Consider the following 72,089-nt stretch of genomic DNA (forward strand, 5'->3'; position numbering starts at 1 on the left):
TAAGTGTGTGGATACGATTTCATTTGTGTGTTTAAATGCTGAGGGGTAGAGAAGCTGGTTTGTGTGATAAGTGCATGCCTCACTTTTTAAGAAGTGGCCAAATTCTCTCCAAAGTGGCTGTCTCCCCATCAGCAGTATACTATAGTTTCCATTGAGTCATATCCACCATGGTTTGAGTGATTTTAATTTTCGCCATTTGCTGGGCGTGTAGTGGTTTTAGTTTACTTTTCCTTGATGATCAATAAAACAGCATATTTTTATATGCTTATTTACTGTGGTATGTCTTCTTTGGCAGAGTTCTTTTCAAATCATTTGTCTATTTTTAAATGTTTTTTAAATTAAGAATAAATTATTTTATGTGTATGGGTATTTGCCTGCCTTTTTACCTGTGTACTGTGTGTGTACATTGCCCAAAGAGTTCAGAAGAGGGCGTCAGATCCCTTGGAACTGGACTCACAGATGGTTGTGAGCTGCCAGGGGGGAGCTGGGAATCAAACACGGGTCATCCGGAAGAGCTATGCTCTCAACTACTGAGTCGTCTTTCCAGCACCTTGTCTATTTATCTTACTGTGCTTCAGATAGTTTTCAAATAAATTTTCAGCTGTATTTTCTTCAGCTGGTATTTTCTTCTCTGTTATTTGTCTTTTAAATTATATAGTTATACAAAATAAATTTCAGTTTTGAATATTTAATTGATTTTTTAAAAAAAAAAAATCTGTATGTCTTTCTAAGAAACCTTAGCTTGATTTGCTGAGATTTGCCTCTGAGTGCTTGGGGAAATTGTCTTGCTTGTTTAATGTTTCAATTATTGTATATGGTGTGAGTTGCCGTTCCTGTCTCCCCTTTTGTACGTGTTGTTATAATTTTGCAATACTTGTTGAAACATTACCTTTTCTGTGTTAAATTATTTTGATACTTTTTATTTAAAAAAAAAAACCTCAACAGAATACGCCACATACCTATTAAAACTGACAACATTTCGAGACTCAGCAATCTGAAGGGTTAAGGAAGACTTGGGGCAACAGGCACCCGAGTTCTTTACTACGGCAGTGCACAGGGGTGTCACCGTTTTGGCGGTCTCTGACAAAATGAAGCCTGTTTTTACATATGATCCAGTAGTTGGGCTTCTTGGTATCTACACAAAGGAATTCAAACTATATTCCTGTAAAAGCACATACAGAGAAGCTGTTAGTAGCTTTGTTCAGTTTCTAAACCTCAGACACCATTCTGTCTTTCAGTGGGTCAGTAAATAAACTGCATCCAGGCAGTGGAATGGGATTTAGTGCTAAATGGAACTGAGCTGTCAAACTATGAGAAAACACGGAGGAGACCCAAGTGCATGGTATAAAGTGAAGGGAGGCAATCTGAAAGGCTGTGTGAAAATCCATGACGTGTGAAATAAAATGATGGAGACAGAAAGAGACAAAGAATCTGCGATTGCGAGACTTAGTGGAGAGAGAAAAACAATTAGCCAGAACACGAAAGCCCTGTGTGCCCTACAGTGGGACGTGTGTGCACCCTGCAGTAGTCACAGCGAGCAGACAGCACGGTGGCAGCGAGCACCTCTAAGCATGGGTGACAGTGACGCCGCATCCCTAACAGAAGTACCACTCATGCAGACAGAGAGCAGTCCGGTGGAAGGGATCTTGAGAACTACTTAGTCCTTACTCCGATCTTGCTGTGAATGGAAAACTTGTGAAACATAAAGATGTGTGGACCACTTTCCTGGGGTTGCTATTCTCTAGACTGTGGATATCCAGTTTCTTAGCACCGTGCATGGAGATGCTTATCTTTACACCAAGTGTACTGCCGTAGGATAAAATCAGGCACGGTTCACACAGCCAGTTTCTTCACTCATTCATCTGGTGGCATGCTTGTAGCCAGGGTCCTTAGTTTTGGATGTGTGAGGTGGGCAGCTGGAGCCCTGTGCTGTTGACTTTCTGTCAGCTCCCCTTCTGTCTTTCTTTGTGCTTTCTGATGCCATTCTCCTCTCTGGAATAATCTACTCTTTGTTATCCCTACTGTTCCTGCTCACTGCAGCACATGGCATACCATAGAGGACACAGTGTCAGACTCTGCCACTGTCCAGTAAACTCTTGTGATGCATTACTTTCGAGTCTTGGGACCTGCTTGCGCATCCACAGGGCCTGCAGGGCTGTTACACAGCCTGCATTTGCGTTTCCTCACTGGGCAGGGCACTCCACAGTTTGCACCAGCTCGTTAGTAACATTCCTTCAGGTTTTCTTTCAGTTGCTGTGTTGAATGATTAATAGAGATAATGAAATCTTTTGTGAATTTATTCTTTTCATCCTCACTGTCCTTGAATTGGAATGCTTAGCTCATTTGTGTTTAATGTTATTGATATGATCAGACTTAAATTTACCTTTAATCTTAATTCCTTATAATATTTATATATTTCCATGTTCTCCAATTCTTGTCTTATTTTGGCTACTGAACTCTTTAAAAATAGCTTTTGAAAGATTTATTTATTTTTGTGAGTGTGTTTTACCTTCATGTATGATACATACCATGTACAGGCCTAGTCCCCTTGGATCCTGTTGTTGGATCCCGAGAGCTGGGGTTACATGTGGTTGTGAGGGCCATATGGGTGCTGGGAGCCAAACTCAGGTCCTCTGCAAGAGCAGCGAGTGCTCTTGGCCTCTGACCCATCTGTCCAGCTCCTTGTTTGTTGTTTTTATAAACAGTATCTTACTATATAGCCCAGGCTGGCCTAGAAATTAAAAGCCTCTGGCCTCTGTACCATGAGTGTTGGTTCCTGGTGTACCCTGACATGCCTGTTTCCCCTTAGTTTTGAAAGCTAATTTTCTTAGTTACTGAGTTTTAATGACTTTTCCAGTGCTTTAAAGAAATGCTGGCACTGTTAAAAACAGTATCCACAAGGAGGACCAATAAAGACCAATAATAAAATCCCTTGAAGATACAGGAAAGGAAAAGATTTGTTGCTGCATTATATAATGGCTTCCTTTGTTCCTGATTAAAAAACCTACTCTTATTCTTATCTTTATTCCATCTAATGTGTCTGTTTTATTTTCTTGTCCTTGCTTTTAAATTTTATTACTACTTCCTAGCTGCTTCAATATATTTTGGGGTTCTGTGGAATTTTTGAATTTTTGTTTTGTTTTTCAGCTTAGAGTTATTCACTATTTATGGTTTTCATGAGATTTAGACCTTACTCTCCTGTTAGGCAAAAAGTGGTTTTTGTTCCTTCTTTTTGTGGGATTTCATCACAGCCTTTGGATGCTGTCAATCCTGCCTCTGCTCATAGGTTGGGTGGCTGCACTCCTGCTGGCCTGTATCCCGGGGGTTTCTCTGGCTCTAACTTCTTTTTCTAATCATTCCAGTACATTTTTTTCAATGTATGCAATATTCTGCCTGCATGTAGCCTGCAGGCCAGAAGAGGGCTCCAGATCTCTTTACAGATGGTTGTGAGCTGCCATGTGGTTGCTGAGAATTGAACTCAGGACCTCTGGAAGAGCAGCCAGTGCTCTTTACTACTGAGCATCTCTCCAGCCCCCAGCACAATTCTTATTCCAGATATCTTCTGTTTCATCTCTTTGAGTTGGATTTGGATACCTTTAGGAACTGTCTTCATCTTCATAAGACTTTGTTTTTGAACAAATGAGACATTTTCATGGCCTGTTTTACTGTATTTGTCATTGGTGCTGTTTCAGATATTTTGATATTTTTCTTTTTATAGATCATATTCTGGCTTGGCTTTTTATTTTTCTTAGATTACAATTTTTATGCCATGTAATACTGATGCTTTTGTTTACTGCTTTAGATATTTCTGTTTCTTCTCTCAGCCTTCGTAATTTCTTCATGTCTGCATGCTGGTTAGAACCAGCTTCTCTGAGACTGCCAGAATTCTCTACTCTCCACAGCCTCTGTCTCTGAGTTCTTAGTCTCAGCAATTCTAGTTGCTCTGGCCCCTCCCACTCTAAAATCTTACCGTCTTGCCTCCGTAAGACCCATGCCTGCTGTTGGCATTCTCTGTTAAGAGCAAGTGCATTCACAGGGCTCCCCTCTTGCCGCTTTGAAGGTGGTTTCTGCCCTATATTGCATGTGCTCTGCTGTCTAAAGGTTTTGCTTCATTCATTCATTCATTCATTCAATCATTCACTTTCTGTTTTATTATTAGGGTCGATCATGGTCTCTGTTCTCCTATATAGCTCAAACTAACTTGCTTTCCTCCTTCTCTCTCCTCCTTTCTAAACAGAAAGGTAATTCCAGTCTAAGATAAAACAGATAATTCTGCACCTCGTTAAAGCATACATTTTTCTATACTGTGAGCCAAGTCATATGGTAAAAATTTTTGCATTCTGTTGTTTCGACGGTTTACAGTGTTATTTTCTTTTTTAGAAGCAAATGAACAGTTCGGTTTCTAAGTGGCATTATCAACTTTATCCTCTTCAGAGAAGCATGCCAGGAGACGTATTCAGAATTTCTTTTGCAAAATGTAAGATTTAAGTATATTTGCTAGATACATACCCAACAGATCAGCAATCTCATATACAAATTATGAGTCTGCTTTGAAATTTTGTCACAGGTCCAATTATTGGATAATTGTTAAAATTGGATTTTGTTTTATATTTATACAAAACAGACTTTAGTTTGGGAATGATATTTTGAAATGATGTATTCTTGATAATACAGAAGATAGAATTTGACTGTAATGTTGTAGTTGAGACATTAAGAAATAGTTTTTTTTTTCAAAGTTTGCAAAGGTGCATAGTGTTCTTCAAATAACTGAGATATTTGAAATTTGCTTGCTTTTTAAGCAAGGTCAGGTTGGACTGTTATTCTTCTGCCTGGCCTCACAGATGCCGTTCAACACCATCACTTTAACAGATGGATTTTTTTTTTTCATTGTACAACTGGTATACTCTGTGGCGCTTATGGACGATTATTGGTGGACTCATATTCATTGCTCTTTATGTGCAAGTGCTGACCTCTTAGAAAGTACCAGGTAACATGAAACAGATCTGAGATTCAACTACTTGGAACTGGATAGACTCTTAGTTCAAGTAGGCTAAGCTTACACTCCTGAACCTGAAGACTCTCCAGGCATACACATACACGGTTGCATATACACTCACACCCAAGTATACACACACTCACACTTTCGTTTGCCTATTTACTCTCATTTTTTTAAAGACACACAACACAGGCATTTCGTTTCTAAGAAACCCGAGGGACTGTCCTTCCTGCCACTGCCTGTGTTGGGACAGGTGTCATGGTCTCTGTTCCCATTACATTCAGTGCTTTAGTTAGTTGGTGTCATAGCTTTCCATTCATGACTGATGGCTTAAAGAAATAGAACTATGTTCAGGATCAAAAATATTCTTTTCTTGAAAATTACCAGCATCTAACACAGTGCCTAGCCATAGTAAGATGTATCTAGCAACAGGTAAAGAAATTCTTGGGAATACGCTCAGAGGTTGCACCTAACCTGCACAGGACCCTGAGTTTACTGCCCAGCATTTTTAAAAGGAGAGGAAAAACTGTTCCTAACTTGTTTGTCATAAATGCTTAACTTATTGTTATCATGTGTGTTGGGTGAGAGGTGTATGTGTGTGGTACTTGCTCCTGAGTGTGTGGGTACATGCCCAAGAGGGTAGAGGCCAGCGAGCTCATCAGGTGTCTTTCTCAGTCATACTGCTAGCCTCTCTATCTTATTTATTTATTTGTTTATGTATTTATTCATTTATTTGGGGTTTTCAAGACAGGGTTTCTCTGTGTAGCTTTGTAGCCTGTCCTGAAACTCTCTCTGTAGACCAGACTGACCTTGAACACACAGAGATCCACTTGCTTCTGCCTCCTGAGAGCTAGGATTAAAGGCATGCGCCAACGCCTGGCTTTCCTCTCTACCTTATTGCTTTGACACAAGGTCTCTCTGTGGACTAGAAGCTTGCGATTTGGGCTAATCTAACTGACTAGAGGTCTCTCTCGATTCGCCTTACGTATATGGCCACCGGTCCTAGCGTTACAGGCATGTTCAAACTCTAGGTTCGGGGAATTCACTCTGAAGTTCTTACCTTATGGTTGCAGATCAAATGGGGCCTGACTCTAACCTCTAACTTTTTATTTTTCTTTCTTCCTTTCTTTTTTTCTTCCTTTCTTTCTTTTTGATGGTGGATAAATATTTTGCAGTCTGTAGTTTTTTTTAATGCATTCTTACCTGTTAAAACATGCTAATACAAGATTAAATTGCATTCATAGAAATCCTCTATGGACAAAAGGCAGCAGCTGAACAGTGTGAACCAGGAAGCCATGATGAAGCTGGAGAAACTCAAGGAAGTGGGAGCTTTACAAATAAGACGAATCCAGCTTCCGGGTGCGAACCAAGCAGTGAGTAGTTGATTTCAATGCCACCATCCACAGCCAGTCTCACTCTCTGCCTGAACAAATGGGAGGCTGTTTCAGTCCCCGTTTCTAAAAACAAATTTGTGTTTTCCTTCCCTGGCTCTGAGTTGTCATTGGTTCTTTCTTGTTAGCGTGTTGTCTACCTGCCCCACTGCATACGATAGTTCAGCAAAGCTTTGCCCTGTGTGGAGGGTTGTTCACTCCAACCAGCGGGAGTCCCAGCATCACCCCTACTGCTCGCTGTGCAAAAGGATCAAAATCGGAAGTACAGCCAACTGAGTGTGTGCTGTTTTTCGCTATTGTAGAATGAAGTTGTTCTGTGGAGCTGTCATAGATTGAAGGCTGCCTGCGCTGACTGTGAGCAGTCAGATTTGGTTTGCTTGATTCTAGTCTATTGATGTCTTTGAGGTTGCCTGTTTAAGGTCTCTGGTAAAACTGCCTTTATAGGCAGCAGTAAATTAAGAGACTGGGAGTGAGAGACACATATTACAATTTAGCATGATAGAAGTAAATCCCAAACTAAATCTCAGGACAATGAGAGCTGGGAGAGAGTGTCTGCAGCATACGATGCAAAGCATTGCTAAGTTGGTGGCAGGGCTCATATTGTGTTCCTAGTATGTGAAGAGTTCTTATAGACCGAGAGGATAAATGTTAACTTTATAGAAACACAGGCACCGGCAGAATCAAAATAAATGGCTAAAACTGTTGGGGGAGCCTGCTTGTTCATTCCCGGCTGCTCAGAGCCAAAATAACCATACATAATCTATATTATTTGTAATATTGTTTGGCCTGAAAGACCCCCGTCCAGCTTGCTAAGCAGCTTAGCACCAGATAAAAGACACCCCCCCCCCCCCCCCCCCTCCCCCCCCCCCCCCACCCCCCCGCCACCCAGCTTGTTAAACGACTTAGCACTGGTAACGCCATTTTACAAGGCTTGTACTGAATATTCAGGGTTTGAACAAAGGGCAGTTTAAAAGCTGCCAAAACTAGCTAGAGACACCTGTGGCTGGGCCGGGGGAGGAACGGGAATACCGAGAATGTGGCTAGGCGCTGTCTGTCCCAGGCGGGGAGGAACAGTAAAGTCTGCCCTAGATAAGAGCCAAGGCAGCCCATATCTGAATTCTCGGGAACTAGAGACCTTGTCCCAACCTGAACTCGGCCACATTCAAACTGACCAATGAAAACCCTGTAACTATGCTTCTCGCTTCTGTACCGCGCTTTTTGCTCCCCAAAACATATATAAACCCATTACCCCGACCTAAAGGTGCACAAGTCCTCCGAGAGACTTTGTCGCCCCAGGTACCTGTGTATCTGAACAAACCTCTTGCTGTTTACATCCGTACAAGTGGTCTCGCTGTTCCTTGGGAAGGGTCTCCCCAGAGAAAAGACACTCTTGGAGGGTCTTTCAGTTTGGCCAATAGCTTGAGTAATTTTAGCTAACTCTTATATCTTAAATTAACCCATTTCTATTCATCTGTATATTGCCAGTTGGCTGTGGCTTACCAGGTAAAGTCCTGTCCCTGGTGGAGCTACTTGGCTTCTCACTGACTCTGCCTTCTTTCTCTTCCTCTGTCTGCTTGGAACTCCCACCTTGCCCCATTGGCCAAAAGAACTTTATTCATTAACCAATAAAAGGAACACATAGAAGGACTTCCCACACCACTTCCCCCTTTTTTTTTAAATAAGAAGGAAGGTTTTAACTTTAACAAAGTAAAATTATATATAACAAAACAGGTATCATTTCCGCCTAGCTCTACTCTGCCCTATCACAGGCCAAAGCAGCTTCTTTATTCATTAACTAATAAAAGCAACACATATACAGCAGGACTTCCCACACCATAATACCTTAGATAGTCTAAAGTAAAACTTAGACCTTTGGATATTGTCGTAGTTAGGGTTTCTATTGCTGCAAGGAAACACCATGACCAAAGAGCAAGTTGGGGAGGAAAGGGTTTATTTGGCTTACTCTTCAGCATTGCTGTTCATCACTGAAGTAATTCAGGACAGGAACTTTTAACAGGGCATGAACCTGGAGGCAGGAGCTGATGCATAGATGGAGTGCTGCTTAATGACCTGCTTCTCATTACTTGCTCAGCCCCACCTTCTTTCAAAATTCAGGACCAGCAGCCCAGGGATGGCATCACACACCATTGGATGGGTTCTCCCCCACTGATGACTAAATGAGAAAATGCCTTCCAACTGGGTGCCAAGGAGGCATTTCCTCAGCTGAGACTCCTTCCTCTGATGACTTTATAGCTTGTGTCAAGTTAAGACAAAACCACTGAGTACAGATAAGTAGGTGCTGACGGAAAGGATGGTAGCATAGGAGAGTGGCTGGTCCCACACTGGGAAGTGTGTGGTGCTGAGAGCCAAGGCCCAGTTAGGGAAACTAGCATTGACATCATAGGAATACTGTGGTCATTCTGGTGGGAGGGACGGTGGATGGGTGTGTGCATGTGGGGCCGATGAGATGGTATAAAATTGAAGGCTTTCATCTGATTGTTTTTCTTCCAGTAGAAGATAAAAGTCATCTATTAAATGGTTATATTGAAGGTATATAATTCAGAAACAAGGAATCAGACCCTTTACTTCATTATCATATTCAAATTTAAGAATGCACACACTGTTTTGATCTTTTTTGTGTGTGTTTAGTTCGGTTCCAGTTGAAGAGCAAGAAGAGTTCAAGCAGTATATGGATGACATTCAGGAGCTGCCGTACTTGCTGAACCAGGAGTTTAGGCAGAAAGCAGTATGTGCGGGCCCTTTAACATGTGGCTGTGGGGGGACACACAGCTGGCTTTCAGTTACTGAAGACACCATCAACGTGTTGCTGTGCCTGTTTGTATTGCCAGGCTGTGTGCATTATGGATGCATAGAATTCTTGAGTATTCTCTTGTGTTTGGTTCTGCTGCAGCTGTGGTACCCTGGGCACTGCAGCAAATGCTCAAGGGGCGTTGGGTCAGTTTGTGTATTTGTGGGAAATATGGTAGTGTTCTACATCTAGCTTGCACGAGCTCAAAATACTTAGTTCCCAGCTTCAGGATAGCTTGTGGTACTTTCCCTGTAATTCTGTGAAGCTGGGGTTTGGGAGGTTTGTCATGATTTTTAAAAAAAGCAAAAGGTGAAAATCAATGAGAAATATGATAATTTTCAGGTCTCAGCTGACTCTAAGTCGCCTGAGTTTTTGTGCTGCTCAGTAGATCCCACAAACACCTAATAGGTTACTGTTTAAAAAGGAACTTTCCCTGTCAATATGCATATTAATTTTTGAAGTGTTACGGTGTTGCTAGGACAGATTATGCAGTTCTTTATTTTTAATTGCTAGAGTATTAGCGTTAGACAAGGGGGAGGTTGATTTGGGCTCAGTCTCAGAGGGTTCAGTTCATCATAACAGGAAAGCACGGCAGAGTAGCTTATTAAATGAGAACGGGAAGCTGAAAGGAGTGCTCCCAGATGCCAAGGCAGTGGGCATCCTCCTGGGGCCTGCTTTCTCGGGCAGGTAGCTCTGCAGCCTCCTGACAGCCTGTTCAGGTTTGATCCATCCGTTAGGTCAGAGGCCTCATGAGTTAGTTGTCTCCAGAATCACTCTCACATGCACAGCGACAAGCGAGCCTCACCAGTCCAAGGCTTTCTTGATCCATTTGTGCTTCTGCGAGACTCCCCATCAGGCCTGAGGATAAAGAAAGTTGACACCATCTGATCTGCTCTCTTCCGCTTCTTCTTACCTTTATTGAATAAGGAAGTAGCGAGTGGTTTAATTTTTGGATTTCGAATCATTAACACAATTGTTTTTTTTTCTCTTAGACAGTGCTGCAAGAGGGGCATGCCCCCCAAAAATCAGATATTTCAGAGAAAACCAAGCATTTGGTAAGCATCCCCTCTGTTACCTCGCGTTTGAAGTTTGAGTATCCTGCAGTGTTTGAGCTGTGTGACTGTCAGTAGTTCTCTGTCACCTTTTCCCTTCAAAGGTGTCCACCACCTGGCAACTTTTTTCAACTTAAATCCAGAAACTGTTATATAAAAAAAAAAAAAAGAATAACACGTGGAAATGTATGAAGAGAATAAAACGTACCCAAAGTTAACCATATAGGAATGCACTTCACACACACAAACATATACACATACACACACACATACCCTTTAGGTATTACTTTGGGTACCAGCAGAACAAAAGTAACTTTTTCAAACTCCAGCCAGGGCATGCAGTTAATATTAAAACACATCAAATACATTATGATTAAATACACATAATATTATACATATAATAAATACATAATTAAAAATTATGATTTTTACATTGTGTGTTGTGCTGCTTATGGAAAGGATGTAGAGGATGAGAGGAGATTTTCAAGGATCCATGGATATTCTTAGGAACAGGATGCTGTGGATCTCGGAGATGCCCCTGAGGGTATAGAAGGAGTTGCTGGCCACTTCCCGCCACCCGGCTCCCACACGGCTAGCTTTACCCAAAATAATTACACAAAAACTGTATTCATTTAAACACTGCCTGGCCCATTAGCTCTAGCCTCTTACTGGCTAACTCTCACATCTTGATTAACCCATTTCTATTAATGTGTGTAGCACCACGAGGTGGTGGCTTACCGGGAAGATTCTAACCTACATCCATCTTGGGCCGGAGCTTCATGGCGACTGTCTCACTGCCTTCTTCCTCCCAGCATTCTGTTCTGTCTTCCCCGCCTACCTATGTTCTGACCTATCAGGCCAAGCAGTTTTCTTTATTAACTAACCAATGAAAGCAACAGATAGGTAGAAGACACTCCTACATCATGAGGGTGTTTAGTGTCACACAAAGGAGCTTGATCTGTAGTCACAGCCATAAAGCAGGCCAGGGTGGTCAGAATTCAATTTTACCCGGTTACAGCAGGCATGAGCAATGCTGTTGGATTATTCAAACAGTAGTAACCAGTGTTGTTGTCTGGCCTGATTGGTGAAAATGTCTCTCAACAAAATGAACTAAAGTTGTCAATGGTTTCTTTGAAAGAAGCCCAAGACAGCTTGAAGAGTAAAATTGCGGACTCCCCCAAGAAGGTAGAGATCTGTAAAGAGAAGATGAAAGACACTGCCCAGAAGCTCCGGAACTCCCGTGTGAGCGCCCTGTGTCGTGTTACTTTCTGAATTACCTAGTGTCTGTACAGATTATTCTCTTTGGTGGAGTGAAGAGGAAAGGACACAGCTCCAAGATAATTGCTGACTCACTGCAGCAGCTACAGCTCTGCGCTGCTGAACCTTGTGGAAGTGCTGTTGTGTTCCTATGAGAACGAATCACTCCATTTTAGAGAAGAAACAATTTTGCAAATAATTAGTAACTAAAAATTACAGGGTGAACTATGAAATTATAGAGTATGTGGGTGAGCACAGGGATGTGAGAAATCTTTGTTTCTCCTGATCAATTGTGCTTCAAATATAAAATCGCTATAAAAAGTTAAGTCAGTTTTCAAAGTTGTATTAAAATAGAGGATGCTTGAAATAAGGAAATGAGAGAGCTCAGTTTGTATCTGTGGGAGTCTGGTAGGAGAGGGCATGGGAATTTGTTTTAGCGTCTGATCACTCAAGGCAGAAGAAACATGTTCAAGACCAGGGGCTCCTGTGAGGAGTGAAGTGAGACGGGACAAAGCTAAAGGTGCACAGACAACTTCATTTCTGTTTTGAATCAAGATTTTAAAGTTATCATATCCAAGTAATTCCCAATAGCGAAAATTGTCACTAATTATAAAGGAAAAAAATCATCAGAACAGAAATGGAGCCCAGGAATAGATTTGAAAGTTTCTGGAGAATGGCTGCCATATTTAAAGCTGATGGACCTTGGAGTTTATCTACGTGGTAGGGTGTGCTTACTCAAGCCCTGGACCTGACCCCACCCTCCAATGAGAAGGGTTGTCTGTTCCTCTAGGAGAAAACAGCTGGTTATTTATGAAAATCAATCTTTATGTGGATTAGAATTTTAAAATTTAACAGATTTAGAACATTCATATAATCTTTGACCAAATGAACACACACCCTACCTCCACAGTCTGATGTTTTAGCCGAGACTAACCTGGAACTCTTGATTCTCCTGCCTCAGCCTCCTGATGGCTTAGATTATAGGCTAAATGTTTTTAGATTGACATGAAAACCTAAAGCCTACAGAGAGACAAGACCTACTGAAACAGTTTCTGTGCCTGTAAAGAGTTTTGTTTAGGTTTTATCAACTGGACGCAAACCTGGACATATTTGGGAAGAATCTCAACTGAGGAATTGTCTCCATCAGATTAGCTTGTAGGACATTTTCTTTACTAGTGATGGATGTGGGAGGGTCCAGATTCACTGTGGGCAGTGCCTGCCCAAGGCAGATAGTTCCTGGGTTTTATAAGAAAGCAGGCTGCATAAGTCAGTAAGCAGTGGTTTGTAGCATTAGGTCCTGCTTGTTGGGGTTTCTGTCCTGCCCAGTTCCCACAGCCAGCAAGTCCCAAAGAAAATCACACAGTGGTCTCCATAACTTATAAACTGATTGGCCCATTAGCTCAGGCTTCTTATGAGCTCTTGTAGCTTATATTAACCCATTATTCTCATCTATGTTAGCCACATGGCTCAGTACCTTTTTCAGCAGGGCAGGTCACATCCTGCTTCTTAGGCAGTCTGGGCAGGACTGTAGAAAGAGCTTCCTTCTTCCCAGAATTCTCCTGTTCTCATTGCCCCACCTCTACTTCCTGTCTGGTTTTCCCACCTATACTTCCTACCAATCAGCGTTTATTTAAAATATGATTGACAGAACCACTGTGGTTCATGGCTTCTTCTTCTTCAGTTCCTGCCTTTAGGTTCTTGCCTTGAGTTCCTGCCCAGACTTTCCTTCATTGCTGACTGTAAGATGTAGGCTAAAATTAACTCTTTCCTCCCTAGGTTTCCTTTAAAATTTATTTGTTTGTTTGTTTGTATTTTGTGTGTATGGGTGTTTTGACTGCATGTATCTCTGTGGACTGTGGGCCCGGTGCCTTTGGAAGCCAAAAGAGGGCATCAGACCTCCTGGGATTGACATTGCAGACAGTTGTGAGTCACCATGTGGCAGTTGGGAATTGAATGCAGTTCCGCTGGAAAAACTAGCGCTCTTACCCACTAAGCCATGTCACTAGACAACCTCAGGTTGCTTTTGATTGTGGTCTTTATTACAGCAACAGGAAGCAAACTAAGACTTGAAGGAATATTAAATCCATTATACACAAAGAGTATTTAGAAATTCATAAAATAAATAGAAATGAAAGGTGAGCAATACAATTAGGTCCTTTTCTGAGGAGAAATTTAACTGGTTAAACAGGTAAGGCAGGGAGTTGCTTAATGGGGATAAGGAAAGATGTCTGCAGTGATATGTGGTTTGAGTAAATATACATTCCTTTTGTATTTTAAATGAGATTATCTTTTTAAAGAATCTTCAGATGCTAATAATAGTCATTATATAAACAACTAGAAAGATATTAATGTGGCTTCCCTGAAATATGAGAAGTAGTTCAAGAATGATCAGAACATGCCTGTGGATTGTTTTGATGGTGCTTACAGACAACCACGGGGCTTTGTAGGCACAGACAGCATTTGCAAGCTAAGCTGTGCCCAACCAGAGTGAGCTCTTCCCCCCACACACAAAGAATCTTTGGAAAACTAGTAGTGAGTAGTCAAGCATTCAGAGGCCGCCAGCCCAGCCAGGGAGTTGCAAGGATCACTTAGGACTACTTAGGATGAGGCAGGACCAGGCAGGATGAGGCAGGAACACACTAAACTCTGTGTCTGTCCACTGGCTCCCACCCAGCCAGGGGAGGACCCATCACACCAGCCGCGAGCCTCAGCAGGCCGCTCCACCTAGTCTGGGGACGGGCCCCTCACTCGCCAAGTCCAGCAACTCCACTGCACATGGGGACAGCAGCCCCTCACTCACCAAGGCCGGCCACTCCTCCACACGTAGGGACATTGGCCCCTTACTCACCTTGGCCCACAGTTCCTCCCGTCTGTGGAGAGCAACCCCTCACTCACTCACCATGGTGCAGCTGCTGAGCTGACATGTTCTCTCCCCACAAGGAAGCCCAAGAAGCAGCACATGAGAGAGATTCTGATTTCTTCATGAAGAGCTGAATTGGAAGCTTGGCTCCCAAAAGAACCCTCCCATTTGACTGGTGGGTCTGCTGGAGGCTCTGATTGACTTGTGAGGTCTGAGTGACAGGACCAGGTGAGCAGAAGGGACACAGCATTGTGTTCCCAGCCCTGGCTGCTAATTTAAAGACAGACCTATCCCAGATTGGCTTGATATTTATGCCAAATTCAACAGCAAGTCTCTTGTTCAGTTGTATAAGGAAGTATACAAATTCAGAAAGAGGCTAATCAGACAATGTTGTACAAGAGGAACTTTGGGTAACTCAAGAACATTATAAACAAAGTCCGCAGCAGTGTTGGGACTGATAACAGCAGCCCCTTCTGTGAAAAGTCTTGGGTTCTAAGGCTCTGAATCAACCCTTTCCCAAAGGCCCTGGCCCCAAATCATTACCAGATTTCCCAAGCATATTCCCAAGATTAGAGGCAGAGCTCTAATTTGCTCTATACATCAGGGCCTCAGAGAAACCTCCCAAAGCCTAGGCAGGTTGCCAAACTCATGAAGGCCTAGTTTCAAGTATCTTCTAGAAGTTTTGCACTTAGCGTTTGATATTTAAGTGTAAGGTCCATTTGGAGTTAATTTGTGAGAGGTGTAAATGGCACCTCACGTACTGTGTAATGCACTACTAAGTTGCAAAACAGAAGAGTAAAACTGGTGATATAAAGGATTGGCCAATGCCTAGGAGATAGTAAGTCACACAAAGTAGAATTTGGCTGAGGGAGGGCTGCCTCTGAAATCCCCCAAAGACAAGTAGTATGTTAATCAGGAATGTTAGAGATTTGGATGCTAAAATGTTAATGTTTATTTACCTTTTGTGTATACAAGTCTGTAGTGAAAACAACAAGTGAGAGACGCCCTGTGTAAAGGACACTCTAGAGTAAGCTGGAGCATCATAGTTTTAAGAGGGATTTCTTAGTTGTGTTGTACTGGATGCTGTAAACATCAATTCCATGAGGTTTTGTTACATATTTGTTGTTTCTTGGTATCAACTACATACTCACATTAAAATCCAAAAGCATGGTTATAGGAGTGATGCCATGTATCATACGAAGAATGTCTTGTGTTTTATTCAAGGTTTAATACCTACAAATACAGTTTGTACCTAAGAAATATTAATTTGTTACATTATCTTTTATAGTTTTGATTCAGCTTTCTTTCATTTAATTGTTATTACTCAGAACTAGCTGAAGACAAACGATTGGTACCTTCCTGTGATCAACTGTGCCTGCTTACAAAGGATGACCACGACCAGGCTTGCTGACTGTTGATATTCTGACATGAAAAGAGGTATCCCCTCCAGCAAGTGTATAGTCTCTTTTCCAGGCAAATGTATACAATTCATCACTAATGATATGTGACCTTGTGGTTTTAGGGATGAGCAGAGTACACAGTCTGGGAAAGACTTGGGAGGATGTAGATTCTGTATATGCACCTATGAGAAAGCCATCTTTACAAGTGGGAATTTACTTTGAGTGCTATCAGGCTTACTTCCTACATCCACTGAGAAAAGTAATATTATAGAGAGTGTATGGGCAGTGGAAGAGTAGAGAAAAGGTAAGTTCCACATATGGCAGCCATGGGAGAGCCATTGTACATACTGGGTGGAGACATTCCTGTGTGGCTGCTTTTGGGTATTTTAGTTAGAGTTTCTATTGCTTGAAGAGACACCATGACCACAGCAAAACTTAGAAAGGAAAATATTTGATTGAGGCCAGCTTACAGTTTCAGAGGGTTTAGTCCATTATCATCATGACAGAAAACATGGTGGATACAGGTAGACACAGTGCTGGAGGAAGAGTTGAGAGTTCTACATCCAGATCAACAGGCAGCAGAAAGTGACTATGACATACATCCTCCAGCAAGGCCACACCTCCTAATAGTGCCACTCTCCATGGGACATTGGGAGTCATTTTGACTAAAACCACTACCGTATCAAAATCCTTGTAAGTGTCTTTTCAAGCATGCTCAGTAAGTAAGCTCAATAAACTCCTTGGTCCCCCAGGATGGACTCTGGTGAAATTGTACTTTGCATCTTCATTGGGACTTACAGTTGGGATAGGCATTGCTTCCCCCTCCTCCACAGGGGAGAAAAATCTCATGACAGATCATAGACATATATGTCAATGTTTCTATTTCTCATGATATTAGAAAAAGGAAGCAGTACATAAAAGAACATGTTAGAAGAACATAAATGTGAAAATGCCCTTAACGGAAAAAAGACTTAGATATATGAAGATAATGATGACTGGGTGGCTCCAGAATAAACAAGACAGGAAAGGTTTCGCAAGCTATGACGGTCTGAGTAAGTTGTTTAAGGTATATAAAAGATGAGATTTAGAGATCATATATTTATTGAAGTTGGCAAGGTCAGATATCAACTGTTTCAAGGACTTGCTAAAATGTATGTCAAACAAAGTTTATTAAGATGTATCTGGCTATTGAAATATTATAAAGTAGTTAAAAGTACAAAACTGGTGTAAAACTGATCTTCTAGGTGTTTAATAATCATTCTTAGAGGCTATTCTAATTCTTCCCTCTCCATACAAGGTCAATGAGGTCTCTAGGAACAAAGGCCATTGATCACTTTATTGTCCAGTTCATGGAGGCCATGGAGAACCCACTCAATGGATCTGAAACATTATCAAGTCTAAAATGGAAGATCAATGTGGAAAATATTTCATCAAGGCTTCAAAGGAAGCCACAGTACATAAAGCACAGCCTTTGCATTATTCTCATATTGATAGACAAATGATAAAAGAGAGACTTGAAGAGTCTGAGATTCCTTCCAAGCCCAAGTGACTTCTAAGGACTAGTTGTTCAACTGGCCTTGACAACACAGAAAGATTAATTTTGGCAACCTGCATTGTTCTTCAGTACTCAAGGAGAAAATTTAATCAAAGACTAAGAGAATTGGTAATAACACAAGGGATTGCATTCCACAGATATTAGATATGTCTATATGAGATGTTATTTAGATAACAAATTTCACTAATACTTTCTTCTTGATAAAAAGATGTTGTCCAGATGTGAGACATCAGACCTTGGCTCCAGAAACACATTCCCACAGCAAAGAAGGACAGGGCATTTTTTTTTAACCACTGAGTAGTACTCTAATATGTATATATTCCATACTTTCTTTATCCATTCTTCCATTGAGGGGCATCTAGGTTGTTTCCAGGTTCTGACTATTACAGATAATGCTGCTATGAACATAATTGAAGAAATGCTTTTGTAGTATGATTGGGCATCTCTTGGGTATATTCCCAAGAGTGGTATTGCTGGATCCTGAGGGAGGTTGATTTCCAATTTCCTGAGAAACCGCCACACTGATTTCCAAAGTGGTTGCACCCAAAAAGATGAATATGGTATGTACTCACTCATTAGTGGACTCTAGCCATAAACAAAGGACATTAAGCCTATAGTTCACAAGCCTAGAGAAGCCAAATAACAAGGTGAATCCAAAGAAAAACATATATAGATCCTCCTGGAAATTGGAAGCAAACAAGATCACGGGGCAAAAGTTGGGAGCATGGGGGTGAGGGTAGGGGTGGGATGGGTCTGGAGAAGTAGAGAGGGGGAGAGAGAAGGGAAAGACTGGAGAGAGCTTTGGGGAGTGGGAGGGTGGAAATTGAGGAAGGGTGGATATAGGAGCAGGGAAGAAGGTATCTACATTAAGGGAACCATTTTAGGGTTGGCAAGAGACTTGGCTCTAAAGGGGATCCCAGGTGCCCACGGGGATGTCCCCAGCTAGGTCCTTGGGCAGCAGAGGAGAGGGTGCCTGAACTGGCCTTGCCCCACTATCACACTGATGATTATCTCGAATATCACCATAGAATCTTCATCCGGCGACAGATGGAGGTAGAGGCCCTCATCAAAGCAACGGACTGAGCTCCCAAGGTCCAGTTGAAGAGCAGAAGGAGGGAGAAGATGAGCAAGAAAGTCAGGACTGCAAGGGGTTGGTCCACCCACTGAGGCAGTGTGCCTGTTCTAATGGGAGCTCACCAAATCCAGCTGGACCGGGACTGAACAAGCATGTGATCAAACTGGATTCTCTGAATGTGGCTGACAATGGGGGATGACTGAGAAGCCATTGATAAAGCCATTGGGACTTGTCTCTACTGCATGTACTGGCTTTTTGGGACCCTAGTCTATTTGGATGCACAGCTTCCTAGGCCTGGATGTAGAGGGGAGGGCCTTGGACTTCCCACAGGGCAGGGTTTCCTGCCCTCTCTTAAGGAGGGAAGGGGAAGGAGGGGAAGGGAGGAGGGTAAGTGGGGGAACGGGAGGGGAATGGGAGGAGGGGAGGAAGTGTACATTTTTTTAATGGAAAAATAAAAATAAAGAATATGTCAAGTCTAGTGCAAAAGTTGGCAATATGTAAACACTTTCGTATGTTTTTACTACTTCAATTTAGGATCATTGAAAGAAGCTCTGTTTTTCCACAATGCTTCCAAGTACTTCTTTTCTTGTTTCCTAATTCCCAGTCATCTTACAGAGATATTTTCTTAAGAGTTCCAATGTTGAAACACCCCTTATCCAACCACCATATATTATCATCAATTCCTAGCACCGTCATACGACTTCTTTTTTGTTCTTTATTTGATTGTTTGTTTGTTTGAGACCGGGTTTCCCTGTAGCTTTGAAGCCTGTCCTGGATCTAGCTCTTATAGAGCAAGCTGGCCCCGAACTCACAGAGATCCGCCTGCTTCTGCCTCCCAAGTGCTGGAATTAAAACCGTGAGCCACCACTGGCCAACTTCACACAACTTAAGTCACACACCAGGACATATTAACAAACCATTGTACATGCACTTGAAAAGCATAAAATAATGATGTTTGTGAAGGAACTGATATATTCAAGTCCATTTCTTCATTGTACCTTTTAAGTTCATAGTTTATTAAGTACATAGATAATTTAGCTCGTTTTTTAGGTGTCACATAATACCATTTTGAAACAACTTCTAAAAGTAGTAGTGAGGATAAATATCTCACAATTCTTTCGTCAGGTATTCCTGCAGCCTTTCTACTAGAACCTAAACCCATTTGACCTCTTCTACACTTTTCTACGATTTTTCCATGGAAGAATCCAATGGGACAAAATAAAATTGAATTGATCTTTAATCTGTCCCACCATTGTCTTAACACGACTTCTCTTTCTGTAATAAATACCAAACTCTCTCTCTCTCTCCAGGTGAATGAAAAGGGGTATTTATTATTTTAATTTAAGGAATATTTGTCAATGTCAGGGAACAGTATGCCATATCTCACTCATAAGCTGTATTTTATGGCATTACCATCTTGGATTATCTGTTGTGTGCTATAACTGCTTTTTGTTCAACACTTGTGGTCACTGTGTGGTCCTATAAGAGTAACCTCTCAGTGCCAGGCACTCTACCTATTTGGAAATCTAAGGTCAGTGAACAAGTTTTTAATCATCTCTGGTAGCTTCTGCTTGGAGACATGCTTCTGACCAGAAAAGTATTGCTCACACATATGATCAAGACTACCTGATTCAACATAAAAATGTTTGTCTCCAATGCTGGAGGTAGTGCTATTCTAGAATTAATATGCCTTCCCAGGGATAAATCATTCACACACTTAAAATTTAATAGACATAAATTCCTTTAATAACAGTATGCATTCAGCGGTGGTTAATGCTAAAAGAGGAGACAACCTGGCCCAGATTTTGCATTCCACATACGCTGTCATCCTTAAGTCTTTTTTAGGTTCAGGCCTGAGGTTATACATTGAACAGTTTAGATAGGAACAGGAGAAAGCAAGTCTAGCCACTTAGGCAGATGGAGATTTACAGAGCAAAACTATCTTTTAGATTATGCATTATGATCAAAATAAAAATATAATATGATTTAAAGATATATAGATCTTAATATATGATCTAAAAGATACATTTAAGAGATATCTTGATGCCACAATCCTCACACACACAAAGAACATAGAACACAAATTTTTAAAAAAAATGTTATGGGAAAGTCACCTCTCCACATTGTGATTGTTCTTAAATCAACAGCTATTCTGAGCCATTCTAACCTCAGAATAAGCCTTCTTTTGCCTCCAAGCAAGCTGGCTCAGAGAAAGGCCACAGGAGCTTCTTTGATGGATAGCCATGACTGATGTTTATCTCAAGTCTGTGATTTCTGTACAGAATTTTATTTTTTTCAAGTTTTATTTTATGTACGTGGGTGTTTGCCCACAGGTGTCTGTGCAGTGCCTGCAGAGGCCAGGTGAGTGAATCAGATCCCTTGGAACTGGAGCTACAGGAGATGGTTAGCAACCATGGTTTCTGGCAATGTAACCCGTGTCCTCTGCAACAGCACCCAGTGTTCTTAATCGCTAAGCTATCTCAATCTTTAAATGAAAAGCTAAGCTGCATTTTCATTTAAAATTTATTTTTATACATTTTAATCAAAACACATTGTATCACTTTCCTCCTTCCTTGTCCCCTCCTTCTGTTCCCAAATTTTCCCCTTCTAATTCCTTCCTTGTGAAGTCTGTGTGAATAAGTGGATAAAACCTGCTGGGTCCATTTCTGTTGGTTTTGTGTTATGGTTTCAGAATTGAACATGCTGTTTCAGATACACAAATAGGGATTTTATCCCTGCCTGAGGCTAATTCACCCAACTGTGGAATCTAATTCTTTATTGAGCAACATGAATCTGACCCTTAAGTGATCTAGGTTGACTTGGACAGAAAACATTATCAAGAATAGAAAACTTGGATTGGTACATACCTCAGCTAACATTTGCTGGTGCCACAGCCCTGAAGTTCTAGGGCAGCAGGAATGACTATGGACACTGTCCTGAGCAAATCACAGGCTCCCTAGGTTCAATGCGCCTCCCACCATACCCTACTGACCATTCTCATTTTGGATAACTTTGAAATCCTGACATTCCTACCTCTACTTTCTAAGTATCATGGCTACACGTCTGTGCCAGCATGCTTGGCTTAGTTGGTTTCAACTTCATTTAATCAGTCATTAGAATGATGGGATGAGTAAGATGAGCAGTTACACTTAATTATATTAAAATTCCACCGATCTCCGTGAGCCTGGGTTTCAACCATCTGTAGAATAAAGACAGTACTGTGCTCTAGTCCCTTGATGAATTATAATACAAAGATAAAGAAAAACAATATTGCTCATAGTTGGAAGACAGTAGACTTTAAGACAGGAAGGCTGCATTTGATGGGAGTCTTCTTCTGTTACTGGAGTTAGGACCATAGCCTGTGACTTTGCTACCCCAACAAGTCAGGCTCAGTCACTCACTCTTATTAAACCAATGAAAAAAACCAAATTACATTAGTACATTACCCTTAGTGGTGGTACATATCTTTAATCCTAACGCTTGGGAGGCAGAGGCATATGGATCTCTGTAAATTCAAGGCCAGCCTGGACTACAGAGCTAGTTCTAGGACAGCCAAGGCTACACACACACACACACACACACACACAAAAGAAAAACCTTTCTTGAAAAGCCAAAAAAAAAAAAGTTAGTTATCTGTGATGTACCCATCTATAATTCAGGTACACTGGAGACAAGGTGGGCAAATCTTTCTGATGTCTAGAAGAGCCTAGTCTATATAGTGAGTTCCAGGCCACCCAGAGTTTCATAGTGTGGAGAAAGATACCCTAATGTGGGAGTCCCTTCTGTGTGCTGTAATTACCATTAATAAATAAAGAAACTGCCTTGGTCTGTTGATAGGGCAGAACTTAGGTAGGCAGGGAAAACTGAACTGAATGCTGGGAGGAAGAAGGGCAGAGTCAGAGAGATGCCATGGAGCCACCGGAGACAGACGCTGGGAATTTTACCCAGTGAATCACAGCCACGTGGCCATACACAGATTAATAGAAATGGGTTAAATTAATATGTAAGAGTCAGCCAATAAGAAGCCAGAGCTAATGGGCCAAGCAGTGATTTAATTAATACAGTTTTTGTGTGGTTATTTCAGATCTAAGCTAGCCAGGAGGCTGGGAACCAATCAAGCGACCTCCCCACAACACTGATTGTCAGAAATCGGCCTATACCTATAGCTGTGAAGGAAAGTTATCCTGTGATGTGGGATTCCCCTCTGTAGGCTGCGAACATGTTTTATTACCATTGGTTAATAAAGAAATTGCTTTGTCCTATAGCAGGGCAGAATACAGTCAGGCTGGAAGAGATATAGAGAGAGTAGGTGGAGTAAAAGAGATACAATGTAGTTGTTGAAGCAGAAAGGTGCCAAGAACAGAACCTTACTGATAAGCCACAGCCTTGTGGTGAGATTAATAGAAATGGGTTAATTTAAGATGTAAAAATGAGTTAATAAGAATCTTGAGCTAACAGGCCAAACAGTGTTGTAATTAATATATTTTGTGTGACTGTTTGGGTCTAGATGGCTCCGGAAACTGCCTGAGCAGTCTCCAACTACAATCTTGGATACCTACAGCTGACAGGAAAGCTACCCAGACTGTTATTAAGTCAGGCTATACCTGAAACTGTGGAGAAAAGGTACCCTGAGTACTTATAGCTCTAAAGAGAAAGGTACCCTCACTATCATGTCAGGACATACCTACAGCTGTGAAGGAAAGTATACTGGACAACTACAGCTATGAGGAGAAAGGAATCCTGACTGTTGAGAAGTCTGTCTAGAACTGAAGCTGTGGAGGGAAGGTACCCTGACTGTTAGAAGTCAGGCCATACCTACAGCCAAGAAGGGAAAGTGTACTGGATACCCACAGCTATCAAGAGAAAAGGTATCCTTGTGGAGGTCCAAAACCTTGAACCTATTTCCACCTTTCCTGGAGGTCAGAGTTTGAGGTTGCTCAAAGTTGTTAACAGGTATGGCTACACACCCTGACCTAAGGTGTGGATGTTTTGCCTTTTGGACTTTAAAAGGGCCCATACAGATATGCCTACTCCCCCTTGAGCAAAGGTGAGAGAATTCAAACATCCTTCTGCTCTTTCATTTGAATTAAGAGATTTGACCTAGGAAATCACTGCCTTTAGGATTCACTGCCTGAATAACAGAATGTTTTCTCAATAATTAAGGACTTGACGGCTCAAAGTATTGAAGCAAGTAACTGTTCTAGCTGTCCTTTGCATCATGTTAAAGCAGCCTTTTGTCTTCTCCCCCTGCTGTATTGGGGTAGAAATGTATATGGAAAATTAAATGCAGGCAGATTTACAGTATTCACTGGAACTCCCTCCCGGTACTATCTTATGCTTCTGTTTTATTATTTTCACTTTGTCTTCATCCTCTTATTTTTCTAATCCCTATGCCCCTACCCAGGTAAGTGGTATACTTGTCAAAGATGGTCCCTGACATATACTGACTATTGGGAAGTCCGGCTATACCCGAGGCTGTGTTCCAGTGGGAGATGTTCTCCCTGCAGGATGTAGCAATGGCTGCTCCTCTCCAAGAGAGCCATCACAGCTAGGACCTGCTTCACTCTGCTAAGAGAGCTTCAAAGCAGAGACGTCTATTGCTGTTCTGTTCCACTTCCCTAAGGGAGTTTCCTAGCAGAGGTGTCCAATGCTTCTCTGTTCCACCCCACTAGGGAGTTTCCTAACAGAGATGTTAATTTTTTTTCTCAGCTTCAGCCCAAATTGTTACTTCTCTGCTTCACTGGAGTTGATGGGAAACTTTTGCAGAAATGTTGCAGTCTCTGGTGAAGAGTTGCTACTTCTGCTCTGCTCCTTTAAGGGAAATTTGCCAGCAGAGGTGACCAAAGCTTCTCTGTTCCAATCCACTACAGAGTTTCTTATCACTCCGGTGAAAGGTCTTCACCCAAAACTCATTCAAGAAAATCATTTGGAACGGAAGAATCCAGGAGAGGGGCTGCCTCTGCCAGGGCAGAAATGGGCAGATGCCAACTGAACAGGTACAGAACTTATATAGGAATTCTTAGGGGCAGAGTTTTCCCAGGGAGAAGAGTCTCAGGGTGGGAATTAGTTAGATGTCAATCCCTGATTTTGAACAATGCAGAGATAGGCTGGATTTCATGCTCAGGGGTTGGTAGAGCTCAAGTTTAGGGATTAGCTGGTTTTGTGCTCAGTCAGTCAAGGGTAGAGTATGTTTCTTTAGTTTCAGGGCCAAACTGTGTTCTTTCACTGGCCCCTTATAACCTTTTGAGTCTGGTTTCAGGGTCAGGCGTTTCTTTCATTGGCTCTGGATTCAGGAATAAAGTGTGTTTCTTTATCTTGGTTTTAGAGTCAGGATGTATTTCTCTGGCTCCAGTTTCAGAGTCAAAAATTATGTATTTCACTGGCTCTGGTTTCAGGGTCAGGATGTGTTTCTTTGGCTGGCCCATTTACCCTACACATAGAGCTTCATAAATTCATTTTACCATGAGTTTGTAAGTATAAACAGTATAAAAAGGACATCATAATGCTTGAAAAGATTGTTAACACTGTCAAATTTATTTCTACAGAAGAAATAGTCTTGTGTTGTAGGCGGAGGACTCTTGTTCATTCCTGGCTGCCCAGAACCGAAATAATCACACAGAAACTATACTAATTAAAACACTGCTTAGCCTTAGCTCAGGATTCTTATTAACTAACTCTGACATCTTAAATTAACCCATCCCTATTATTTTGTATTTTACCACAAGACTTGTGATTTACCAGTAAGGTTCCAGGGCATCTGTCTCCTTCAGCAGATACATGGAGTCTGACTTCACTTTCTTTTCTCCTCTATCTCTGCTTGGAATTCCTGCCTTGCTCTATTCTGCCCTGCCAGAGACCCAAAGCAGCTTCTTTATTAAACAAGGTAACAAAATACATTCACAGAATACAGAGGGGAATCCCAAATCATTGTGTAGCTGATTATAAGTGTTTTGGCTAAAAATCTTACCAAATACTTTATAATAAGAAGTCCTCAGTATCTTTTTCAGGTTGTCAATGTCTATTGCAATATGCAAAGATTTTAACAGATTGTTGCAACAAAAAGTTTTACTCTTATATAAAGTACAAAACTTTATCACACTGGCTACATTTATAGGGTTTCTCTGCAGTATGAATTTTTTCTCATGATTTAGATTATTCATATATGCAAAGGTTTTACCACACTGATTACATTCATAGAGTTTATCTCCAGTGTGTGATCTTTTATGCATTTGAAGAGTACTGTGAAGTGAAAAGGCTTTACCACACTCATTACATTCATAGGGTTTCTCTCCAGCATGTGTTAGTTCATGTCTTTGAAGATGACTATGATAAACAAAGGCTTTACCACACTAATTACATTCATAATGTTTCTTTCTAGTATGGGTTCTTTCATGCCTTTGTAGATGACTATGAAGTGCAAAGGCTTTACCACACTGATTACATTTATAGGGTTTCTCTCCAGTATGGCTTCTTTCATGAATTTGTAGATAACTGTGATAAACAAAGGCTTTACCACACTGATTACATTTATAGGGCTTCTCTCCAGTATGGTTTCTTTCATGCATTTTTAGAGAACTGTGCTGTGCAAAGGCTTTACCACACTGATTACACTCATATGGTTTCTCTCCAGTATGGTTTCTTTCATGCCTTTGTAGATTACTATGAAGTGCAAAGGCTTTACCACACTGATTACATTTATAGGGTTTCTCTCCAGTATGGCTTCTTTCATGAATTTGTAGATAACTGTGATAAACAAAGGCTTTACCACACTGATTACATTTATAGGGTTTCTCTCCAGTATGGTTTCTTTCATGCATTTTTAGAGAACTGTGATAAGCAAAGGCTTTACCACACTGATTACACTCATATGGTTTCTCTCCAGTATGGCTTCTTTCATGAATTTGTAGATAACTGTGCTGTGCAAAGGCTTTACCACACTGATTACATTTATAGGGTTTCTCTCCAGTATGGCTTCTTTCATGAATTTGTAGATAACTGTGCTGTGCAAAGCCTTTACCACACTGATTACATTTATAGGGTTTCTCTCCAGTATGGCTTCTTTCATGCATTTGTAGATAGCTCTGAAAAACAAAGGCTTTACCACACTGATTACATTTATAGGGTTTCTCTCCAGTATGGCTTCTTTCATGAATTTGTAGATAACTGTGCTGTGCAAAGGCTTTACCACACTGATTACATTTATAGGGTTTCTCTCCAGTATGGCTTCTTTCATGCATTTGTAGATAGCTCTGAAAAACAAAGGCTTTACCACACTGATTACATTTATAGGGTTTCTCTCCAGTATGGCTTCTTTCATGAATTTGTAGATAACTGTGCTGTGCAAAGGCTTTACCACACTGATTACATTTATAGGGTTTCTCTCCAGTATGGCTTCTTTCATGACTTTGAAGATTAATGTGTTGTGCATAGGCCTTACCACACTGATTACATACATAGGGTTTCTCTCCAGTATGTAGTCTTTGATGCCTTTGAAGATTACTGTGTTGAGCAAAAGTTTTACAACATTGATTACATTCATAGGGCTTCTCTCCAGTATGGCTTTTTTCATGACTTTGTAGAAAACTATGACGTGCAAAGGCTTTACCACACTGATTACATTTATAGGGTTTCTCTCCAGTATGGCTTCTTTCATGCCTTTGTAGATGACTATGACGTGCAAAGGCTTTACCACACTGATTACATTCATAGGGCTTCTCTCCAGTATGGGTTCTTTCATGACGTTGAAGATTACTTTGCTGTGCAAAGGCTTTACCACACTGATTACATTCATAGGGTTTCTCTCCAGTATGGCTTCTTTCATGAATTTGTAGATAACTCTGATAAACAAAGGCTTTACCACACTGATTACATTCATAGGGTTTCTCTCCAGTGTAAGTTCTTTTATGCATTAGAAGATGACTGTGATGTGAAAAGGCTTTACCACACTCATTTTCTTCATAGGGTTTTAATCTAGCATCTGTTTTTTCATCACTGTGAAGATGACTGTCATTTGCAAAGGCTTTAACACATTGAGTATATACAGAAGTTTTCTCTCTAGTTTGACTTTTTTCATGCCTACAATGATAATGGTACATGTGAAAGCATTACTACATTTAATACATTGTTGACTATTTTATCTGTATAAATTAATTTTACAATTTAGTACTATTTTAAAGAGGAATTATATGTTAAGGAATTATATGTTTATAATCTTGTTTTTCCCCTTCATTAAGGCTTGCTTTTCATCTTTGAAGAGAACTGATAACAGTCTTTGTTACATGGTTCACATTTACAGAATCTTTTTCTCTGCACAAGAATTTTCATGTATTTGAAGAGAACTGAAAAAACTCAGAGCTTTACCACTCTTATTGCATTCATAAAGTTTCCTATACTGTGAGTGATACTACATTTGCTAAGTGAACCAGGGCAAACAGAAATATTTACACAGTCCTAGTACTCATGGTGCTTTTCTGAAATGTGAGTTTGTTGATATCTTAACAAGAAGACTAGAAAACCAATTACTTTTATACTTGTACATCAAATTCAACAAGTATACTCAACATGGGGACTGCTACATATCTTCTATTTGTTCTGAGGGAGAGGTATGTTATATCTTTTCACATCCCTATGCTCATGTGGCTTATATACAGAGTAGCATAAGATATACCTAGTAAAGGAAGAATAACAAATATAAGGTTTCCACATAGAGTTCACACAGTTTGACTTTCTGTCCTCATAGATTTGTGGTATCTGGATTAAGGCTTCTCCACAACAGTTGCCCCTTGATTCGTGACTCTAACTGCCTCCTCACTAAACTGAACAAGTATATAGGTTAAACGACCCTTTCTATAGACTAATAGTGTATTAGAGAGTTTTAGATATACTTATCATCTTTTAACATGTATATCTTTTATAATATGAATAATATAAAATAAATGGATTGACAATTTTACAGTATAGCTCTCATTGTATTATGATTCAAATGGTAATATAGGTTAAAACATTGTTTCCTTGACTTCTTTCTTAAAAGAATGACTTGCAAATGCAGCCTACCTATCTGAAATTAAGGTATATAACTTTGTGAGAATTTAATAATCATCAATGTACTTTATTATTTACACTGTTGTTTTTGTTTAAAACATATAGGATACATTACAAATTCTTCAGAGGTACATTTGTATCAGCTTATCCATGAAAATTACCTTTCATGTCTTCTAGAACTTTGACAAAGTTCTTCAATATTATGGTCTTCCCAACTGTATCCTAAAATATAGTGCCAGAAAAATGTATGTTATATATTAAAACTTGTAAAAAATTTAGTTACCACTTGAAGCAAACCTTAAAACCATGCCTGACTTATTTACCCATTCTTCTTTCTCAATCATATTACAAAAGAGCACCATTAACCAATGAACAGTTGTCCCCTTATTTTAAACCTGAAAGATAGTTCAGTCTTACCTATAGTAGTGAGGTTTCTGTAGGTCTCCAGCATTACATCTTTGTAGAGACTCTTCTGGGAAGGATCCAGCAAAGCCCATTCTTCCCAGGTGAAGTCGACATGTACATCATCATAGGTCACTGCATTCTAAAATATCCCATATATGTGTACAACAGAAAGCATGAGTTTTACAACACTGTAAATATATACTTCTTTGACAGTATAGTCATATAATTCTAGTGCTCCTCATACTTATTCCATGACATAGACATCATAATTTAATCACCAAGTCACTTTAGAAATAAACTGAGTAGGAGGTTCACCTCTGTCATTTCTGAACCCTTTGAATGGGATATCACCTTGCAAGAGAAATGCCTACTAACCAACAATGAAAGATACATAAACAGATCAAGAGTACAGAGTACAGATAAGAGTAATTGTATGAATGATTAATCCCTAACTACAAAAAAATGAGATGAAAAAACTGGAAAAAACTGGATGCACTGAATCATGCCTCTAATCCTTGCACTCAGAAGGCAGAGGCAGGTATATCTATCTGCCTCTAAGTTGAATATCAGCCTAGTCCATGCAATCACTTCTAGGAAAGCCAGAAATACATATTAAATACCTGTTTCAGATGAAAAAATAATCAAACAAACATAAAAGACAGAAATAACTTATAGGTTTGCGCTGACGTTTCAACAAAGCGTTATGCATTCACTTCAACTCTTTATTCATCTACCAGAAACCTGAAGTGCCCCAATTTAAACTGCAACATAAATAAGATTTTACTAAAGGCACTGTGTGTTTAAAAAGTTACAAATGGACAAATGAAAACAATAGCAATTAATATGCTCATTACAAATAATCAACACAGAGCAGGAAAGATGGCTCAAGAGAAAAGAGTCCTCCTAGTCTTGCATACAGGTGGGCTCAAGGACTTACATGGGGCATCATAACTATCCATTATTCCAAGTTCAGGGTTTCTAGTACCATCTTTTGATCAATGTAAGGACCAGGTACTCACATGGTGCATATCCATGCATACAGGTAAAATACTCTTTTTAAAATAAAAATTCAAAACAAACAAAAACAGGCAGGAAGAAGGTTGTGTACCTACAATCCAATGACTCAGAAGGAACAGGCAATATTAATTTCATGAACACATGCCATCCTGGGAAACACAATGAGATACCCTCTGTCAAATTTTGAAATCCAAGATATAGGTGAAGCTCAGTACAACAACATATGTTTGATAGGAACAAAACCATCATACAACAATTTAAAAACAAAAAAGCCAAGAATACTGACTCACCTTTAATCCCAGCACTTGGAAATCAGAGTCAGAGGATCTCTGAGTTTAAAGCTAGCCTGATATATAGAGCTACTTTCAGGACAGCTACGTCTACACAGACAAATCTTGTCTTCAAAAATAAACAAACAAAAATGAAAACAGTAGGCTACCAAACCACCTTAGCACCAAATAGCAGTTAATTCTACTGAATCTTATGTGATTTAGTGATAGAGTTTATGATGGTGTGTGGAATGGAGGCTTAAAATAAATCTAACACTACCTCAGAATTGAGAAATAGATATTTATTTAGGGGTAAACTCACAAATCAGAATTCTCTGCTTGAACGGAGAACAGAGATCGGATGCAGCAACCCAGCAATCTGAAAGAGCAGCCAGGGAAGTAAAGAAAAAAAGGGGCAGATGCAGGCTCTGCATCCGCATTTATAGTATAAGAGGCCACGTCCCAGTAGGCGGGTAATCACAAGCTGTAAGATTTCTTACAGCAATGGTGGGGAAGTCATAACAGCAAAAGAAGAAAGCTGCCTGATTAGTTTCAACCACAACACAGTAGGCACAAAGAGCAGGAAATGGGTTGAGACTATAGAAATGCTTATTGTGGTTTTCCCCTCTGTATGCTGTGATTATGATTGGTTAATGAAGGAACTGCTTTGGGACTATAGCAGAGCTATAGGACAGGACTTGGGTAGGTGGGAAAAACTAAACTGAATGCTGGGAGGAAGAAGGCGGAATCAGAGAAGTCATGTAGCCCCACCAGAGACAGAAGCTGGAAACTTTACATGGGAAGCCACAGCCACATGGCAATACACAGAATAATAAAAATGGATTAAATTAATATGTAAGAGTTAGCCAATAAGAAGCCAGAGCTAATGGGCTAAGCAGTGATTTAATTAATACAGTTTCTGTGTGATTATTTTGGGGCTGAACAGCTGGGAACTAACAAGTGGCTTCCCACAACAAACTGGTGCCCATGTGGCCAACTAAAGTTCACTTAAAATCTTAGAGAGATTGGAAAGGAATTCTAGACACTAAAAAATGAAGTTTAGTCGCATTTATGTCCCCAAATGGGCTTTGCTTACTGGTGACATACTGCGGCTCCCTTAAGAGAGGTTTTCCTGATTTAGAGGTAGCAGAAAAATGCTGCACCATTTTGAAATGCCGGCTTTCTGGGTGGTGCTGCCAGCACAAACTCTGACTCTTTCTGGAGGATTGGCTATGGGGTCTGTGAACAGATTGCTAATGGCAACTTAGACCCCCTGTGTGTCTGAAAATGGCGCAATGTACATGGCTCTCGGAGGCAACAAACATGCTTCTGCCATGTCAGACTGGGTGGAGCAAGCAGGCAGGCTGTATTTGCTCTACCAATGGCACAGCTTAAGTTCATAAGAAGTGCTTAGTGTTTTAAGAAGCACTCCTGAACAGTAAAGAATTACAGATACACAATAGGACAGATTCATGCATAAAAGACCTCTAAATGGGGCATAGTGTGTTTAAAAAATGTACATAGGCTTAGGAGACAGAAGAAAAAGAGTATAGAGAGTTATAAAAAGAAGTAAATGGTTTATAAAAAGATGAAACTAAGTCTTTAAAGAGACAGAGTACAGCATTAATTAAAGGAGTAAATATAATAAAATAAATATTAAAAAGTAATAGAATAAAACCAAATAAGCCACGTAAAATGGACTATATACAGAGTGACTGGATTATGTATATTATTGTGTTTTCTTTGAATTTTTTTACTATAAAGGAGCTAAGTAACCAATATATATACTTTAAAGGTATCATGTCTTTAGAATTTGGGTCTAAGGATTTGTTACTTTGGAAAAGAGGTTCTTCTTTTGTTTCCACAGAGGATGATAACCTGTGGAATCCTTCCAGACTAATGTGGTTTAATGAACTAAGACCACCCAAAAGGTTGCTGTGAACACCCCCCAAAAATTACTTTGCCAAATAAAAAGCAGAAATCAGTTTGGAGAGAACTATGCCCACATTCCCAAATACTGTTCATAAATGTTTGTTTACATTTAAAGGAGTGTATGCTATAGAGATTTGCATTGGTATGGATCTTGGTTTATTGATATGAATTTAAGGTCAATTTTATTATATGCATTTCTGCTCTTGATTAAGGTTTTGTATTTGTGCAGCTCATTTAAAAATGTAATGTATAATTAAAATATAGGTAAATAGTCATCTATAATAGTAATAGTCAAGCTTGTAGTCATGTTAGTTAGATTTTCTAGATGTACAGAAATGTATTTCAGAGAGATAGGGATTCTTCAAATCTTTCAGAGACTTTCAGAATATGGCATTTAAAATGTTTTAAGAGCCTAAGACTCTTCATGACAAAGAGACACATCTGCTCCTGGCGGCACCAATCTACTTCAAGAGGAAGATGGGCATTGAAGAGGCTCCTTACGGAGTTTGTTAGCCATTTGAGCAAGAAACTGTTCTTGCATGGACTGCTTGATGAACTGGACATGCAGGACCCACAAAGAAATGACTGCTGAACTTGGCTAAAGGTGAGATGTTTCTTTGGGGTTCCTTATTCATGAAAGAGTCTGCCAGACATTCTGCAGGACACAGAAGAAAGCAACTGATGGACTTTTCCATTGCAAGGCAGAACAGGTCTTCAAATTTCCTACTTCGTGAAAAAGTCTTCTGGATACTATGGGCCTGTGGGCTGAATATGGAAGCCCCAACATTACAGAACTTTGGGTGACTGTCCAGGCAGCAAGATGTCTCTGTCATTTCTAGAGTTTTGGAAGTTGCTTACAATGCATCTCCTGTTTACTTAGGTAATATTATATCCTTCTGAGGTCTTTGATGGAGTTGAAGAATTTATAGTTTTCCTTAGTTATAAAAAAGATAAAGTAGATGTAAATATTGTAACTGTAGTTCTTGCTTGATACCTGTTTTGTTATATGTAATTTTACTATGTTAAAATTAAAACCTTCCTTTTCATTTAAAGAAAAGGGGAGGTGATGTGGGATTCCCGCTTGTATGCTATGATTATCATTGCTTAATAAAGGAACTGCTTTGGGCCTACAGCAGAGCTATAGGAAAGGATTTAGGTAGGCAGGGAAAACTAAAGTGAATGGTGGGAGGAATAAGGTGGAGTCAGAGAGAAGTCATGTAACCCTGCCAGAGACGGATGTTGGGAACTTTACCCAGTAAGCCACAGCCACATAGCGGTACACATATTAATAGAAATGGGTTAAATTAAAATGTAAGAGTTAGCCAATAAGAAGCTAGAGCTAATGGGCCAAGCCATGATTTAATTAATAGAGTTTCTGTGTGATTATTTTGGGGCTGAGCAGCTGGAAACAAACAAGCGGCCCTTTTTACTACATCATATCACATCCCCAATGAGAGATTTCATCCAGAAAGGCTCCTCCTACTAGTGGTTTCACAAGCAATCAAATGAAATTTACCAAGAAGAGGCACGTGTTAAAACACATTTTATCTGGGAGGTTTTTCATTCAATCAATTACATTCTGACCTGTGTCACTATAGGCTCATGGTCATCCATGAAGAAAATTAATTTAGTCACTTCAATGATATTCATATTCTGCAATAGCCCCTATACTGTTCAAATGTTCAAAGTCTCTTCTGATGCTCAAGACAATCACTTGACAGTGACTTGTTGACAGAGGTTTCTGTCCCGCCAGGTCCCACAGTCATTCAGTCCCAAAGAAACACACAGAGGTCTACATTAATTATAAACTGGTTGGCCTATTAGCTCAGGCTTATTATTAACTAATTCTTACATCTTACATTAGTACATAAACCTTGTCTGTGTTAGCCACATGGCTTGGTACCTTTTATCAGTGAGGCATTCTCATCTTGTTTCCTCTGCATATGGGTGATGACTGTAAACTGAGCCTTTCCTCTTCCCAGAATTCTCCTGTTCTGGTCACCCCACCTATCCTTCCTGCCTGGTTACTGGTCAATCAGCATTTTATTAAGTCAATACAAGTGACAAATCTTTACAAGGTACAAGACCATTGTCCCATAGCAAATATCATCTTGTAAAAATCAGAAAACAAGTTACATCTTTCCAATAAACAATGGTACAGAATACCACTCACACTCCAAAATAGAGAAATGGAGACATAGTGAGGGAAGACTGAACCAAGGCAGGACTGAAGCATAGCAGGACAAACATCAAATCCTATAGGTCTGTTTCAGATGCACAGGGCTTCCGTTTCAACGGGCTTAGATGGCCCTATCCCTGCATCTTCTTATACATCTCTCTGGTTACTTCTACTCCCTATATTCAGCTAGTTCTCCATAGAAGATGTCTTATAGTTTAGGCATCTCAATATCTTGTGGTATCAAAATGCAACCCTGACTGTTGTGGAATATTATTGTAAGATGTATTATATTAATTTATGTTGTGAAACAATTGTTTCAATGATACAAATATGTGTTGCATTTTTTTATGTGGCATTTGTTTAATTCTGTGAAGCTGTGATACTGGGCTGGTCTAAAATATCTGTTTGGGCTAATGAACAGTCAGTCACTAGATAGGAAAGAATAAGAAGGACCGGAAGGCAGAGAGAATAAATAGGAGAAATCTTGGAGGAAAAAAGGAAGGATGACCAAGAAAAGTATGGGCCAGCCACTCAGCTACATAGCAAAGCCACAGAGTAAGAAGTAATAAACTCCTTGAAAATCCCTGCTTGTTCCAGTAATTGGCTGCCACCTGAAACTACCTTTTCATTTTCATTTATTTCAGCCCCACTTGTTTTCCTTTTACCGTAGACCTGAAGGAATTATCATTAATAAGCATCCAACAGATCCAATATTTCATTTAAGGAATCAACCCATTATTTTTTAATTGTGCATTACTAAATTTCCAGGTCATAGGCAGACAAAAAAGATTTTGAAGTCAAAATACCACACAAAAAAACACATAACTTAATCTGTTATGGAGTCTACCATTTCCCATTGAAATCCTATGATCTCAATCTCTACTTCCTGGCATTCTTCTCAACATTTCCATTTTCCTGGTCCTACAAGAACAGCCAAGTTATTTCTGTGCACTACTTTCTATATTTTTTGCCACCTAAAGTCTAGATATCTTCTACACTCCTTCAAGAGACATCATTCTCAGGTTCTGCCTAGCAACAATATTACTTTTGACTTTCCATATTTCGTTCTAACTTGCATTTATGTTGCTCTCATTAAATCCTCTAACCAAAAGCAGCTCAGACAATGAGTGGGGTAATTTGACTTCATCATTTTCAGAGTTTAGGATAGAAAATCAAGCTAATAGTTGAAGGCGAAAACCCATGGACAACGAGTGTTTCCTGGCTTTCTCTCTTACCTAGTCACTGTCTCATTCATGCTAAAATAGCTCTACCATCCAGCTCCCAAATAAATCACATGGAGGATTATTCTTACCTATGAATGCCCAGCCTTAGCTTGGTTCTAGTCAGATTTTCTTAATTTAAATTATTCTGTCTACCTTTTGCCTTTGGGCTTTTATCTTTATTCTATATACCTTTCTTTACTTCTTACTCTGTGGCTAACTGTGAAGCTGGGTGGCTGGTCCCTGATATTCTCCTCTTTCTCTTCTTGGTCCTCAATCCTTCTCTCTTTCTCCTTTTATTTATTCTCTCTGTCTGGCATCCCAACCTATCCCTCTCCCACCTAGCTATTGGCCATTTAGATCTTTATTAGACCATTCAGGCGTTTTAGGCAGGCAAAGTAACACAGCTTAACAGAGTTTAAAAATGAAACAGAAAAGGATGCAACACACTCTTGTATCATTAAACAAATATTCCACAGCATAAATGGATGTAACACACCTTCAATTAATGCTCCACAACATTTCCCCTTTTGTCTAAATAGAAAATGAAAGGTTATAACTTTTAACTTTCTCCACAGCTGCCATTGCCTTTTCATTAGCACTAAAAAGTTAAAGTTAATAAACTACTGTGCAATCTATATCTAGGGGTCTTAATTACTCCTTTCTGTTTATTAAGTGTATCTTTTAGGGGGGCAGATAAAACATTAATTAATCTTTATCAATAAAATTTGGAGTCAGATATCAAAGATCAGAGAAACAGTGGAGAAACCACCAGTGACTTCTTCCTCTTCCGTTCCTCTATCCAAAAAAAGGCCAAGATCCTCTCTCAGCCCAACCTTACTACTTCTTGTCTCCTATCTATCCATAGTCCTCCAAACCTCTATGGTATTTTTTGGTCAGTAAATAGCTAGCTCTGTTCTCTGACTTCAACCATGCTTTTTTTTTTAATCAAAATATGATCAAAATACCACACAACACCCTGCAACCTCTGATGTATCTCATTCTTGCTACTTCGACACCCTATGCAGTTCTCCATGGCAGATGTCTCATAGCTTGGGTATCTCAACATCCTGTGGTCTGAAATGTGACCCTGCTTCATATCCACCACTTCATGTAATGAACTCTAACAATCTCTTCTTCATTGGGGCTCCGTCTCTGCCAAACATAGATGGGAAAATAGTGATGACCTGATCACAGAAAAAGAATTCATGGCCTTTACATTTTGCATATTTCTTGTTTTCTGAATCAGTATGACATAGGTGATCCTGCCAAGATTTGATGAACCCCACCAAGTTTGGACCAAATTTGCTGCAAGTTCTGTATGATGTTGCTCCCGGGACAAGGAATTACTTTGTGTACTCCTTCCAAGAATTAAGGGCTTAGCTAGATGCAGTCTTACACTTGGAGCATGTTCCTAGGCTTCAAATGTACAGCCAGACTCTTCCCTTTAATCGTTCTAAAATCCTTGATAATCTCTGCACCTTTTCACCACTAGACTGCCATCTGAAACTAACTAGTATTGTTTTTCTTAACAAAACAGACTTTTCTGATGTGGGATGTCCTTCTATGTGTGAATATGTGTTGCTTTTATTGATTGATGAATAAAGCTGTTTTGGCCTATGGCAGGGCAGAATATAGCTAGCTGGGAAATCTAAACAGAAACAGAGAGAAAGAAGGTGAAGTCAAGGAGACTCCAAGAGCCGCAAGGGGAACAAGATGTGAGGTGATAAGTCATGAATTAAGTAGCAAAGCAGATATATACAAAATATGAGTTAGCCGGGAGGTGGTGGCACACACCTTTAATCCCAGCACTCGGGAGGCAGAGGCAGGAGGATCTCTGTGAGTTCGAGGCCAGCCTAGTCTACAAGAGCTAGTTCCAGGACAGGAACCAAAAGCTACGGAGAAACCCTGTCTTGAAAATCAAAAAAAAGAAAAAAAAATATGGGTTAATTTAAATGTAAGAGCTAGCCAGTAATAGTCTGAGTCTAAGTCAAATATTTATAATTAATATAAGCCTCTGAATGGTTATTTGGGAGCTGGCAGATGGGAGAGAAACTTGCAGCAACACTTGTTATCTCTTTCTTCTTGCCTTTTTCACTGTAGACCTGAATGAGTCATCAGTAATAACCATCCAATAGAAGCAGTATTTTGTATAGAAAATCAGTTTATTCCTTTGTAATTCTGTCTATGCACTGTCTTAGAACAAGAAATATTAGGACAAAAATATCACACAAATAATCTCTAAATTTTTCATGAAGTCTTCTAAGCACCTGTGCTTATGTACCAAGCTAAGAACACCTGATGGGGCCACAAAGAATGAAGCCAGACTTGGGCTGGAAAGGCTACAGCAAGACAAGGCTATGACTGTTTGATTGAGGACAATCAGACTTTTTATTTATCAAAAACAGAAGATAATGGCAATTTCTAGGATTGATACAGTTGTATCGATTTCCAGGATGATGTGGTATTCCCCTCTGTAAACTGTGAATATGTTTTATTCCCACTGGTTAATACAAAAAACTGCTTTGGGCTTACAGCAATACATAATAGAGCAAGGTGGAAATTCCAAGCAAAGATAGAGGTGAAAAGAAAGGAGAGTCAGGGAGACACCATGTAGCTGCCAAAGGAGACAGATGCCAGATAGAACCTTATCAGTAGGCCACAGCCATGTGGCAATACACAGATTTATAGAAATGGGTTAATTTAAGATGTAAGTGTTACTTAATAAGAAGCCAAAGCCATTGGCCAGGCAGTACTATAATCAATATAGTTAGTGTGATTATTTCTGGGCAGCCAGGAAACAAGCGAACAGCCTCCATCAACAAAATGAAGCCAAAATGAGGCAACCTACATCAACATAAAACTCGAGAGAGTTTAAAAAAATCTAGACATAAAAGAACAGAGTTAAGCAGGACTTCTTGGTAGCCACATATTTTCCAGATGGGTTTTGTTAGCTGGCAAACTGCCACAGCTCCTATAAGAGAGGTCTTCCTGACTCAGCATTGGCAACAAAGGATGCACAGCTTCTTTAGGGAAGGGCTTCCTTGTTTGTGCTAGCACAAACAGCTCTGACTCTTTTGGGAGGTACCGCACTGAAATGGGGTCTGTGTGCAGCATGTTACAAATTGCTTAATAGAGACATAGACACACCATGTCCCTGGAGCTGGGGCAGAGAGAATGGCTTGCAGAGCTGGCAGTAAACATACCTCTGCCATGTTGGACTAAGTAGAGCAAGCAAGCAGGGCTAAGAAGTTGGTCCCAGCCATGCCTGCTTAACATTCTTTAAAAAAAAAAAAAGTGCTTCTGGTCAGAAAATAATTACAAATATGCAAAAAAAAAAACAGATTCAGATTAAAAAAAAAACCTGTAAATGGGTCACAGTGTATAAATGTCTGTAAGCTTGGGAGAGAGAAGAGAATCAAAGATTATAGGAGTAAAGAAAAATAAGTTATGTAAAGATGGGAAATACACAGAGTCTACATTATGTGTATTATTGTGTTTTCTTTGAGTTTTTTTGACTGTTAATGAACTGAGTACAGAGAGACATTCCATTGTATGAGCTGCTAAGCCAAACCAACATATATATTTTAGAGGTATCTTTACCTCAAAATTTGGGTCTAAGGATTTGTTGCTTTGGAAAAAGAGATTCTGCTTTGGTTTCCACAGAGGATGAGAACCTGTGGATTCCTTTCAGAATAAGGTGGTTTAATGGACCAAGATCCCCTGATAGGTCTCCATGAACCCTCAAAAATATTTCACCCAAAAAAAAATCAGTTTGGAGAGAACTACTCCAAAATTCCCAAATATTGCTTATAAATGTTTGTTTACATTTAAAGGGGAAATGATATAGAGATAATACTTGCATTTGTATAGATGTTGGTCCATTGATACAAATTTAAGGTCAATTTTGTTAAATGAATCCCTGCTCTTGTTTAAGGTATTATGTTTGTTCAGTTCATTTAAAGGTGCAATGTATAGTTAAGAAATACAAATTAATGGTCATTTATAATAGTTAAACTTATAGTCATGTTAGTTAGGCTTCTAGATGTACAGAGATATATTTCATATGCATAGGTATTCTTCAAATCTTTCAAAGACATACAGAATATGGCATTTTAAATGTTTTAAAAACTTAGGCCTTTTCATGACAATGAGATATGTCTCCTTCTGGCAGCACCAATTATTTCAGAGAACTTGATGGGCATTGAAGAAACTCATTGTGGAATTTGCCTTCAATGTGACAAGGCTAGCCATGCTCTTGCCTGGATTGCTCGATGATATGTTGTATAAACTAGACATGCAGGACCTACAAAAAATGACTGTTAAAGTTGCCTAAAGAAGGTGAGACAGTTTCTGCTTCATGAAAGAGTCTGCTAAACATTCTGCAGGACATAGAAAAAAGGTAACTGAGAAACTGCCAATATAGGTGGAACTGTCTTTGAAATTTTCCGCTTTGTGGAAAAGTCTGCCAGATACTATAGGCCTGTAGACTGAAGATGGATGCCCCAATGGTAGAGAACTTTGGGTGACTGTCCAGGCAGCAAGATGTCTCTGTCAATTCTAGAGTTTTGGAAGTGCTTATAATTCCTTAGGTTATATATCTCCTTCTGGAGTCTTTGATGGAGTTGAAGAAAGACAGTTATAATTATAAAAGATAGATTAGATATAAAACTTCAGATTCACAAAGATAGAATAGATGATAGAGTATTTTCCTTAACTTGCCAAATGTAAATAGACTAAATATTGTAACTATAATTCTTGCTTGATAATTGTTTTGTTATATGTAATCTTGCTATATCAAAGTTAAAACCTTCCTTTTTATTTAGACAGAAAATGGGAGGTGATGTGTGATTCCCCTCTGTATGCTGTGAATATGTTTTATTCCCATTGGTTAATAAAGAAACTGCTTTGGGCCTATGGCAGCACAGAATGGAACAAGGTAGGAATTCTAAGCAGAGATAGAGGAGAAAAGGCAGAGTCAGGGAGATGCCATGTAGCCACTGAAGGAGACAGATGCTGAATGGAACCTTACTGGTATGCCACGGACATGTGGCGATACACAGATTAATAAAAATGGGTTAATTTAAGATGTAAAAGTTACTTAATAAGAAGCCTAAGCTATTGGATATGCAGTATTATATAAGTAATACAATTTCTATATAATTATTACGGGTCTAGGTAGTGGGGAAATGACCAAGCGACCTCTGACTAAACCGGGATATAATGAAGTTTGCAAGCTATACAGCATATACAAGATTAATGTCTAAGTTTGATTGTCCTGTTAAGCATTCATGATTCCTTGACTACTAAGGGATCAAACAAAGAACACAAATCAGCCTGAATGCTTCACTGCCTGAGGGAATTCAACAGTATGTTGGGAACTGGGAGGTATATTGTGACCCAGGGACCATGGACTTTAACCTGAAAATCCTATGACACAGGTCTCTCGAGGCAGTTAGGTCAGGCCAACTCCGTGGTTCCCTACAGAGCCTATTGCCCACTAAAATCCTATGACCTTGGCCTCCACTGTCTGCCATTACTCTCAACATTCCCATCTTCTAGGCCCTACAAGAACAGCTCTTTGTCCAGTTTTCTGATATCTTCAGCTTTCTTATAAGAGTCAATATTCCAAGTTCCTTTGCAGCAACAAAATCCCCTTTGAGTCCCATTTTTTTCCAACTTTCTTCCCTGTTGCTGTTATTAAAGTATGCAATCCAAAGCAACTCAGATAATGAACGTATTTATTTGGTTGTTAAACCTACTTTACAATTCCTCCTTATGAGAGCTTAGAATAGAAACTCAAGTTAATAACTAAAGGCAAAATATGTGGAACCATTGTTTTCTGGCTTTCCCTCTTGTTTTGTCACTGTCTTGTGCTCAGCTAGCTCTCCTATCCATCCTAAGACTGCTTCCTCAGAGATATTGCCCACTCAGTGGAAGAGCCTTCCTATATCAATCAAAAATCAACACAATCTCTCTCAGACACCTTAATCAGACATTCTGATCTAGGCACACCCTCAATTGGTACTGTCTCAGATCACTCTAAGCTATGCCATGCTGAGAGCTGAGGCTAATTAGAAGAAAGAGACAATAATATACAAGGTTTTAAAGACCCAAAGGCAATGTACTAATCATATCAATCACTTAAGCAGCAAAAACACAAACATGAAGATAGATATGCCAGGAAATGGAAAGAGGCAAACATCTAAGATAAACAAGAGAAAACTAAAACTGTCTCTCCACAGAATCTTCCCAAACCAACAAAAACTCAAGGAACTCATAACATGAGAAATCTGAATACAAAATTGGTGAGACCATTATTTTCCAGAAAATAAACAATATACTTAGATAACAATGAATAAAATCAACAACATAGGTGGTGGGTAGCACTGAAAACAAAGACACAAAGATATATTATGCTCCTTTAAATAAAAAAACTACAAGATTCTAACAAAATCAAACTCTAAGAAATCACTGACCAGCACTGATTTCAGTTCTCTCTCCTTTACCAATAACAGAAAATGGTTTGGGTGAGGAGGGCTGTTGCACCAAAATTGGAGAGATTCACTTAAAACCTTCTCACGCCTTAATTTCATAGAAAATAATTTTGAATACTAAAAAAAAAAATCTCATTATCTTATAGTAAAGAAAAGGATGTCTGTTAGGATCACTTAGACACCATTTTGCTCCGCCTGATTGATGATTGCCTGTAAGTCTGCAATCTGAGTGAGGAAATAAAAACATTTTAAAACAAAATGCAAGATAACAGATTTTTAAAGAATCAGTGGACACCTAAAGCAACCTGTTTTACTCTAATTGCTTTATAAGTCACAAGCACTTTTGAAAACAAATTTGTTACTATTTTTTGGCATATGTTTGTGCATGAGTGAGAATGTCTTCTATATGTATACAAGTAACTTGCTGGAATCGCTGTTCGGGGTACTCTACCTCTTTGGAAACTAGAGATACCTGGTGGCGCTATCATTAATAAAGCCTATTGCTTCTTGCATCTGCTGGACTGGTTAATTGAGTCGTGGGGCTTCTCCCTCTTGGGCCTGCACCCAAATGGGTGAGGGTCTTTCACTCACATCATTTTTCTCGGAGTATACATCTTAAACCTGGAAAATACAGTCATGATAGACAGGGCTACACCATTTTATCCAGCTCCACTTTACTTGAATTACTGTAACTACAGTAATTAGGTTTAATGGTAAGTTCAATTCTTTATATAGATTCTTGTATGCATGGTCTGCGGGTCCACCAAATGGCCAGTCAGCACATTTGTGGAACATCTAAAGTTGATTGCCTCACTACTCATTGCTAATGTCAACTACCATCACAACAGGAAAGCTTCTACCCTCCTTCTTGCCCATCCTTTTTCTGTTGTGAATACACTGGCTTTACAGTTGGTCAATGAACTCAATTCTTACACAGGTCCCAGTTCACTTGTAAATTCACAATAAAGTCTACAGAAGTTGGAGGATATTCATTCACTGATCTCTTTCTCCTTCACACAGGCCAATCGAGGTCCAGCTTGGAAGGAGTTGCTGGACTGTCTTTCCAGCACTGGGTAGCAGAGGCAGGATTAGGTGTTCAAAGCAATTCTCAGTTACATAGTATGACGTAAGCCTGAGCTATAGGAGACACTAATATAAACCAATTGTTCTCAATCTTCCTAATGCTGTGGCCCTTTAATATAGTTCCTGATGATGTGGTGACCCCCCCACCTATAAAATTATAAAAAGTTCACTCCTACTTCATAACTATATTTTTGCTACTGTTATGAATTATAATATAAATATCTGTAATTTCTGATGGGCTTAGACTAGTCCTGTGATAGGGTCATTTGATCCCCCAAAGGGAGCTGTGACCCTCAAGGTTGAAAAACCCTGCTCTAAACTGATATAAATATATAAATAAATAAACAGCACTTAAGAAAAAATAGAATGAAATTATTTAACTTGGAAACATTGAATAAATAAAGCAGCAATGCATTTAAATAAAATGAATGTTAAAAATAATACCAATAATTGATGTTTTAAAATGATAAAAATAGTAGGAAGAACCCTTATCCATAGTGACTATGATATAGAGTAGGCCCTTCCCTGATAGAGAGAATGCCATTAATAAGAGACTATATTGGCAGACTAGGTGCAGTATGCCCACAGGAGGTCAGTTGTGAAAGAGTGGGCACAGACCGGCAATGGAAGAGGTTGCTCAGCTTCCACGTAAAATGTTAGCCACTGAGTGCTGTAATCTAACACAGGGAGTTACATTCAACTCCTGTTTCTCAAACATCTCAGCTGACTTAACCGTGTCAACCAAGAGTGTACATATCTGCACAGCTTTGCTAACTGGAGTTCAAGCGACCCTCCCTAAATTGTACACCCACCAATTCTGACTGTCTTCATTCACATGGAAGGAATTAATACCTGCAGGGAAATTACAGAGAAAGTCACTCACCATGCCCCCTCAGTCCTTTGTAATGGAGAGCCCTGCAGCTCACTGCCTTCAGCTCCAGTCCGTGACCTAGCTATTATCTAATCTGTTTTCTCCCGGCAGTGTTCCTCCTCTTCTGGTCTGAATGGAGGAGCCAGTACTCCACACGCAAATCCTTTCCCTGTTCTGCAATGGACAGTCCACTATGTGGCTCAAACTGGGAATTTTAGAACGCTGTGGTGCTGCAGACATGCAATCCAAGGTTTAGTGTTTAGTCAAGAGGACAACAAGGGCTTTGTGGGGCTACGGACAGGGTTCAAATACACTTCAATCAGAGTCGGAGACCTTGACTCCAAATCACTTTTCAAAAAGACTAGAAATGCCAATGTTCTAGAATTACTATACTTTTATGGCACACCAGGACTTAATGGGGTTGTGACCCTGGAATGGTCGCTTGAGCAGCATTAAGAGGGTGGTTTTTAAATAGAGGGGTGGGTACTTCTGCTGGTTGTAAAACAGGGTTGTCTCCTTGGCTTTGGGAATGTAGCTGGTTGATCCTGGAGAACAAACATTTACATCTTATTCTAATCTCTAACACATGCGGTTAGCATACCACTCTGCTTTGGAATATTTGGGCTGCAGCTCACCCTTACCTGCTTTCTACTTTGTGACTTAGTGTTTCCTAAGAACTGGTAAGTCCTTATGCCGTCAATTCTACTCTTCTACATCACAGTAGCAGCGGAGTGCTACTCTATACAGGAGATACTATTTACAAGCTCCACAGAATTAACTCTTAGATGGATCCTAAACCTAAATGTTAAATGTTAAAAGTGCAGAACTTCTGGAAGACAATAGAGGCACCACGGCTCTCCAACCTTGGCAAATCTGTGTTACAGAGCCAATACAAGCACTAAGGGCGCCGGCATTTCAAGGTGATATCAACAAGGATATTTCAAAGCACAGTCCCTCTCCCAAGGCTCTGCACAGACGCAGTCAGGAGAGTGAAGTTGCTCAGAGACTGCCAGTCGGCCCAGGAAATACAAAGAACATGCAGGACCACTCAGACCACGCCGGAGTATTAAGGACCAACAGAAGCACGCTGGATGATGCAGACCCAGGCAGGAATATGCTGAACTCTGCATACGATCACTGGCTACCACACAGCCAGAGGAGGATGAACCACACTGGCTCCCGTGGCTCAACTAGCAGCTCCTCCCAGTCTGGGGATAGCCCCAAGCTCACCGTGTCGTGGCTTTCCAGCTTTCCCATGCCGTCTGCTCAGCTGCCTGCAGCAATACTCTTAGCACAGCACACAAAACCACCGGTGCCAGCTTCTCTTCAAAGCTTGGAATTGGGGCCGGAAGGACCAGGCACAATTTCTGACTGACAGGTCAACTAGAGAATCTGATTGGCTAGTGAGGTCTGAATGACAAGAGCACCTCCCATAGGATTATACTGTGCTTAAAGACACAGTACAATGTTTCCAGGCCCTGCCTTTCATCTGAAAACCCTTTTCTGAATCAGCAGAGAAGCGTTTCCGTAGCATTTGCCCCTGGCTCCAATAGTAGACCCTGCTATCTCCAGAGGCACTTCCCCTTCTCCTTGACACAAGGTGACTCACTAGTTTGCCACTTGTAGCCAGTTTGACTTCCAAGATTAGCCATCACAACACTCAAGACAGAAGAGGGGAGAAACATCCTTAGCTGCAGGAAACAGGAAAAGCATGGGAGTTATTTCCAAAACAAAGCTTTTCCTGAACAAAGGAAGCGTGTGGATTTTACTTAGGGAGTCTGTACACATGAAAGACCCCCACTCACTAAGCAGCAGTAATGCCATTTTGCAAGGCTTAAACTTTGGAGCAACGCAAGTAATTAGAGCAGGGAAGTTCGACTTGAAAACAAGGGCAGGCAAGATATCTGCGGTCAGCCGGTCAGCCACCTGGCCCCAAGCGATAAGGAACCCGCAGCTGGCCTGCTCTAATGAGAACCTCCCGTTTGCATAGTCAGCACATGTGCCCAACTTAGAATGTCAGTAATTCACAGAAGAAGACAACTCCCCCTATGAAAGATCCCAGCTTATCTGCTGTAACGTCATTTCACAAAGCTTTTGACGAACGACTGTAAGTGCAGAGTAAGGTCAGGGTCCCTGGCTGCAAGACAGGATCTTTATATCCATAGATTAGGACAGGACATCAATTAACAGGATATCTGTTCCCATACATCTGTGCTGGGAGAGGAAAAACCACCTGTGCCCCTTGCCCCATTCCAACTGACCACTAACGATGCATTTGCTTCTGTAATCTGCTTCTGCTGCCCTCTTTCCTATAAAAGACCTTCCCCCAGTCTGCAGGGGCGCGATGTCTTCCGAGAGACTAAGCCGCCCCAGGTACCTGTGTATTAAATAAAGCCTCTTGCTATTTGCATCCGAAGAGTGACTCGCTGTTCCTTGGGAGGGTCTCCTCAGCCTGAAAGACTGCCTACCACGGGGGTCTTTCACACATACAAGTAGATTTCAGCCTATCCCTAAGCAGACTCGGCTAACAAACCCATTTCTGAACATAATCACAATGTAAAAGCGAAGACATTTCGGGGCATTCTTGCTTCAAAGTCATACAGAAACATATAAATTATAAAAACGATGGAAAGAGGGGCTGGAGAGATGGCTCAGAGGTTAAGAGCATTGCCTGCTCTTCCAAAGGTCCTGAGTCCAATTCCCAGCAACCACATGGTGGCTCACAACCATCTGTAATGGGGTCTGGTGCCTCTTCTGGCCTGCACACACACACATACACACAGACAGAATATTGTATGCATAATAAATAAATAAATATTTTTAAAAAAAACGATGGAAAGAAACGCCTCTGGCATATTCATCTTGTACCACAAGTGTTAATCTGTACTGGCCTGCCCTTGAGTTCCTGACAGATGTGTCCTCAGCTGCAGCCACTCCTGCACACTTCCCGTACTGTCCCTTTTAAACAGTGAGCCTTGCCCACCTCCCGCTCCCTCTTTCTCCCCTTCCATCTGAAAGACCCTAGAATTTCTAAGGCCACGAGGGAAGTCCCCAGACTCAATAATCCAGGCCAGCAGATGCAAGAGCAAGAGGTTTTATTTCGATAGCGCCATCAGGTGTCTTCAGACTGGGGGGAGGGGGGGAACACGACTGAGCACACCAAGCAAAATTCCAGCAAGCTTATATAGGCAAAGTTAATTACGTACTCTGCAGTTTTCAGAGCATAAATATCACAGGTTATTTTAAACAGATCAGGCAGTGACAATGGACAAAGTTGTTTGTTCATTCCATTTCCCAGATTCTGGCCCTGACCTTCCCCATCTGGTCTTTTGTTCGATTACTCAAGGGGACAGACTATTCCTTTTGTGAACTGCTGTCATTCTAAGTTTGGCACAAGTGCCAATCACAGGTATCCTGTTCTCCTAAGCAAACAGGATGTTCTCATGAGAACAAGCTAGCTCCAGGTTCTGGGGAGGGGGTCTTGTAGGTCTTTCAAGCAAACAAGGTGTTCTCACGGGAGCAGGCCAGCTGCGGGTTCTGAGGGGGGGTCCTTAAGGGTCTCTCACATCCATCCCTCCCTTCCTCTTTTCCTCTCTCTCTCTCTCCCTCTCTCTCTCTCTCTCTCTCTCTCTCTCTCTGCCTCTGCCTCCCACCCCCACCCCAACTCTCTCTTCTGTCTCCAGAGGCTGGTCTCCCCACCCCACCCCTTTTTTCCACATTCCTTTTCCCCTAATAAAAGCCCCTCCACGTGAGCTCTTCTTTTGAGCCACTTGTTAAAATTACAACAAGTTCTTAGCTGAAAATCAGGAAATGACACTGTGAAATTAGATTTCTCAGGAGCCTGTGTGACCTGTCAATCTTGATGTTTGATCTAAAAGATAACTGTACAGATGCCCCAGTTCTCACCAATACAAAAGATAGAGAACATAAATACAGAAAACTTCAAGGAAAGGGCACTTAACAGCCCTGTGCACTCTGCTTTTAGATGAATGATTATGGTGAGCTCTGTTAACCTCAGAACAAAGCTGTTTTTACTTCTGAGCTGGCTGGCTCAGCAGAAGACCACAGATGCTTCCATGCAAGATCAGAAGGAGTTCATTTTAACTGCCCCTGGCTTCTGTCTGTCTCAGGGTTGTGACATCACTGTAGAGAATTCCATCCTTTCCTTTTTTTAAACTTTTTTCTTTAAATGTAGTTATATGGGTGTTTTGCTTGTATGTGCCTGTGAACAGTACTTACAGAGGCCAGGAGATGGAAGGAGATGCCTGGGACTGGAGTTACAGCAAATAGTTAGTTATCATGGAGGTTCTGGGAATTAAACCCGGGGCTCTGTAACAACACCCAGTGCTCTTAATTGCTGAGCCATCTCTCTACTCCCTCTTCTTATTTAACATTTAATGTCATAAATTGATCACATGATATTACATCACTTTCTGTTTGGGTAGAAAGTTCGCATCTCAAACACACTCTCCTGGGAGTTACTTCAGTACAGCCTCAACACCCAAGAAAGCCTACCAAATGATGACCCTGAAAGACCCCCCGTCCAGCTTGCTAAGCAGCTTAGCACCAGATGAAAGCCCCCCCCCCCCCCCCGCCCAGCTTGTTAAACAACTTAGCCCCGGTAATGCCATTTTACAAGGCTTATACTGAATATTCAGGATTTGAACAAAGGGCAGTTTAGAAGCTGCCAAAACGAGATAGAGACACCTGTGGCTGGGCCCGGGGGAGGAACGAGGAATACCAAGAATGTGGCTGGATGTCGTCTGCCCCAGGCGGGGAGAAGACATTCTGTCTGCCCTAGATAAGAGCCAAGGCAGCCCATATCTGAATTCTCAGGGACTAGGGACCTTGTCCTGACCTGAACTCGGCCACATTCAAACTAACCAATAAAAACCCTGTAACTACGCTTCTCGCTTCTGTACCACGCTTTTTGCTCCCCAAAACATATATAAACCTGTAGTAATAAGGGCAGCGGGGCTGCGTCCCCAGCACCCCAGCCGCCTGCTCGGCTAGCTTATGCCCGAAATAACAACACACAAACTGTATTCATTTAATCACTGCTTGGCCCATTCTCTTCTAGGCTAATTCTCACATATTAATTTAGCCCATTTCTAATCATCTGTGTGTAGCACATCAAGGTGTGCTTACCGGGGAGATTCTAGCCTAGTCCATCCTGGGTCGGAGCTTCATGGCGTGTGTCTGCCCGGGAGCGGGGCATGGCATCTCTGCTGAGGCATCTTCTCAGGAGAGCAGAGCTGTGGAGTCTGACCTCACTTCCTCTTCCTCCCAGCGTTCTGTTCTGCCTACTCCTCCCACCTATCTTTCAACCAATAAAATGGGCCAAGGCAGTTCCTTTATTAGCCAATGACCTTCCTCCCTCATTTCCCCTTTTTCGGTTTAAACAAAAAGAAAGGCTTTAACATAGCAAAATTACATATAACAAAACAGTTATCAAGTAAAAGTTACAATAATCTTTATCATAACTAAGGAAAACTATAACTAACTATTCTTAACTCCATCAAAGACTCCAGAAAGATACAATACTACCTAAGCAAACAAGAAAAAAGCAACTTTTAAAACTCTAGAAATGACAGAGACATCTCGCTGCCTGGACAGTCACCCAAAGTTCCTCTGTACCGTTGGGGCATCCATCTTCAGCCTTCAGGCCCATGGTATCCAGCAGACATTTCCATAAAGCAGGAAAATTCAAAGTCAGTTCAGTCACTATCTGTTGTGTCCTGCAGAATGTCTTGCAAACTCTTTCATGAATCAGGAACCCCGAAAGATCATCTCACCTTAGGCAAGTTCAGTAGTCCTCTCTCTGCGGGTTCTCTGTGTCCAGTTTATGCAATAGTCCAGGCAAGAGCAGTTTCTTGCCCAAATGGCTATCAAACTCCATAAGGTGCCTCTTCGATGCCCATCTTCCTCTTGAAGTAGATTGGTGCTGCCAGGAGCAGAGTGTCTCATTGTCATGAAAAGTCCTCAGTTATTAAAACATTAAATGTCCTATTCTGTAATATTTGAAAGACATGAAGAATATCTATCTAAAATATATCTCTATATATCTAGAAAATCTAACTAACATGACTACAAGCTTTACTATTATCGATGATTATCCATTAACAACCTATATTTCTTAATTATACAGTACATATTTAAATAAACTACACAATCACGATACCTTAATCAAAATCAGAAACACTTATATATATAACAAAATTGACCGTAAATCTCTATCAATAAAGCAAAATCTATACTAATGCAAATTATTCATACCTATATCATATCCCCCTTTAAATGTAAAAGAACGTTTATAAACCATATTTGGGAACATGGGCGCAGTTTTTTCTCTCCAAACTGCTTCCTGCTGAATGGGGGCGTCGTTAATTAGGTCTTTCATGGTATAACCTGTGTGCTAGTTTCATCTCAGTTGGCAGTTGAGCGAAGCAATTTTCTGAAGGTGTTCACACCAACCCTTCAGGAGGGCGTGGTCCATCATACCAAATCGGAGTAGAAGAAATGAACAGCGTCTCATCCTCTGTGAAAACAAAATAAGAAACTCCTTTCCAAAGTATCATGTCCTTAGATCCAAATTTCAAAGCCAAGGCATCAAAACATCCATGTTGGATTAGCTCAGCAGCATCTACAAATAAATATCTTTTAGCAGCTGTTGGTCCTTCCTCAGCATTCAAACGATTCAAAGAGAGCATAATAACATACAGTATCAAAATTCTCTGTATATTTTCCATCTTTGTGCAGCTTTGTTTCAACCTCTATTTTGTTTATTTTTACTTTTAACTCTTTGCTTTTTGAGACAGGTTCTCTGTATCTTTGACCTGAAGTAACTCTGTAGACCAGGCTGTCTTTGAACTCTCAGAGATCCGCCTGTCTCTGCCTCCCAGGCATTCGGGATTAAAGGTGTAAACTAGTACACCTTGAACTCACAGAGATCTGTTTGCCTCTGCCTTCTAGGCACTGGGATTAAAGGCGTGTGCTACCACACACAACAACTCTCTTCCTTTTTTTATGTTTTTTACTTTAAGAACTTCAACTTTTAGCCTGCATATATTTTTAACACATTGTAAACCATTTAAAAATTTTCTTTGTCTTTGAATCTCTCTTTACTGTATATCTCTTTTTTTCTGACCACATGAGTCTTTAATTTACCAAGCAATGTCAGTAGGATTAAAGGCGTGGCTTTGCCAGCTAGATCCAGTCCATTCCTTAGCTTTCCAGCCTCATGACGGATATACAGGCTGTAGCCATGTTTACTGCAACAACTGTATGGCATTTCAAGGTCCCTGCCAGCAAGTGAGCTACAACAGACAACACTCAAGTCCTCTCTAGGTAGCCGGCCCTCCTGCCTCAAACAGTCAGAGTTTGCCCTGGCAGGATGGCCCAGAAAGCCGGCATTTTTAAATGGCGCAGCTTTTTTCCTGCTACGGCTGAAAACTGAAAAGCATGTGTTCAGCTTTTCGTCAACACCGTTTAAGTGTTTCGTGGCAGGACCTCTTAATGAGCTGCAGGCTTTGCAGCTAAAGCTGAGTCAGGAAGCCTCTCTTAGATGAGGCGCTTGCTTGCCTCTAACAAGCAGAGCAGACCCGAGAACACAGCGAGTCTAGTTGCCATCAAACAAATCGTAGCACTTTACTCCGAATGCTCTATTCAAAAGCTCTGTCCCCCACAGGAGCCAGACAGAGATCGCAATGGCGGCACAGCCCCAGGAAGTCGCGCTTTAAAATGACACAGCGTTTTTTCTGCTACTGTTGCCGAATCAGGAAATCTCTCTACAGCACGCCACCAACAAACAGCAAAATCTGTGTTAAACTCTCTCTCCCTTATTTTTAAGCCTTCTCAGGTTTTTTAAATGGGTTTAGTTGTCCACACGTCTGGGCGCCAACTGTAGTAATATGGGCAGCGGGGCTGCGTCCCCAGCACCCCAGCCGCCTGCTCGGCTAGCTTATGCCCGAAATAACAACACACAAACTGTATTCATTTAATCACTGCTTGGCCCATTCTCTTCTAGGCTAATTCTCACATATTAATTTAGCCCATTTCTAATCATCTGTGTGTAGCACATCAAGGTGTGCTTACCGGGGAGATTCTAGCCTAGTCCATCCTGGGTCGGAGCTTCATGGCGTGTGTCTGCCCGGGAGCGGGGCATGGCATCTCTGCTGAGGCATCTTCTCAGGAGAGCAGAGCTGTGGAGTCTGACCTCACTTCCTCTTCCTCCCAGCGTTCTGTTCTGCCTACTCCTCCCACCTATCTTTCAACCAATAAAATGGGCCAAGGCAGTTCCTTTATTAGCCAATGACCTTCCTCCATCATAAACCCATTACCCCGACCTGGAGGCGCACAAGTCCTCTGAGAGACTTTGTTGCCCCAGGTACCTGTGTATCTGAATAAACCTCTTGCTGTTTGCATCCGTACAAGTGGTCTCGCTGTTCCTTGGGAAGGGTCTCCCCAGAGGAAAGACACTCTTGGAGGGTCTTTCATTTGGGGGCTCGTCCCGGATTTGGAGACCCCCACCCAGGGACCACCGACCCACCACCGGGAGGTAAACTGGCCAGTGCCCTGTCTGTGTCTGTGTCTGTGTCTGTGTCTGTCTGAGTCTTTTGTCGTTCTGTCATTCAGTAAGATTCGATCGGGTCTATCAGTATCTGGCGGGCCAGGGAAGGAGCTGACGAGCTCAGACTTCCCCCACCCCCGCAGCCCTAGAAGACGTTCTAAGGGTGTCTGGAGCCTTTGGGGCTCAATCCGTAACTGGAGGACACTCCAGTATCCGTAGGGGCTAAGAGTGACCAGGTCACTCCTCTAGTTCCCAGGAGGCCTCCATCTGAGTCCGTAATGCTGCACAGCTTCTGATTTTTTGTTTCTTTGTTTTTATGTCCTTTGTTTTTGGTATATCTGTTTGTACTCGAGTCTAAATCTGGTACCAATGGGACAATCGTTAACAACACCTTTAAGTCTCACTTTAGATCACTGGCGTGATGTCCGGGACCGAGCAAACAATCAATCGGTCGAAGTGCGAAAGAAGAAATGGGTGACTGTTTGTTCGTCTGAATGGCCCACATTCGTAGCCGCAGGACGGCACTTTTAACCTTGATATCATTTCCTAGGCAAAGGAGCGGATGTTCGACATAGAATCCCCAACCCCCTCACCTATGGCTGGCCGACTGAGGGGCAGACGCGGGCCTCCGCCTGATTCCACCTCCCACGCCCTTCCCCTCCGAGAGGGTCCGAATGGCCAGCAACAGCACTGGCCATTCTCAGCTTCTGATCTTTACAACTGGAAGCAACTAACTTGATAGAATATATCCTAGTTACACACCAGCCCACCTGGGACAACTGCCAGCAGCTCTTGCAGGCTCTGTTGACCTTGGAAGAAAAACAAAGAGTCTTTTTTTTGGAGGCACGGAAGAATGTCCCTGGCCACAATGGACGCCCGACCTAGCTGCCGAACGAGATTGATGCGGCTTTTCCCTTGACCCACCCTAATTGGGACTTTACCATGGACGCAAGTAGGGGACACCTATGTCTTTACCGCCAGTTACTCATAGCGGGTCTCCAAGGGGCAGCACACCACCCCACTAATTTGGCTCAGGTAAAGCAAGTGATACAAGGGAATGAGGAGACACCCTCAGCATTTTTAAAAGGCTTAAGGGAGCATATAGAATGTATACCCCTTATGACCCTGAGGAGCCTGGACAGGCCACTAGCATTTCGATGTCTTTCATTTGGCAGTCCAGCCCGGATATCCGAAGCAAGTTGCAGAGATTGGAGGGTCTGCAGGGATATACCTTACAGGATTTACTGAAGGAAGCAGAAAAAAATTTTAACAAAAGGGAAACTCCGGAGAAAAAGGAAGAAAGATTATGACAGAAAATAAAAAAAAAAAAAATCAGGAAAAAAAAACATAAAAAAAAATAAAAAATTAAACAGGCTGCTGGCCACTGTAGTTCAAGGACAAGATAAACAGGGAGGTAGGCTGGGAGAACGGAAGGGGGCCAAAATGGATATTGACCAATGTGCCTACTGCAAGGAACGAGGCTGCTGGATCAGGGCATTCTCACTCCCTGCCGATTGCCATGGAACACCCCCCTCCTGCCAATAAAAAAAGCCGGGGACTGGGGACTATTGGCCAATGCAGGATCTGAGAGAGGTTAACAAAAGGATGGAGAACATACACCCCACGGTCCCCAACCCTTACAATCTATTTGAGTACCCTGCCACCATCCCACGTTTGGTACACCGTATTGGATTTAAAGGATGCTTTCTTCTGCTTGCGGTTGCATCCTGAGAGCCAGTCCCTTTTTGCCTTTGAATGAAAGGACCCAGGTCTTGGACTTTCAGGTCAATTGACCTGGACCAGACTCCCCCAGGAATTTAAGAATAGCCTGACCCTCTTTGATGAGGCCTTACACTAGGACTTGACAGACTTTAGGGTTCAGTACCCCACCCTGATATTGCTCCAATATGTTGATGACCTCCTTCTGGCGGCCGCCTTGGAAAAAGAATGTGAGGAGGGCACAAAAGCCCTCCTACAGACATTGGGACAATTAGAATATCGGGCATCAGCCAAAAAGTCTCAGATATATCAGAAACAAGTCATTTACCTAGGTTATCAATTAAAAGATGGACAGAGATGGCTGACCGAGGCGCGCAAACAGACTATCACTAACATCCCTGCCCCCCAGAACCCCCGCCAGCTGTGGGAGTTTCTGGGAACAGCGGGGTTCTGCCGCCTCTGGATCCCAGGGTGTGCAGAGATAGCTGCAACCCTGTACCCCCTAACCAAACAGGGGGCAATGTTCAGATGGGAAAAAAAATAGCAAAAGGCTTTTGAGGACAATATCAAAAAGGCTTTACTAACCTCACCCACATTGGGCCTTCTAGACGTTACCAAGTCCTTTAAACTGTTTATAGATAAAAAATGGGGATATGCCAAGGGGGTCCTGACCCAGAGACTGGGCCCCTAGAGGCGTCCTATGGCCTATCTGTCCAAGAAACTCGACCCGGTCGCATCTGGATGGCCGCCCTGTCTACGGATGGTAACAGCTATTGCAGTCCTTACTAAGGACGTAGGTAAATTGACTCTAGGCCAGCCATTGACCATCCTGGCACCCCATGCAATGGAGGCCTTGGTCAAACAGCCTCCAGACCGCTGGCTTTCCAATGCCTGCATGACTCATTACCAAGCCATGCTCCTGGATGCGGACCGGGTACAATTTGGACCTGTGGTCACTCTCAATCCCGCAACTTTGCTCCCCTTGCTGGAGGAGGCAGAGCAGCATGATTGCCTCCAGATCCTTGCGGAAATGCACGGGACCAGACCGGACCTGACGGATCACCCTCTTCAGGACGCTGACTACACCTGACACACCGATGGTAGCAGCTTCCTGGAAAATGGGGAACAGAGAGCGGGGGGCAACAGTAACCACGGAAACTGAGGTAATTTGGGCTGAGGCCCTACCAGCAAGCGCCTCATCCCAAAGAACAGAACTCATCGCATTGACCCTGACACTCCAGATGCTCCAGATGGCAGAAGGTAAAAAACTTAATGTCTATATGGACAGTCGATACGCCTTTGCCACTGCCCATATACATGGGGAAATTTACTGAAGGCGAGGGCTCCTGACCTCAAAAAAAAAATTAAATTAAAAATAAGACTAAAATCTTGACACTACTCAAAGCCCTATTTCTGCCCCAAAAACTGAGTATTATGGACTGTCCTGGCCACCAAAAGGGCCACAGCCCAGAGGCAAAAGAAAATCGATTGGCGGATGCTGCCGCCAAAGAGGCTGCCCTAAAAACAATCAGCACCTCCTGAGCCTTCACTCTGACCAATTCAGAAAATACAAGGCTGTTCTGATGTCCACTGCCCTAAAGTCAAGAGGACACCAACCTCCTAAAAAAAATGGGGGCCACCTATGACCCCAAAGAATAACATTGAGTCTTCAAGGAAAAGACTGTTATGCCAATAAAAAACCTTACTGGAATGACAGGAAACTGGCCCCTACCTCCTAAACAGAGATGGGGCCCTACAAAAGGTAACTGATAAAAATAAAGCCTGTGCTCAAGTAAATGCAGGTAAGACTAAGCTTGGGCCAGGGGTCCGGGTATGGGGACATTGCCCCGGAACTCATTGGGAGATTGACTTCACCAAAATAAGACCTGGACAATATGGATACAAATACCTATTGGTATTCATGGACACCTTTTCAGGATGGGTGGAAGCCTTTCCCACCAAGCACGAGACTGCTAAGGTTATAGCTAAAAAGCTCTTTAAAAAATCTTTCCCAGAGCCGGGCAGTGGTGGCACACGCCTTTAATCCCAGCACTCGGGAGGCAGAGGCAGGCGGATCTCTGTGAGTTCGAGACCAGCCTGGTCTACAAGAGCTAGTTCCAGGACAGGCTCCAAAACCACAGAGAAACCCTGTCTCGAAAAACCAAAAAAAAAAAAAAATCTTTCCCAGGTATGGCATGCCCCAGGTATTGGGCACTGATAATGGACCTGCTTTCGTCTCCCAGGTAAGTCAGTTGGTGGCCAAGCTCTTGGGGATTGATTAAAAATTACATTGTGCATACCGACCCCAAAGTTCAGGACAGGTAGAACGGATAAATAGAACCATCAAGGAGACTTTGACCAAATTAACGCTTGCAACTGGCTCTAGAGACTGGGTGCTCCTCCTTCCCCCAGCCCTCTACCGGGCCTGGAACACACCGGGCCCTCATGGACTCACCCCATTTGAGATACTATATGGGACACCTCCACCATTCATTAATTTCTTTGACTCTAATATTGCTGATTTTGCTAACAGCCCTTCTCTGGAAGCTCATTTACAGGCACTGCAGATTGTCCAGAGAGAGGTCTAGAGGCCATTAGCTGCAGCCTATCGGGAACAACTGGACAAACCGGTGGTACCACATCCCTTCCAGATAGGAGACACTGTCTGGGTCCGCAGACATCAGACCAAAAACCTAGAACCCCGCTGAAAGGGACCATACGCCGTACTGCTGACCACCCCCACAGCGCTGAAAGTTGACGGCATCGCCGCCTGGGTCCATGCCTCCCACGTCAAGGCAGCCCATCACCCTGAGGAGAAGGAGCCAACTGCGACCCCACCATGGAGAATCCAGCGCACCCAAAACCCGTTAAAACTAGGACTCACCTGTGGGGCCCCTTGATTACTCTCTGGGCCCTGCTAGGACTGGTAGGGGCAACCCTAGGGGGGAGCCCACACCAGACATACTCCTTAAAATGGCAAGTCCTGTCCCCAAGTGGAGAGATTGTTTGGGAAATTCAGGACAACCATGCACTTAACACTTGGTGGCCTACTCTCACACCCGATTTTTGCCAGTTAGCTGCAGGATCAAATGACTGGGACCTAGAGATTCCCGAATCCACTTAAAACAATTGAATGGAAGATTCCATTCAAAGTCATAAGAGAAATGGGGGAATGAAAGACCCCCGTCCAGCTTGCTAAGCAGCTTAGCACCAGATAAAAGACCCCCCGCCCAGCTTGTTAAACCACTTAGCACCGGTAACGCCATTTTACAAGGCTTATACTGAATATTCAGGATTTAAACAAAGGGCAGTTTAGAAGCTGCCAAAACGAGATAGAGACACCTGTGGCTGGGCCGGGGGGGGGGGGGGGGGGGGGGGGGGGGGGGGGAACGAGGAATACCGAGAATGTGGCTGGATGTCGTCTGCCCCAGGCGGGGAGAAGACACTCTGTCTGCCCTAGATAAGAGCCAAGGCAGCCCATATCTGAATTCTCAGGGACTAGGGACCTTGTCCCGACCTGAACTCGGCCACATTCAAACTAACCAATAAAAACCCTGTAACTACGCTTCTCGCTTCTGTACCACGCTTTTTGCTCCCCAAAACATATATAAACCCATTACCCCGACCTGGAGGCGCACAAGTCCTCTGAGAGACTTTGTTGCCCCAGGTACCTGTGTATCTGAATAAACCTCTTGCTGTTTGCATCCGTACAAGTGGTCTCGCTGTTCCTTGGGAAGGGTCTCCCCAGAGGAAAGACACTCTTGGAGGGTCTTTCAGACCCCTCCTCAGAGATGCCCAAGACCACTCCCATGGGGTATATAAACAGCAACCCAGAGAACAAACATATGGTTTTTTGGTCTTCCTTCCCATTTTCACCTGAGAGCACCGCTTTCATTAAATCTGGGCTTTTTCTAATTTTGTTTGATTTGGATTATTGTGTCAGTACAGAGGTTTGTTGAGGCACAAAAACATCTCATCTGGAGCTTCCATCAAGGGGGCTGTTTTTCCCACTGGCCCAGGGCCATGTGTTAGAAAACACCTTTCTCCCCTGTGAAAGACCTTACAGACCCCCTCCTCAAAACCCGCAGCTAGCATGCTCCCGGGGGAACGTCCTGTTTGCTTAAAATAAAAAATTCTCCATATCAGCAGCCAGCCTGCTCTCGTAAGAACATCCCATGTGCTTGAGAGAGCAGGATGTCTATGAGATAGGAAGACTGCAAGGCAGGATGTCAATAAGATAGGACATCAACAAAGCAGGTTGACTGCAAAACAGGATATCTATAAAGATAGGAACAGGATGACTGTTGCCAGACATCCATGCTGAGAGAGGAAACCATTCATGCCCCCTGCCTCATTCCGATAACCACACTTTTGCTTCTGTAAACTTGCTTTTTGCTGACACCCTGCCTCATTCCGATTGACCGATAACCACGCTTTTGCTTCTGTAAACTTGCTTTTTGCTCTTCCCTATAAAAAGCCCGCCCTCCAGTTGGCAGGTGCGCAAGTCCTCCGAAAGACTTTGCCGCCCACAGGTACCTGTGTTTACTCAATAAACCTCTTGCTAATTGCATCCTGTGGTCTGGACTCGGAGTGTCCTGGTTCTGGGGACTTTATTGGAGGAAAAGATCCTCTCTGAGGGTCTTTCACCTGCACCTGCTCTCTACCAGGCTAAGATCAGCTTCATCTGGGTAAGTTCTGAGTTTCAAGTCATTGCCTTAGAGGCCCAGAGCCTCACACAGTTTGGGCCATTCTGTTGAAGCTACAGCCATGCCAAGTGCCTAGCCTGACTTGACAAGGACCTGCCTTATTCTGAAGGACAAAGGCCTGCCTTGTCTCTGTGGGGTTCCTTAATAAAGACATATCCTTTCAAGGAATTTCTCACACCTCTCTTTTTTTGTCCCAAAGTCTATCACAGTGGATGCGGTGCACTAGGTTTTGAATCCCGAGTTCTGGCATAGACCTAAAAGCAATAAATGCTTACAGTTCAGGGACTGATCTCCAAATGTCCTTGGACTGCCTTTTACAAAATCTTTTTTAAATTGGGGCTATCTGACACCTTAGGACCCTTAATGCCTAAAAATTTTTGCCAGCATGAAAGAAACAAGCCCCCATATGCCCATGGTTTCTAGATGCTGTGCTCCCACTCCCCTTCTCTGCTCCCCCTCCCTGCTTCTCTAGCTGTTTGCATCATGCTGGGATTCTCCACAATGGATCCATTCCCCTGGTCCTTCCACACTAAAACTGCATAGGTTTTCCATCCTTATGGTTTTGCTCTCCCTTACAGCATCTGTTAATCTGGTCTTTAATGGGACCACCTGTGTGCTTGCCTAGCTTCTGCAGCCTACACCAGGATTTGAAGTTGGTCAGCTGACAACGGTTTCCAAAAAAAAAAAAAAAACTTTTGTCTGTCTGTTAACGTATGTGTAGATAATGTGACCACAGTATGCTTGTTTTATGTCTATGTGTGTATGTGTGCTTGTTTTAAAATCTGTAAAAACTTGTAACTCCAGATTACAACAGCTCTGGAAAAATACAAACATGTGAATAACAACCATTTTGGTTAAGGCAAAATCCTCCACGCCATCTTTGGTAAGAGTATGCATGTGTGCTGGCCCTACCAAGGAGACATTCTGATTCTCATATACTTTGACTTACTAAAATATTCCTTCTAATCTTCTTTCCTCTACTAGTACCAGTAAACTTAACTAACTGGGTAAACTATAGGTCTAAATTGAACTTAAGTCTAATTTGGAAATACCAAACAGGTAATGGTACCCTGATTATCAAGTGCCTTTACAAATCTCAGAGTATGGATTTTAACAAAAGAACTTCTTATGACAGAGACGTGCCAGCTCCAGCAGCATCCTCCAGCTCCTCCAAGAAGATACACGGTTACAGAAGACCTTCCACCTGGAAGCTTGCCTTTGGATGTGGCAAAGCAACCCACACAGCAAAAAGCCCCTTCCACCTCATCAACTTCCTGGACACCACAATGGGGTATCTATTATCTTATCTTGCCAAGACAGGTCGACTAAACCCTACCCCCACAGGAAAAACTTTGGGCCTCCTGGACTCGGGAGCTAAAGGCAAGCACTGCTTCTAAGACTGGTATTCGCCAGAGATTATGGAGAGACTTGGGATTGCCTGCATAACTGAAAAAAAAAAAAAGCTGTCTTATTTCTGCTTACTTACTTCTCCCGCTCAGATCTGCCTGATGGCATCTGATGACTTAAGGTACTGGTAGTTCATTACTTCATTTGTTAAGTTTTCTGTTAAAAATACAGACAGGTATGCCTCTTTCACGGGCTTCATAGCCCAGGATTAACAGGTTTTAAATGTATTTTTAGAGGCTCAGAGTTTCTAATTTTCTTTATCTGGTCCAGTGAAAACTAACAGTCTCCACAGCCTATTTTAACCTCCCTCCATCACTCTACAACCAGTGCACTTCTCTGTCCCATTCTTTCTGAAAGTTAATGACGCTTCCCATGGCTAGCCCCATTCATAGGGCCAATAATAACAATCTTTTTTTTTTCTCTTAGCCACCTACCTTCTCATTTTCCTCAAGGAACAGATGTCTAAGGTCTCCAGGATGGCACAGTTAACTGGATGCCTCTCCAGCCGCACATCCTGCTGATTGTGAGCCCACCAACTCCCACCTCTCTCCTCCCCCACATCACCCCATACCCACAGGAAGTAGCCAAACTTAAGTCGGTTCCCCTATACCCCAAAAGTCTGGAATGTTTGGTTTAAAGTGTCACCCAAACCCCTTGCATTCATACACCCAAAGAGTCTGGAATGTTTGGGTTAAGCCTTCCCTTAAAGAAACCACGTAGTTCTTGCCACTAAAGCTGAGTGAGAAAACCTCTTAAAGGAGCCATGGCTCTGCTTGCCACCAGCAAACAGAGAATGAAGTTGTGTTAGACTCTGTTTTTTTGTGTCTAGAATTTCTTCCCAAACTCTCTTAGGTTTTAAGTGGATTTAATTGGCCATGTTGGCACCAATTGTTGACAGTTTTCTATCCCACCTCGTCCTGCAGTGATTCAATACCAAAGAAACACACAAAGGCCTCTATTAATTATAAACTCTTTGGCCTATTAGCTCAGGCTTCTTATTAATTAACTCTTACATCTTACATTAACCCATAATTCTTGTCTGTGTTATCCACGTGGCTTGGTACCTTGTATCTGTGAGGCATCCTCATCTTGCATCCTCTGCATCTGGGTGATGAATGCAGACTGAGCCTTTCCAGATGACCAGGGCAGGCAAGGGTTAGTACACCCAAAGAATTCTAGCCTAGAAATGTGAAATCCAGTTTTGGAAGAGAGTGATTATGCTCAGAGTCCTTGTGCAAGATCTCATGGTCTAGTCCCTGGCGTCAACTTCATTTGTGGAAGGAGACTGAGACAGGACCTGCTTTGAATGAGTGGGTGTTCCTGAAGCAGCTGGCAGGGCCTGGTCCCACATGGTGCCTTGCAGTGGGTGATGGAAAGGCCCAGGGATCATCACTGCTTCATGAATAACTGAGCAAGCCATGATGTCAGAACAGTGCTGGCACGTTAGGAGTGTGCTATAGAGCATATTCTCTTGTGTTTACCTACCCACAGGGACTCTGGAAAGGTGCTGTTTCACCACCGCTCCTCACTGACCAGCAGGTCAATGACAAGGTGGAGAACCTCTCCATTCAGTTATGGCTGATGTCCAAGAATAAGCTATGCAAGCTCCTGGCTTTCCACACCCATGTATCCAACTTTGACAAGAGGTAGTCATTTCCCCAATTCCTGAGCTGACACCATTTTGTCTCCTTGAGCCACTTTCCCTTAGCCCCACGGTTTCTGGAAGCATCAGCTCTAAGGTGTACCCTTATCTAAACCTGGTGCCCTCAGGATGCTAGAGCAAATCATGGTAACTATCTCTGAGTTCCTGGGCTCGTCCCTAGCACCAAAAAATAAACTACACTGAAAGACCCCCCGAAAGACCCCCATCCCCAAGTACCCTGTTAAATCCTGCTAAACTGAGCTGAGCTATAGATGGAAAGTCCCCAGGCTCAGCTGATGCTAAAACAGGATATCTATGGGTTGCAGACTTGCTGTCTGGACAAAGGAGAGGGAACAATCAGCCCCCTGGGACACTTTATCAAAACTGTCAACTTGCTGAAGTATGCTTGATCTAGCCTTGTGGTTTTTCGTGGAAATTTTAAGGACAGACACGGGGCTGTCCCCAGCTTGAGCTAAGCCCACCATTTGAAGAACCAATGAAATTGCTGTTGGTATGCACCCCCATTATGTAACCTGTAAAATCTTATAAAAGCTGCTGAAAAGTTTGTTCGGGGTGCTCAGGTAGCCAGAGCTGCTTTGGTCAGAGCTGCTGCTGAGTCACCCTCAAGCGCTTGTGATTAATAAAGAAGCCTCTTGCTGATTGCATCCACTGGCCTGGTTTATTGAGTCTGGGGGTGTCTCTAAGAGCCCTTGAAACAGAGGGTCTTTCAACACAATGTGTTGCTGTGGCAGTCCTGAAGCAGAGGATGTCTGGAAGTATCTCCTTCTGTTCTTATTTTTTTTAATGTACTCATGTAAATACATTCCAGTTATATCTGAGAGATATGCAGTGTTTCTTGTTATTTTACTTTGAAACCGGAAGCTGTAGCACTAAGAAAACAAGCTTCAAAGCATTCCTGGAAAATCAGCTAGGATGTGAGGTCCGGGGTGGAATGGGTAGTCCCTGGCTCTGCACTGTATATATGAATTTTCCTGCCTTCAAAGCAAATGAAATATAAACTTCTAGTTTCCTAGTAATGAAAGTCAATTTGAAGGACTCTGTAGCCTGTGGCTACTAAGTGAAGATTGTCCAACATCATTAACATTGTGAAGAAGAAGAGGGGTGATTCCCCTAAAGTTTCTTATAGACAGGGGTCCTGGGCAGAGTCACCTCTTACTGATAGCAGCAGGTTCCTTAGCTGCACCCAGTCCTATATCAAATCTGAGCCTTGGGCAGTACACCAAGATACTAAACCGGAATGTAAGTGCCTGAACTACACCCTAAGCTGAACTCTGAGTGAAGGGAGTGGGGTATCATCTGTGGTTCAATTCCCACCCAGGTTTGGAGTAGATCAGTTTGATTTAATCTCTGGTGAAGGAGGTGGGGTGTCTCTGATGGCTTCTGTCTAGTCCCTTGAAGGGGTCGGGGCAGGGGGTTGGCCCTCAATCCCTGACGCTTCCTGTGTGACAGCATCACTCAGGGAAAGGCAGAGTTTGTCATGGGCATAGTACTATGCTGGCAGCGGTGGATATTACTCAGCAGTTCAGATGGCCATACCCTCTTCCATTTGGTCTCTATGTGGACCTAAGGAAAGGCAAGAATAAGAGCCTTATATTAGAAAGATCACTTCACCTTTTCCCCTGTCTCCCTAAAATAAAAGAGTGGTAGAGAGAATGGTAAGTTCTTTTCAATCAAAAAGATTGGTAGGGGAGGCTTTGGAGATTGGGTATGTTTCTGTTTTGTTTGTTGTGACAGGGTCTCATGTCTCCCAAGCTGTCCCCACACTATCTTTGCAGGTGCACCCTTAGCTTAGATCATCCTGCTTTCGCTTCACAAGGGCTAGGATTTTAAGGAGGGCCCCCAAGGACAATGAAGACAGCACTAGACATTGAACCCAGGATCTTCTACATGCTAAGCAAGCACTCTGCCAACTGAAACATGTCTACAGCTGTTGTGTTTATTTTCCCACTACTGTTTCTTTTTCACCCAAAAGGCAGAATCTCCCTATAACTCACAGAGGCCTGTAACATATCCTTCTTTGGTGTCTTTGGTCCAGAATGAAGAGCACCACATTCAGCCTGAGAGCTTCACATTCAGCCTGAGAGCTTGTTCTCTTGATGGGTCCATTATTTCCATTTCCTCTGCCAATTGATCATCACACTTTTGCCAGCACCCGATAGGTGCCATGTCTATCTGCTAAGGAATCATGGGGATATTTTCTAAAGCTAATCACATGGCTTCCTTGACTGTACACTTAACCCAAATCCTAAACTGTAACCATCCTTGCAGGTTATTCCTGAATGTGCTTTCTAACTCTTGTACTTGAGGAAGGTGATCTTTCCTCATCTACCTTCATCCTAACCTGGCTTCTCAAAAATATTTAATTGTTCATATTGATGAATAGAGGGATTTTGAAGAAGGAATGAGACATTTCTGCGCTTTTGTTTGGAAAATACAATTCAATCCCAACATGGGAAGTACTATGGGCCTTCCAATCAAGTTAAGGGAAATCTGGCTTTGGAAGGAGGAGGTGCTGAATGGCTTCCTCTATGTTCCAAGAGAGGCACCTGGAAAGGGAACCTGGGCTTCTGGCCAGTTCAGGGAGAAGTAATTAGCAGGGCGGTAAAGGCTGTTCCCCATGACATCAGCAGTGCCTTCTCTGGAAATCCTATTGTATCCTGGAGAGCTCTAGGAATCCCTGTGATGTCACTAGTGTTATAGCAACAGCAACTGCCCTTAGAACATTGCCTCTGCAGTTCACCTCTAGACATGTTGTCAAGGCTGAGGAGTCTACTTGGGAGAGAGAATGGACAGCGTGGAGAGACCAGAGAAGGGCAGAAGGAAGCAGGCCCTAGGTCTCATTGGAAACCATGGAGAAATAATTTATGATAACTGGAATGCATTCTTCTGAAATTTTGTGGTAATTTTTATCAGCTATGGGATTTATCTTTGTTCTGACAGGACACCCACAATCTCCCATCACACCAACACATTGTAACAGCATTATGGGGTCATCCGTAATGTGCTTGTTGCCTTCGGGGGAATAAACTTTGCTCCCCAGAATCCTGACTTAATTAACTAGAAGTCTTTATTTCTCATGTTGTTGATCAGAGATCTCAAGAAGGGGATGAGCCACCTTCCTGAGATGTGTTTGGAAGTGAGTCTTCAACTTCCAATCCATGAAGTAGTGACTATATTCTAGTGAAGTAGAGATGAGTCTCTGGCTTTGTAACGAGGAGGTGATTAAGGTCTTCCCTTGTGTTTCTGGGAAGGCTCCTGGGAAGCACAGTATAGCTTGGACTGAATTACAGAATCTGATTAACAAGTGAGGACCTGCTGCTGGTGGTGCCATTATTCCATTCTCTGGACCTTCTATTGTATTCTGAGGAGCCCTTCATATTCCCTGTGATGTCATCAGTGTTCGGAGAAAACCAAGTTACTGTGGGGTATTCTTTCAGTAATCATAGACACGGTGGCAAGACTGAGCAGGCTGCTTGGGAGAGAGAATGGAGAACTCGGGGAGACCATAGAGAGGTAGAAGGAAGCTAACCTTCTGTCTTCGTATAAAACATGGAGAAGTAAATGGTTCTTAGGGAAGGCACAGTGAGTCCTGGGAAGGGGTGGGGAAGTGCCTGGAGGAGGCAGTGCTTGAGCTAGGCCTTTTAGTGGTAGGGTTTGACTTCTGGGAAGCAATGGGCTTACCCTACTTCTCTGAGTTTCATAATGCTTGCCCTGAGTAAACAGTATCTGATGGTTAGTTTTGGAGAGCCATAAACTGTCAAACCTGCAGCTGCTTTTCTGGGAGATTCTAAAGCTCATTCTGAAAGAAAGGCCAGCAGGAACAAAGGAGTGACCAATTAGGTATCCCTCTCTGGGGAGGGTGTTGCTGCTCTTCATCTTAGTGGATTCCTTCGGTTTCCATGGGAATCTGATACTAATGAGAAGGGAGGGAAACGCCCCTGGCCATGCACCGAAGTCTCAGATATTCAGATGTTATTGTCCTGGCACAGGTGATCAGGATTTCATGCTGCTAATCTTTAGGGACAAAAGGACTTACCTGCGTTACATCAAGTATGAGATGACACTATTCTCCAAATCTACATAGCCAAGCTAGCTTATGCCTTCCAAGTCCAACAAACTGCATTAGGGAGTGAGGCCCATGCCTCACCATTACAGTTGAGGATAGAGACATAGCTAATGGACACCAGTTTGAGGATAGCTGCCCTGCTCTTTGGAAAATTCACTGGGTCCCTAGCATTTCCTCTTCCTTGGGCTTCTTCTTGGGACTCTACCATCGGGGTCTATGGGACTGATTCTGGGAAGGAGCACTTCTATCTTTTTTTTTAAATATTTATTTATTTATTATGTATACAATATTCTGTCTGTATGCCTGAAGGCCAGATGAGGGCGCCAGACGTCTTTACAGATGGTCGTGAGCCACCATGTGGTTGCTGGGAATTGAACTCAGGACCTTTGGAAGAGCAGGCAATGCTCTTAACCACTGAGCCATCTCTCCAGCCACCGAGCAGTTCTATCTTAAGAAGAATTCAGATACACCCAGGTATTATGGATTCTGACTATCAGGGGGAAATCAAGATTATGACATCTGTCTGACAAGGGGTTGTGGTCATTCCTCAAGGTGAGCATATAGCTCAATGAGTACTAATTTCTTATCTGAATTCTAAGATTGCAATTAGCAGACAGAGTCGCAGCAACCTGGGATTTGGATCCTCAGGGCCAGCTGCCTTTTGGATTGCTCAGTTAAGTGAGTGACCCTAGCTCAAAATAAATATAGAAGGGAAAACTTCTGAGGGTATTTTGGATTCTGGAGCGGTGTATCAGTGCTATCTGTAACAGCGTAAACGAATGCAGACAGATTGTAAATATATATATAGCTTTAATGGAGAAATAGACTTACAGAACCACCATTCCTGCGGAGACCAGGAAAGCAGAAGCACACTCGCCAGATTTATAGGCAAACATTAGCCCGAGGCGAACACGCCCCCTAAGGGGCGGGACTTATCCCTACATCTCCCCTTTTTGTCTAAATAAGACAGAACTAAACCAAATACAACTATGTACAATAATAACAAATAATAAATATAACAAATAATGTTGAGAATCAAAAGTTTTGCTAAGCATTCTATCTCAAGGAGTCTAAATAATGTAGAGAGTAACTACAATTATATAATCTTCAACTCCGTCAAAGATCTGAGAAGGGAATAAATATTACTTAACAAACGAGATATATCCAAAATGTGCAACAATTGACAGAGACAACTGACTACCTGGGCAGTCACCCAAAGTCTCGTTTGCAACGTTGAGTCAACCAACTTTGGCTAAGGCCTAACATAACTGACATACCATTATTAAAGGCAAGGAACTTTTCAAAACTATCTTACCCTGTCTTGGCAGGATATGACAGTCCTGTTTTATCCATTGATGCACGCTCTGTATCTCTGTCAGTGGTTGAGGTATGGGCATTTCTTTGCCCAAAGGCCAGTTCTGCCAAATAGAAAGGCTCCAGGTGGAGTGTCTTTGGTGCTCAACATTCTCTCGGGAATAGAGCGATGTTGCCAGGAGCAATTGTGTCTCACTATCACGAAACTCTGAGTTAGATTAAAGGCCATTTTCTACAGCTCTTTGAAGAGGTTGAAGATTATCTATCTATACTGAGTATAATCTAATATATCTAAAGAACCTGATTAGTCTAATTATAAATGACAAACTTAGATGACTATCTATATAATTCTCAATATCTATCTAACTTAAAGACTAAGACAATAAACAACTGTGTAACAAATGAGGATAATGACCTCCAAATATAAACACTGTACAAATATACATTGCAATATGGTAAATATATATCAATACACAAACATTATATAAGTATCTTAATCAGAGGTAGAAATGTACACAGCAATATGGTAAATATATACAATATATATATCAATACAATATATGTCAATACATAAAAAATGTTTTAAACAGAGATAGAAACATGCATGCATACAATAGTCAATATAATTTAACTTTGTATCAATATACAAGAATCAATACCAATATATTTGTCTAAAAGCAGTAACTCACAATTATAAATCTATTATCCCATCATTCCCTCCTTTTTTTTTCAAAATGATCCCTGAGCTTATAAAATTTCTCCCCCAACCTCCCAACCCCTAAATGATGTCCCTAAACCCAGAGGCAAACTTTACTGAGAGAGGGGACGTTGTCCTCTAGAATTACTTCCAGCTGTCATGGGGGCAACGTTCTTTCTTGGGGATCCTGTGAAAGTAAAATGATGGTTAAATTTCAGGATCAATGTCTTTTGAAATTGCAAATAGTCTCTGAGTATTTTGTGGAGTTCTGGCCAGAATGTTGTACAAGATGTGCACCATTTCAGCTAACCAAGTTGGGATTGTCTTGTACAGCTGGTACCCAAAACAGGTCTTGTAGTAGCGCTATCAGTATCATGACGTCATATCAACCAGGTGGAGTTGTTATTATGGGGCCCCATCTTCTTCCTGGAAACTTCAAATGTCACTTCAGGAAAAACTCATTGTTCATTGTGAAAAACTTAAACATTAATCATATAGACATATATAGACATACATATATATAGTCAATGAAAGGCATGATAGATATATTCAATGAAAAGTATGATAGATATGAAGAAAAGCAAAGATGTTTTCTAAACTCATATTTCTTTCTGTCCCATATCATGGCTCTTGACATGAGACAGAAACTCCAGAAACTCTGGGTTTTTCTCTTACTAACAGGCTTGGAATTGGAGAGGGACTGAGCCAGAGTCCAACTTCAAAACCAGCTCTACATATTTATAAAGAAATGTTTAATAAGATATATACATTAAAAATTAATACTTACAAAATGTGTCCATCCATCAGTAATTAAATATTCAGGGTCCCTTAATTTGTTGAAGATGAGTATTTTCCTGTGGAGATAAGAAAAGAACCCTGCCTCCAACCTATCTGTATTTCTTACCATCAGTATGTTCGCCATCCTTATGAAAGAATTGTTATTTATCTTTTCCAAGTGGCTTCTCTTCTTCAAACCAAACCTTTATTAATTTTGATGATATCCACAATTTTTCCTCACCTGTGAATATAAGAGCAAAACCCCTTCCCAGACGCAGCACATCTCCCGGCTTCCATTGTGAGGTCAGCACATCCTTGAAATAAACTGGTTGATTTAGTTCAGTAGACTTTTCCATTATCCAATGTCTTTCTGCAGCCGTTGTTCCCTTCTCATTAGCGTTGAGAAAATTCAAGGTTAACAAAGCATTATGTAACCTATTTCTGGGGGTGTTTTCCACCCCTTTCTGTTTGTTCAACATATCCTTTATAGTTCGATTTGATCTTTCTATGACTGCTTGACCTGTAGGATTGTATGGTATACCTGTAACATGCTTGATATTGTAATAATCAAAAAACCGTTTCATTTTCCTAGAGACATAAGCAGGACCATTATCCGTCTTTATTTGTGTAGGTATACCCATGATAGCCATGACTTCTAATAAATGAGTGATTACTGAATCAGCTTTTTCTGAACTTAAAGCAGTTGCCCACTGAAAGCCTGAATAAGTGTCAATGGTGTGATGAACATATTTTAATTTGCCAAATTCTGCAAAGTGGAACACATCCATCTGCCAGATTTCATTCCTTTGGGTGCCCTTTGGATTAGCCCCTGCAGACAGTGGCGTTTGGTTATAGAAAGAGCAAGTAGGGCATTTCTTTACAATCTCCTTAGCTTGTTGCCATGTAATTGAAAACTCTTTCTTCAAACCTTTGCTATTAACATGATGTTTTTTTATGAAATTCAGAGGCTTGTAGCACACTACCAATCAATAATTGATCAATTTCTGCATTACCTTGTGCTAGAGGACCTGGCAGACCCGTATGGGATCGGATGTGTGTTATGTACACAGGGCAAAGCCTGTTCCTGATCAAATCTTGAACCTGGAGAAACAATGAGGTTAGTTCTGTATCATCAGGTATAAATTCAGCAGTTTCAATATGTAAAATAACTATTTCTGCGTATTGTGAATCTGTAACTATATTAATAGGTTCTTTAAAATCCCTTAGCACCATAAGAATGGCATATAATTCTGCCTTCTGGACAGAATTATAAGGACTTTGTTCCACCTTACCCAAGTCTTCTGATTTGTAACCTGCTTTCCCTGATTTATTGGCATCAGTATAGAATGTACGGGCTCCAGTTATTGGAGCATCACGGACGATTCGTGGAAGAATCCAAGAAGTTCTCTTTATGAAGTTAAACCTCTTGCTTTTTGGATAGTTGTTATTAATGTCTCCCAAAAAATTAGCACAAGCTCTTTGCCATGGTTCATTATCTTCCCATAATTTCTTTAGTTCATCAGCAGTGAAAGGCACTATAATTTCTGCTGGGTCTATGCCTGCTAGTTGACGAAGTCTCAGCTTGCCTTTTATAATTAACTCAGAGACTTTTTCCGCATAAGTTTTCAGTTTCTTACTTGGTTTATGTGGTAAAAAGATCCATTCCTAAATAATATCATCTCTCTGCATTAAAATTCCTGTAGGAGAAATTTTTGATGGTAGTATGACGAGAATACAATCGAGTTCTAGATTCACCCTGTCCACATGTGCCTGTTGTAATTTTTCCTCAATCATTGTCAGTTCCTTTTCTGCTTCAGCTGTTAATTCTCTGGGACTGTTTAAATCTTTATCACCATCCAAGGTTTTGTTCAAATGAATTATTAGATCAGGTGTTATTCCAATAGCTGGTCCTAGACTGGAAATGTCTCCTAACAGTCTTTGAAAATCATTAAGAGTCCGTAGGCGATCTCTCCTAATTTGTGCCTTTTGTGTCTTGATTTTTTGCAAACCTATTTTATAACCTAAATAATTAACAGAATCTCCCTTCTGAATCATTTTAGGAGCGATTTGCAATCCCCATTTAGGTAAAAGTATCTTTATTTCTTCAAACAGTCTGTTCAAGGTATCCATGTTTGAATCGGATAACAAAATGTCGTCCATGTAATGGTATACTATAGATTTGGGAAATTTCTTGCGTATTATTTGCAATGGTTGGTTCACAAAATATTGGCACAGGGAGGGGCTATTTAATATACCCTGGGGGAGGACGGCCCAGTGGTACTTCCTCGAAGGTTGAGAATTGTTATAAGTAGGCACTGTGAAGGCAAATTTTTCTCTATCTTCTTTTTGCAAAGATATAGTGAAAAAACAATCCTTTAAATCAAAAACTATGAGAGGCCATCCTTTTGTTAATAAAGAGGGCAAAGGAATTCCAGATTGCAGAGGGCCCATAGGTTGAATAACCTTGTTGATGGCCCTGAGATCTGTCACCATTCTCTATTTACCTGATTTTTTTCTTAACCACAAATGCAGGAGAACTCCAAGGGCTGGTAGATTCTTCTATATGTCCAGCATCTAATTGTTCTTGTACCAGCTGTTCTAAAGCCTGTAACTTTTCCTCAGCTAAAGGCCATTGCTTTGTTCATATTGGTTTCTCAGTCAACCATTTTAGAGGCAAGGCTGTTGGTATCTCTGAAAGGACATCAATTGCTTGTTCTTGTACAGCCCGAATGGCCAGTTTTCTCCGTTTGTAATATCTTTTAATATTATTCTCAGAAATATAGGCTCTAGAAGTAGCAGGAATGTTAATTTCGGTATTCCATTGTTGTAATAGGTCACAACCCCATAAATTCATTGCAATATTGGCTACATATGGCCTTAATTTTCCTATTTGTCCCTCTGGCCTTATACATTCAACCCATCTCGTGCTCTGCCTTACTCGAGATAGGGTTCCAATTCCCAGGAGCTGAACATTTACATTCTGAAGAGGCCAATACAGATGCCAAGATTCTGGGGTAATGATACTTACTTACATCAGCACCTGTGTCCAGCAGGCCAGTAATAAAAGGGCGCTGATCTGAGCTTTAAAGGCCCCAAAATCCTTTTGCATTTTCATAAGCCAAAGACTCAATCATTATACGTCTTGCTTCTGGGTCAGATATCCCTATTTGTACAGCCTTAGTTAATGTTTGTAAAAAGTCACTAAAGGGTTCTCTCTGACCCTGTTTAACTCTGACAAATGATTCCATTCTCTGTCCTGGGT

General features: G+C 41.7%; 1 protein-coding gene across 1 annotated transcript; it reads right to left on the minus strand.

Moving 5' to 3' along the window:
- Positions 1 to 25,200: 25,200 nt before the first annotated feature.
- LOC121442020 (zinc finger protein 431-like) lies at positions 25,201 to 45,245 on the minus strand. The gene is made up of 4 exons (XM_041643454.1): positions 45,140 to 45,245; positions 28,854 to 28,980; positions 28,598 to 28,658; positions 25,201 to 27,470 (listed from the first exon to the last, which is right to left on the minus strand). Exons 1-4 carry the CDS (start codon positions 45,164 to 45,166, stop codon positions 25,745 to 25,747), a joined length of 1,941 nt encoding a protein of 646 aa, XP_041499388.1. The 5' UTR covers positions 45,167 to 45,245; the 3' UTR covers positions 25,201 to 25,744.
- Between the last annotated feature and the right edge of the window lie 26,844 nt (positions 45,246 to 72,089).

This window comes from Microtus oregoni, unplaced genomic scaffold (assembly GCF_018167655.1).
Source record: "Microtus oregoni isolate MIOR12 unplaced genomic scaffold, Mior012 000086F_ref0000336, whole genome shotgun sequence".
Classification (NCBI taxonomy): domain Eukaryota; kingdom Metazoa; phylum Chordata; class Mammalia; order Rodentia; family Cricetidae; genus Microtus; species Microtus oregoni.

What these genes read in the sequence shown, in the direction of transcription:
- LOC121442020 (XM_041643454.1), bottom strand. Translation starts at nt 45,166, where the DNA reads ATGGGAAAGCTGGAAAGCCACGACACG. An exon ending in AGCTGGAAAGCCACGACACG is followed by an intron (nt 28,981 to 45,139) that starts GTGAGCTTGGGG and finishes GGGATATTTTAG; the next exon opens with AATGCAGTGACCTATGATGA. An exon ending in CAGAAACCTCACTACTATAG is followed by an intron (nt 28,659 to 28,853) that starts GTAAGACTGAAC and finishes ACTATATTTTAG; the next exon opens with GATACAGTTGGGAAGACCAT.